The sequence below is a fragment of the Castanea sativa genome, chromosome 7, assembly GCF_040712315.1.
Source record: "Castanea sativa cultivar Marrone di Chiusa Pesio chromosome 7, ASM4071231v1".
NCBI lineage: Eukaryota > Viridiplantae > Streptophyta > Magnoliopsida > Fagales > Fagaceae > Castanea > Castanea sativa.
In genome coordinates this window covers 44,096,596-44,166,844 of record NC_134019.1, presented here as the reverse complement: position 1 = coordinate 44,166,844, position 70,249 = coordinate 44,096,596, and the positions used below count along the sequence as shown (strand labels likewise).

At 37.4% G+C, this 70,249-nt stretch overlaps 5 protein-coding genes and 1 long non-coding RNA gene across 6 annotated transcripts; 2 read left to right on the top strand and 4 right to left on the bottom strand.

The window, feature by feature from the left end:
• The first annotated feature begins 10,851 nt into the window (after positions 1 to 10,851).
• Positions 10,852 to 14,303, top strand: LOC142643812 (uncharacterized). Its single transcript, XM_075818525.1, has 4 exons — positions 10,852 to 11,092; positions 11,215 to 11,318; positions 12,840 to 13,097; positions 13,891 to 14,303. Exons 1-4 carry the CDS (start codon positions 10,969 to 10,971, stop codon positions 14,056 to 14,058), a joined length of 654 nt encoding a protein of 217 aa, XP_075674640.1. The 5' UTR covers positions 10,852 to 10,968; the 3' UTR covers positions 14,059 to 14,303.
• A 190-nt stretch (positions 14,304 to 14,493) lies between these two features.
• Positions 14,494 to 15,309, bottom strand: LOC142644530 (UDP-glycosyltransferase 92A1-like). The gene has a single exon (XM_075819117.1). The coding sequence runs from the start codon at positions 15,307 to 15,309 to the stop codon at positions 14,494 to 14,496; it is 816 nt and encodes a 271-aa protein (XP_075675232.1).
• A 2,404-nt stretch (positions 15,310 to 17,713) lies between these two features.
• LOC142644528 (UDP-glycosyltransferase 92A1-like) lies at positions 17,714 to 19,198 on the bottom strand. Its single transcript, XM_075819116.1, has one exon. The coding sequence runs from the start codon at positions 19,196 to 19,198 to the stop codon at positions 17,714 to 17,716; it is 1,485 nt and encodes a 494-aa protein (XP_075675231.1).
• A 797-nt stretch (positions 19,199 to 19,995) lies between these two features.
• On the top strand, positions 19,996 to 21,203 carry LOC142642432 (uncharacterized). Its single transcript, XR_012845657.1, has 3 exons — positions 19,996 to 20,130; positions 20,287 to 20,327; positions 21,050 to 21,203. It is a non-coding gene; the product is annotated as an uncharacterized LOC142642432 (long non-coding RNA).
• A 5,022-nt stretch (positions 21,204 to 26,225) lies between these two features.
• Positions 26,226 to 26,972, bottom strand: LOC142644527 (UDP-glycosyltransferase 92A1-like). Its single transcript, XM_075819115.1, has one exon. The coding sequence runs from the start codon at positions 26,970 to 26,972 to the stop codon at positions 26,226 to 26,228; it is 747 nt and encodes a 248-aa protein (XP_075675230.1).
• Positions 26,973 to 28,855: 1,883 nt separating this feature from the next.
• Positions 28,856 to 37,583, bottom strand: LOC142642006 (uncharacterized). The gene is made up of 14 exons (XM_075816353.1): positions 37,274 to 37,583; positions 35,466 to 35,577; positions 34,077 to 34,189; positions 33,234 to 33,356; positions 32,922 to 33,124; positions 31,605 to 31,680; positions 31,088 to 31,174; positions 30,858 to 30,938; positions 30,489 to 30,521; positions 30,186 to 30,239; positions 30,067 to 30,108; positions 29,788 to 29,866; positions 29,611 to 29,681; positions 28,856 to 29,301 (listed from the first exon to the last, which is right to left on the bottom strand). The coding sequence occupies exons 1-14, from the start codon at positions 37,436 to 37,438 to the stop codon at positions 29,218 to 29,220; spliced, it is 1,323 nt and encodes a 440-aa protein (XP_075672468.1). The 5' UTR covers positions 37,439 to 37,583; the 3' UTR covers positions 28,856 to 29,217.
• Positions 37,584 to 70,249: the final 32,666 nt, after the last annotated feature.

The window sequence follows — 70,249 nt, the reverse complement described above, 5'->3', positions numbered from 1 at the left end:
CTTTTAACTTTCATTTTCGTTCTCACCAAATGGGTAGATTTAAGTGTTTGGTGGATTCTGAAGCCGGTATGGAGGGTTTTAGGGCCAAGTACCATATTCCCAATGACATAGGCTTGAGATACTGTCCAGTAGAAGCCGTAGGTAGTGCTAGGAGAGATGGAGAAGTCATCATTCCCATGATTGCCTTCATAGAAGGTGGGATGACTCTCCCCATGAGAAATGTGACTAGTGAATACCTTCGTAACCATAGTTTATGCCCAGATTAGTGCGCACTAAACGTGTTTAGGGTCTTAGGTAGTGTCGACGCTCTGAACGAGCAAATGGGCCTAAACCTCACATGGCACGATGTTGCCTTCATGTACGAGTGCTACAAACTCAAAAATGTAGGATATTACATTAAATCCTGATCTAGCATAGTTAGACTGATCTCCTGTCTTCCTAAATCCAACAAAGGCATGAAGGACGACTACCTCATCGCCTCAGGAAACTAGTATGACGATCCTCACTACCCTGTCGAATGGGGAGAACCAGGTGTGACTCCTTAGGAGTTAGATTTACTAACCCATGATTTAATCCCGTTGCCTTTATCATTTTCTTTTTAAATTTTTATTGCATATTGTTCCATTTTGTCTTGATGTTTATCACTAGTCTGACCATGTTCTTCTTCTCGGATATTTCTCCTCACAGATAAACAACACGTACGTCCACGCCTCACCCTCTGCAACGTTGCCGACCTGAACCGTGTCCTTCGCTCCGAAGTATTCGTCAGTGAGGACCTACAATTGAGAGCTGCCCACCTGATACTGGGATACGACCCCATATCGGTGGACTTCCAAGAAATTGAAAACGCCATCATCGCGGGAGATAAGCGACGCAGAAGGATAGACGTGGCAAGACTAGGCTTCCTTTCCGACCGCGAAATTCCCGACGATCCCACCACCATTCTATACACATGCCCCATCGCAGCAATTCCCCTCTCGGCGCACTCCAAGACAACCGCCGTCCGAGAAGAGCAAGCGTCCTCGCAACACTCGTTGGACGAAGAGATAGACAATTTTCAACTCGAGGACGTCGAAAGGCCTCGAGGAAATCCATTTGTTATTCTCTCGGACGACAAGCACGCGCTCGCCGAGACTTTGGGGATACAAGGTCTGGTGATTGCCCAGCCTGACTTCAGTTTCGAAGAAGAAGAAGAAGAAGAGATGGACGCTCTGAAGCAATTGATGCACAAAAGGGGCGCAAGAGTCTCCCAAAAGGGAGCAGGTGGGTTGCAGGTCCCTCCGTCCTTGCCCCCACCCCCTCTTCCCTCCGATCCTAAGCCTCTCGTTGCGGAGCCTAAGAAGAAAAGGAAGGGTGAGGCCGAGGAGGCAGATGGGGAGAGGCAGAAGAAGCTGAAACAATAACAACAACAACAACAACCCCAGCAACAGAAACCTAGCAAGGGCAAGGGACTTGCCTCTTCGGTAGAAAGAGGGGAGAACAGGGACCTTGCTGAGGTGCGCCGTGCACCGGCTAACTAGTCTCCCGAGCTTATACTGGACGGGGCACCAATCTCTTGCCAGTCTAACATTAAGGCGTTCCAACAAGGCCATGCTCTTCACCTGGCCGATGCCTTGGAACGTCCCCTTCTTCTGCCCAAGGACATGGAAGCCCTGGACAAGATGAACCAGCCTCATCTGTTCCTTTCGCTAAAAAGGGACTTGGCCTTGGTAAGTATTTAAGTCTTATCCTCGCCCTGTTTTTCATTACACCTTATTGTAAGAAATATTCTTATGTACTTGAGACTTGTGTTACTAATAGTGCATTCATTTTGAGATTTCACCACAGGCCATCCAGGAAGTCTTTGCTGCCGAGAAGTGGGTGGAGGATTCTCGGAAGAAGACTGGACTTGAACTGGAGCTTAGGCAGGAGACCGAGAAGTCCTTAGGCCAGGCCCTTGCGCAGAATGAGAAGCTAACCACGCAGCTGGCGGAGTAAAAAAGGGAAAAAGATGGTGCCGAGGCCAGCCTGAGGACAATGAGGATCCAGGTGGAGGGGCAACGCAAGCTTCTTCGTTAAAGGGATGAAGAGTTATCCAAATCTCAACAGGAACACTCCGACTTGAAGAAGGAGCTTGCCAGGATAAAGGACGAGGCTCGTACCTTCAAGGACTCTATGGAGGTCGCGAAGAAGGCCACTTACAAGGAAAGGGTAGTGGCGACAGAAAACCAGCTAACTAAGGAGTTCGTCGGGCTGTGCCAAGAGTACTGCCAGCAAGTTTGGGAGGAAGCCTTAAATGTGGCAGGGATTCCCTCAACTTCCGAGTTAAGGAAGCTCGAAAACGTTTGGCTTCCCCTAGACATCCAGGAGATAGAAGAACTTCCTCTTGTCGCCCTTGCCCCTGAGACAGCACCTTCCATGCTCCCCCCTAAGATCCCAGAACCCATTCCTACTCCTACAGAACCTACGAGTTCCAATAAAGAGAAGGATCAGGGTGAAGGTGCCGAGGAGGCTACGAGCCAAAGCGCCGAGCCTAATGTCCCTCCACCTGTGGCAATAGACAAGGGAAAACAAGCACAATCCTCATTTGAAGTAGAGCTAAAACGCACAGAGGCTGCCAGCACTTCAGAGCAGAACCTCCCTTCAAAAGCTTAGGGTCTAGGCTAGCTAGGACTTCTCCCTTTTCTTGCTATGTAACAAATTTTTAAATTTTTTGCTTGGAATGTACATTAACAGCAATTAATGACAAACTATTTGGTTTGATTTTCATTTGACTTGCAATTTTTAGTATAAGAATACCCATCAGCACAAAAATGGATGATTGGAGCAGCTAACTCTACTTTCAATATTTGAACTACCATAACTTTAAACAGCAGTATACATACTTAGCTTATACTTTGCAAATTATGCCTTAAGAGTATAACACATGTGACACAATGATGCACAATCAACAACCTAACTTAGAACTCAATTTGGGGCATAAAGTAATCCAAGTGTTTCATCAACATCTCAACACTAATATGACATGGATTTTTGCTAATGTTTCTAAAATAAAGGGTTCAAAGACTCGACATAACCAAACTTCCTTTCTAGAACAAGTAGGATGCCAATTTTTACAAGGCATGTGGTCCGAGGACCATGCATGTCCAAGTTTTTATCTAATACTTAGAAATTGCAACTTGAGATGTTAATTTTTCCAAAGTAGAAGGTCTGTGGACCTGACGTAACTAAGGTTCTGTTTAACACATGATAAAATATCAATTTCCACAAGGGTTGTGGTCCGAGGACCATCCATAACCAAGTTTCTGTTTGATACTTAGAAATCATAACTTGAAATGTTAATTTCTCCAAAGTAGAAGGTCTGTGGACCCGACATAACTAAGGTTCTGTTTAACACATGATAAGATATCAATTTCCACAAGGTATGTGGTCCGAGGACCATCCATAACCAAGTTTCTGTTTGATACTTAGAAATCATAACTTGAAATGTTAATTTCACCAAAGTAGAAGGTTTGTGGACTCGACATAACTAAGGTTCTGTTTAACACATGATAAGATATCAATTTCCACAAGGTATGTGGTCCGAGGACCATCCATAACCAAGTTTTTGTTTGATACTTAGAAATAGTAAGAGATAAACCCAAATACATATTGATAATTTGAACCACGAGCGATAAAAGTGCTTTTTATTAATAATAATACCTTCGTAGGTTGTTTACATTCCAGGGGCGTTGTACAATTTTTTCATCTAAATCAATTAGTCGATATGATCCTATGCCTGCTACAAAGATGATCCGATAGGGTCCTTCCCAATTTGGTCCTAGTTTTCCCCATGCTGGGTTTTTGGCAGTACCCATAACTTTTCTCAACATCAGATCCCCAGGCGCTAGTGGCCTTAGCTTCATATGGGCATCATACCCTCGTTTAAGCTTCAGCTGATAATAAGCCATTTGGACCATAACGGTCTCTCGCCGTTCCTCAACCAAATCCAGGCTTTTCTCCAGGAGACCATCGTTATTTTCTGGGCTAAAAGAACTCGTCCTTAGCGTGGGGAAACCAGATTCTAAAGGTATCACCGCTTCGGCCTCATAAGTCATAGAGAATGGTGTTTCTCTAGTGAATCTGCGCGGCGTAGTTCGATATGTCCATAAAACATGTGGTAGCTCCTTTACCCATCTACCCTTCGCGTCATCCAGCCTCTTCTTGGGTCCACAAACTATGACTTTGTTAACGGCCTCGGCTTGCCCATTTCCCCGAGGATAAGCTGGAGTGGAGTATCTGTTTGTGATGCCCATGTCACTACAATACTTCCTGAAAGCTCTACTATCAAATTGAATGCCATTATCTGAAATAAGTGTGTGCGGTACCCCAAATCTAGTGATTATATTCTTCTAGATAAACTTCTTGGAGTCGATATCCCTAATATTTGCTAAGGGCTTAGCTTCGACCGACTTGGTGAAGTAGTCGGTTCCCACGAGTAGCCACCTTTTGTTTCCCACAACCCTCGGAAAATGCCCTACTATATCCAATCCCCATTGAGCGAAAGGCTAAGGACTGGACAAAGGATTAAGGATTCCCCCAGGTTGATGAATGTTGGGAGCGAACCTTTGGCATTGGTCACATTTTCTCGCGTAGTCTTGAGCTTCCCTCTGCATATTGGGCCACCAATATCCCTGAGTTAGAGCCCTATCGGCTAAGGACCTTCCCCCAGTATGGCTTCTGCAAATTCCCTCATGCAATTCTTCCAAAAGTGCCTCCGTTGACTCAGGGTGTACACATAACAAGTATGGTCTGGAGAAGGAGCGTTTATACAATTTCTGATCCTCGGACAGCCAGAAACGAGGCGCCTTTCGACGAATCTTATCTGCTTCAGACTTGTCCTCGGGAAGAATATCACTTTTTAGAAAAGATACCACAGGGTCGATCCAACTAGGTCCGGGCCTTATCAGATGGATACGGACGGCACTTGCAATGGTCAGAGTTGGTTCTAGCAAGTCTTCAACGAGGATAATCCTAGGCAAACACTGAGCCGAGGATGTCGCCAAAGTGGCCAACGAGTCTGCATGTGTGTTTCCACTTCTAGAAACGTGAGAAGGATAAAAGAATCAAACTCGAATTGTAAACACTTGACCTGGGTCAGGTACTCTTGCATTCTTAGGTCCCTAGCCTCCATGGTCCCCGTTACTTGGCCCACAACTAACTGAGAATCCGAGAACATATAAACTTCCTTTCCCCCATTCTATGTACCATATTCATGCCAACCAAGACCGCTTCGTACTCGGCCTCGTTATTAGTGACCGAGAACGTCAATCTCAATGATTTTTCAAAGACGATTCCCTCAGGGGATACCAAAACAAGTGCAACCCCAGACCCCCTTTGGTTGGCTGCCCCATCGACATACACTTTCCAAATCGGTGGTCCTTTGTTCGTGATCATGCCAACTGACTTTTCATCTGTGTGTGATTCTTTGTTCTAAAGGGTCCTTTGTTCTAATGATGGTTCGGCGAACTCTGCCACCAGATCCGCGAGAACTTGGCCCTTCACCGAGGTGCGTGCCATGTATTTGATATAAAAAGCTCCCAGAATAGTCCCCCACTTGGCTACCCTCCCCGAATAGTCAGCACTTCGTAATACTGACTTGAGAGGCAGTTGAGGCAAAACCACAACAGTGTGGGACTGGAAATAGTGAGGAAGCTTCCGCGTGGCGTGGACTACAGCCAGAATTGCCTTCTCTAAAGGCAAATAACGCACTTCAGCTTCATTCAAAGATTTGCTGACGTAATAGACTGGTCTCTGTACCCCGCCGTCGTCCCTTATAAGGACCAGGCTGACGGCATGGACGGCCACAGCTAGGTATGCAAACAGAATTTCATCAACCTCCGACCGAGACATAATGGGCGGCGGGGAAAGGTACTCCTTAAGTTGCTGGAAAGCTAAAGCACACTCATCGGTCCACTGGAATCCTTTCCATTTATTCAACAGTTGGAAAAAAGGTTTGCAACTGTCAGCTGAGTGAGAGATAAACCTGTTGAGGGTGGCGGTCATCCCGGTCAACTTCTGAACTTCCTTTGGATTCCGAGGTGGTTGTAAGCCTTGGATGGCTCTAACCTGCGCCGGATTCACCTCTATCCCTCTATGAGTCACCATGTAGCCCAGAAACTTTTCGGAACCCACCCCAAAAGAACACTTTGAGGCGTTAAGGCGCACCTTGTACTTCTTAAGTATTTGAAAGGTGTCGTCGAGATCTTTTACATGCATAGGTACCGCCTTACTCTTCACTACCATATCATCCACATATACCTCAATGGTCTTTCCAAGTTGCGATTCAAAACATTCTGGTCATCATCCTTTGGTAAGTAGCCCCGGGGTTTTTCAACCCGAACGGCATTACTTTATAGTGATAGTTCCCTGTTGGAGTAATGAAAGCAGTCTTCTCCTGATCACCCGCCGCCAATGGAATTTGGTGATAACCCTAGAAAGCATCTAAAAAACTCATCCGAGGATGCCCAACTGTAGCATCCACATGCTGATCGATGCGTGGCCTCGGGAACGAGTCCTTTGGGCAGGCTTTGTTCAGGTCTGTGAAGTCCACACATACTCTCCAATTCCCATTCTTCTTTTTCACCACAACTCTATGCGCCAACCACTCCGGGTAGAAAACTTCTTTAATAGCACCAACCCTTTTGAGCTTGAGCACCTTTTCTTTAAGAGCCTCGGAATGCTCTTTGGAGGAACGCCGAGGTGGTTGCCTCCTAGGAACAACGGCAGGGTTGACATTCAGATGATGACAAATGAAGCTTGGGTCAACCCCCGGGGCCTCATAAGGATCCCAGGCGAAGACATCTATATTGTCTTTCAAAAACTTGACTAATTCCATTTTCTCCTAGTGTGGTAATCGTATCCCCACTTGAAAGAACCTCTCGGAATCATCGGCTATTAGAAACCTCTCCAAATCTTCACACATGGCTTCCTCTGTTGTCATCGCATCAGGCGCATCCAGAGTTGTTAATTTCTATAAGTCCTTTATAACCAAGGCCGAGGACTCTGATTTGGCTTAATGCAGTACTGTAGCCGATATGCATTGCCTTGCCACTGCTTGGCTGCCAAGAATTTCTTCGATGAGTCCCCCCGAAAGGAATTTTACTTTAACATGCAAAGTTGAGGAGACAGCACCCAAAGCGTGCAACCAAGGCCTGGCAAGGATGGCCGTGTATGGGGAATATCCGTCAACCACAATTAAATCCACGTCAACCATTTTCGAGCCCAACTATACAGGCAATTGAATTTGTCCCTTTGGTATAACAGTCTTCCCTTTAAAGCTTATTAGTGGCGAGTCATAAGGAGTGAAATCCTCCAATTTTAACCTTAGCCCCTTGAATAAATTAGGGTACATAATATCCGCGCCGCTGCCTTGATCGATCATCACCCTTTTGATGTCGTAATTTTCTATCCTCAAAATGACCACTAGGGCGTCATCATGGGGTTGGATGGTCCCAACCTTATCCTCCTCCGAGAATCCCAAGACAGGCACATTCCCTCTAATTCTCTTCGGCTTCGAGCCTGACTCCTTGGCCTGGGAGTGTGATACCGCCATAACCCTAGTAGGACAAGAACCGGTCCTGCTAGGTGCAGCGAAGATGACATTAATCGTTCCCAAAGGCGGCTGAGATGAGTTGTTATTCTGATTATTTGAACCTGACTGATTGCCTTGCCCGTTAAGTTGGTACAGGTGCTGCTTCAACTTCCCCTCGCTAACAAGCTGTTCCAGATGGTTCTAGAGGGTCCGACAATTCTCGGTAGTATGACCCATATCCTGATGGTATTGGTAAAAAAGATTCTGATTCCACTTTGTAGGGTCCCCCGCCATCTTACTGGGCCATTTGAAGTAGGGTTCCTTACGGACTTTCTCCAGTAATTGGTGCACTGATTCTCGGAATACAGTATTAACTACTTGAGGAGTGGCTGAGTCGGACTGCCCAGAGTAATCTCTCCTCGGCTTATTGTTGTGGTACCTGTCCGACCTGAAATCCCTTCTCTCCTGTGGGATAACCTTCGCCTTACCCTTACCCTGCTGTTGATCTTCCTCAACCCTTTTGTACTCGTCAATATGGTCCATGAGGCGACGTACACTCTGTACGGGCTTTTTGGTCAAGGATTTCCTCAAATCATGATCAGTAGGAAGACCTACTTTAAAAGTATTAATCGCCACCTCGTCAAAGTCTCCATCTATCTCATTGAACATCTCCCAATACCTGTTAGAGTATGCTTTCAACGTCTCACCCTCCCTCATGGCCATAGATAATAGCGAGTCCAACGGTCGAGGAACTCTGCTGCATGTAATGAACCGAGACGCGAATGCCCTAGTAAGTTCCCTGAACGAACCGACAGACCCCGACCTTAGTCCATTGAACCATCTCATAGCAACAGGTCCCAAGCTAAAAGGAAAAACTTTGCACATCAAGGTTTCATTGTGAGAATGCACCGCCATCCTCTGATTAAAGTGGCTCACACGTTCCACCGGGTATGTCCGACCATTATAAATGGTGAAGGTGGACTGGGTGAACCGCCTGGGGAGCCTTCCATTCTCAATCCTGCGTGAGAAGGGCGATTTGGAGAGTTGGTGTAACGCTCGACTCATAGCGTTGTTCCCCAAGCCCCTAGAGGGAAGCTTCCTATGCTTACGACCCGGTAGGTCATCCTCTTCGCAAGAGAAGGTTTCGCTGGGGGGAGTCCTGGACCTTGAACTGTAACTGCTTCCCCGGGATTCCCCTGAAGAAGGATTGGATGGGGGTGAAGTTCGCCTTCGTCTGACACGATGCAGCTTCTTTTTGAGGTGGTTAATCTCCCTCTGCATAGCCTTGGCATCATCCTCATGGGCGGCACTGCCTCCGCCGCGCGTATGACTTGCGCCAGGGTATACGGTATGAACACTTCCCTCTCGATCCCTCCGGCGCTCAAGACGCTTAAAAAGATCTTCGGGCTGTGATCCCTGAGATTCTGCATGATGCGAACTCAAGCTTGCCATGATGTTCCAATTCCTTCAACGCTAGATTTCCCACAGACGGCGCCAATTGTAAGTGCACAATTGTACCCGGACCCAAAAACAAGTGTTGGGCTCGGGCCCAATGAGCTTTATACAATAAAACTTGTAGAGAATGGATTTGAAATCTAGGTTCGGGATGTTGGAAGTTTGATTAACAGACTAGAGTGCCACAATCTAAACAAATGGTAGACGAATATGACAAAGAGACCTCCTCGGACGTAAGCCGAGGACGATATGTGTATATATATTTTCTTTCTATGCCAAAATTTACAATTCTCAGTTCCTGTTTTCTCTCAGCAGAAAGTGCAGATCCCCATTCTTTCCTCTCTCGTTTCCTTATATATTTCTTCTTCACTGGTTCATCCACGTGTCATACAAACCTTCCCCTTGGATACTTGTCCCATCCACCACCTTTTTGAAGTCTTCAAATAATAGCAGGGAGGGTGAATCCTGCTGTTCAGAGGTCATTTCCCCATTAATGCGGCTAGGGAGGTAGATGCAGGGCCTTTAATGTAGTGGTAGCTGCTTTTTCCTTAGATATTTCTCACATGTCTCTACTTCTAAAGGGTGCTGGGATCACCCTTTTACCCACTAGTTCTTCCAGAGTTCTATCTCTAACCCATTTAGCAAGTCCCAGGGTCATTGCTGGACCTATCCGATGAGACACTGCTCTTCGGACAACTCCTCGGACTACTACAATGCGGATTGACTTGTGAGCCTAGAGGCCTTGATCAAAACGAACTGGTACCAGCCAATCAGGCCCAAAGCCCAAAATGTTTATTCAAGAGTTTTTACCTCCCCACAGATAGATAGGACCTTTATTATACCAAGTTGTGTTTTAGGAATACTCAAATTCTATTACATCAAACATCTTTTACACTTGTGACAAAGAAAGTGACAATATACCCAACATCAAATACTCTATTCTTTTACCACTTTATTTAAATATTATTTTTTTATTCTTTCTTTTACCACTCCAGCGGCTCTCTCTAACTTTCATTTAAATAACATATTTTTGTGTTTACTATCTAGTTACAGTAAATTGCTAGAGATGACAGTTTACTGTGACTAAGTGTTAAAAAATTATAGGCTTGACACCTTTAATATAGTCGGTTTGACACCTTTGATGTAAATGGTTTTATTCGTAATTTATTTATTTTTGTTTTTCTAGTGAGTCAATTTTTAATAAAGATAATTAGTAACGAGGGAAGTGAAAACCTTAGTAAAGAATAATGATAAGACTAAGTATCAATATGTAGTAATGATAGATAAGACCTTTATTATACCAACTTGTGTTTTAGGAATACTCAAATTCTATTACATCAAACATCTTTTACACTTGTGACAAAGAAAGTGAAAACCATAGTAAAGAACAAGGATAAAATTAGTTCGAAAATAAAACTAGTAAATACTTTTACCTTTTGTAAATAAAGCAAATTGACAAAATTTTTACTCAAATTATGTGACATCTAGGGTTTGTTTGGATATCGCTTATTCTTGAAAACTGAAAATACTGTAACAAAATAATTTTTAAATATGTGGATAGTACCGTGGGACCTAGTTTTAAAGTTGTTTATGCTAAAATCCGTACTTGCGGGTCCTATGAACAGTGCACGGGACCCATAAAAAAAACGCCGCAAACACATTGTTATCCAAACCCAGCCCTAATATTTCAGAGAGAGAGAGAGGGCAATTTGGCCCTACAGTAAGTGGGCCGGGCCAAGTATATTATTCTATAACTAAACCCAACAAGACTTAATTGGGCCAGCTTGGCCCAAAAGCTGTGAAGCCCATCTCAGTCCTCTCTGACTTATATATACCACCACAACGATATTTCTCGACTCAGACAAATTGTAAATTTGTAATTATATATATATTCTTCACAGCGAAGCGAGTCATGCTGACTCACTGAGTTATCTTCTCTCTGTTCGACCGAGTCGATCCCCATGGAAACCGTAATGAGCTCCTCCTCTGCAACGATCATGTCCTCCTCCTCCTATCCTTTCTCGAATTTCTCTCTCAAACGAACACTTCCTTCGAGACCTTTCCATTTCCCTCTCGCTTCCAAAGGTATTGATTTTTTTTTTCCTTTCTTTCTTTCGTTTTCCTACAATTTCTCGGCAACCAAACAAAGTTTGTTTGTTTTTTTTTTTGTGTGTGTGTATCGATTCGTAATATGTTGCGATTTCCAGGTAAAGAGAATGAATCGATTAACAATCCTGATTCTGATTCGAAGGAAATCAACAGTCTTCCAATTCTCAGCAATCGCCATCTCTCTCTCTCTCCTCTCTCAAAGGTATACTCTCTCTCTCTCTAAGATATTGAAGGAAAAATAGAAGAAATAACGAAAAGAAAATTTGTGGTAAATGAAACCATGGTTCATGAAAGTTTCCATTTTTTGATAGAATTCAATGCTAGTAGCCAAATATATCAATTTATTCCTTTTTGTCCAATAAAATTAGTACATAATTATTTGTATTATACATGAGCTGAGAAAATTTTAAAATCATAGCTGAAAAAAAAATCGAACAAAAAAAAAAAAAATTAATAACAATTAACACTAATATTTATTTATTTATTTTATAATACTATAGTTGGAAATACTAGGAAGTGCCATTTGAGCTACAAGGCTGTTGGCAATAATTAATGCTAGAGTAAAAGAAGTATAAGTTAAAATAGCTCGACGCGTGTTGCAAAATATTTCCAAAAGAGAGGCTAAGAAACTCATTATATCCAATATTTACAAATGTTTGTTCAAGAGATTATTATGATTGGAATGTTATATACACAAATGGGTTGCTCTAGAAAAAAGTTGTAAATGGACAAACACATTAAATAAAGAAATGTTGAATATTCATTGCAAGAAAATATTATTTTGTAAATATGGTACAAATATGATTGGAAGAGAACATAATCAAATGCATATGAGGTGAAGTTGGATACCATAAAATGAATACGAACTACATGTGTGGCCATTACATAGAAAGATTTAAAGTATCTCTTGATGTACTGTAGAATTTATTTGAAACAGATTAAAAGCAAAAACCTGCTGTGAAAATGTAGAAGTTCTCAATAGATTAGCTTGAAATTGGAAAGGGGAAAAAAATGTTGACCTTGAGAGTAAATTACAAAAGATACCCATGAATAAAAGTAAATTCGGCCAACCTCCAAACTGAATTGGAACAACCTCTGTGTGCAAAAGAACATTGGGCAGAAAAGTTCCAAAGTAATTCTTCTGATTCTGTATGATGGAATGCTTCCGCCATTTGAAGCTTTGTTTCTTGAAAGGAATTTTCTAATAGTGTCTAATGGGATTCTATTTGTGTTTTACAATAGCAAACGTACTCTTCATCAAATGTGGCTAAATAGGCCCCTTTCAATTACTTTGAAAAGGATGTAATTTGGTCCAAGTGGAAATTGATTTTGATGATCTTTTAAGTGTTAGCAAATGTGTCACATGTTTGTTAGAACTTTAAAAATTCTGTAAAGTTAACATAGCTATGTGTCATAATATGAGACATTTTAGGGTTTTAGGTTTAGACATTCTCTCAACATCCACTTTATATATTATGTGAGATTTTCTAGTGAGCAAGACAGATTAATTGTGTTAATATTTCAGGCTTTTAGGTCCCTTGTAAAAAAAAACAAGGTTCAATTTGTTTGATTTTCCTAACATATTATGGCAATTGAACTTGGCAATAAGATTTAACATAATGGTCTCTGTTTAATAAGGTGTGGTTCCCAACTGATTGTATTACTTCTTGGAGTTAAGTTTCTTGCATTTTTATTTTTCCCTAAAGGAATCTTTGTTTGCTAGGATGTGGCAATGGGGTTGGTACTGAATGCAGCTGCGGGGAGAGGGTGGACAACGGGTTCGGGTATGGAAGGTCCTCCCAACCCTGCTGGGACTGAGACCAATTCTGTCTCTGAGAATGTCTCCACTTTGCCATGGTCTCTGTTCACTAAATCACCTCGCCGGAGAATGCGTGTGGCTTTTACTTGTAACATTTGTGGGCAGAGGACAACACGGGCTATTAATCCTCATGCTTATACCGATGGCACTGTCTTTGTGCAGGTAATAAATCACGGTGTAAATATATAAATCATACTCACTTGTAGTGTGTATGGACTTTTACTTGATTTGATTAGGGTAATATTTAGAAGATTTAATTAATGCTAGTGAAATTTTGGGTTTAGCATATTGTGAGCTACTAATCTAATGTTCTTGTTAGTGGTTTGATATTCTTGTAGTATTTGACAACTTAAACTTCAATTCATAAGATGGTTGATTGAATATACATGTTCAGACCGCTGAGTGATTTAAATGGTAGTATCACTTAGCTGGAAAAGATAATTAGTTGATGGTAAATTTAGCAAATGTAGAATTGTTAAAATTCCGGCTTAAGGTTTTTAGAGCATCTTTGTGATGCAGCTAAAAACTTTGACAATTTAATATGGAAATTGGTTAGTTAAATAATTAGATATGTAAACTTTTGTCTCTCCTACTTGATATTCTTTTTAGTGATCTGGCTGAAAGTTGTGGCAATTAATTTTGAGGATGGGTTGAACTTTATTTATTTTAAGTGAAGGTTTGGTTGAATTTATTTATGTGATTAGAATTGTAAAAATTGTCTTTAAGTGGGGATGTAAATTGGGGATTATGATCTATTTTGGATATTTATCAATGGATTGACAACAAATTTTATGGATTAAGATGGTTTATTTGTTTTTTTGAGTATGCTTGTTTCTATTCTGTTTGGTATTACATATTTTAAATTTTTGATAATTTGTTAATTTGAGTCTCTCTCATGATCTGTTGCCATCGAGATGAATTTAATGACTCTGATTGTTTTCCTTATGTTTTGTAGTGTTGTGGGTGCAACGCATTCCATAAGCTTGTGGATAATTTGAATCTGTTTCATGAGATGAAGTGCTATGTGAGCCCAGATTTTAATTACAGAGGTCAAGGTTGGGATAATGTTAACTTCAAATATCTGGATACAGAAGATGGCGATGACATATTTCCTATCCAGTGAGGGGGATGGTTGGCTTATAGAGTATGTATATTCTACACTTGTGGTGGGATCTCAATATAGTTGCCTATGTATATTTTAATGTTCTTTTATAGGAACTTTTGGGAAAAAAAAAAAAACTGTATTAATTTATGAGATGGCTAGGGTTGTATTAGGATCAAATTGGATTTTTGTGTGTTATGCGTGTGATCGTTACACACAATTAAAAAAATGAAAGAGGAATAGTGCATGCATATTGCATTTCTCTTGATGCCTGACCATTGAGAAATCAATATTCCCCCTCTATTATTCCACGAGTACTTTTACATAATGTCGTAATGACATTTTTCATGATGTGATACAGTACAATCTAACACACTAGGTAACACACCAGGCAACTAAAAATGCTATTAAGTATTCTATATTTGCTTATGCATACATGGCAGTTTGTTGATGAGATTATTTCAAAATAGAGCTTTTCTTTATAGAGGTTGCTGTGCCTAAGAAATCATTGATGGCCTTAATAGATGATCCTTCAAAACCTCCTCCTCCTCTTAACGAATCCTCCATCTTCTCCTTCATTTGATTGGCCTTTCTTCTCATCTCCTCACCTTTCTCTGTTTTCCCCAATACCATCTTGATCACCCTTGCAACCTCATCATGTTTGGTCTCAGAGTTGACCCCTCTTGCAACCTCGATGCAAACACCAACTTCATTTTCCAGCATTTGGGAGTTAAAGCACTGCTCTCCACCAAGTGGCCAGCCTATGATTGGTATCCCTTGACTCAAGCTTTCCAGTACTGAATTCCAACCACAATGGCTGAGGAATGCACCTATGGACTTGTGAGATAAAATTTCTTGTTGGGGGGCCCATTTATGTACTAAGAGACCTTGATTTTTTTCTCTTATTCTTTCTTCAAAGCCATCAGGCAGCCACTCGGCTCTGAAGTCTTCAGTTGAACTGAAACCAAATGGTGGCCTAATGACCCACATAAATGCTTTGTTGCTTGCCTCTAAACTTAATGCCAATTCCATCATTTGTGAAGGTAAAATGGTGTTATGTGATCCAAAAGATACATACAGAACTGAAGTTGGTGGATGAAGATCTAGCCATTCACAACAACTATCAGTTTTTGAAGAGAGTTTCTCACTTCTCTCTTCCTGGTTATGGGTATCATTCTTCATGGAAGAGCAGGCTGGTCCAATCATCCAGACTGGCTTCCCTCCCATTTTCCTTCTAAAATATTTTACACCAATATCCCCTAATCCCTCCATGGTATTTAAGAGAACTGCATCAGAGCAAAAGCAATGTGAGAACTGCCGTGTCCAGAAAAGCCACAAGCATTGGTACTATCAGTAAGCCTGAGATCATTTCCAAGTTGTGATTGTTGAATTTTGGATGCTTCAGGAAAGTCAGGCAGCGAAAATTCCTGGTCATCAGTCTGGGATTGATGTTCGTTAAGAGAGAGGGAAAAATATATGGCCATGCTGTAACCAGCCCCAGCAATGAATACTGCATGATAAATTCCAAGCTCATTTTCAACTTTGACCGTCCATCCCAAGAACATATCAGAGATGATACACACAGGGACACGGTCGTTTTGTTCGGTAATGTTGATGAGGAGGCTTTTGAAGGGAGACTCAAGATTTTCTGAGGCTTCCAACAAGCGGCAGGTGAGTTCAGCAGTCAAATGTATGAGTGTTTTCTACACCAGGTGGGAGACCATAGTTAGTCACATGGAAAGGGATTTCAGCAAGCCTTATGTTGGTTTTGGAAGGGAGAGAAGGTCTGAGTCTTTGGATGTTAAGAGGGGTGTTTACTATGGTAACAATGTAGCCCTCCTTTCGTTCCAATAGTCTTGCAAGTGCCATGAAAGGATTGAGATGGCCAGGAGCCATGAAAGGGAACATGACAATGTTTCTTTCTTCTCTTCCATTATCCATGGCAACAATTATAGAGAGAGAAAAGAGGGCAAAGAATTGTAGTGGGGGATTGGAGACGCATTGTCTATTTATTTGCAGAGTGCACATGTAGGTAGGCCACCAAATAAAATGATTTTTTTTTTTTGAGTTTATTTTATAGGCTGTATGTTTTGGCGTCAAATAGCATGTCACTATGATGCAAAAAAAAAAAAAAAGCATGTCACTATATTCAAATAGGGCCGGCCCAAGGCCTAGGCCTAAGGCCCCCACCACAAAAAAAATTGCCCTTTACAAAAAAGCCCCCTTCCCATTATAAAAAGCCCAAAATTTTATAAAGTACACTTTTTATTATTAGTAATGTTTGAGAGATCACAAATTTTACTATATATTTACAAATTAACATGTTACCAATCACAAAAAAGTATTTTAAATATTAGTTAATTACATTATTGAAGTTCATCAATTATTGTTATTGTCACATTATATTGTGAACATTTTGTAGTACCTTTAGCATTTTCATTTTTTTTATTTTATTTCTAACATGGCTTTTTAAAGAAAAAATTGCAAATGTGTTAGATCATCAATGATGATTAATCTCCCCTAATAGTTTGAAACTTTAATATTTGTAAACTAATCTACTACAAAGTCACACATCAATTAATATCATAAATTATAAATTAGATTATGGATGTAATTAACTATGTATCATTATATATCCAAGATAAATTAATTTTCTTTTTAAAATTTTTTTCTTTTTGTTAAATTAATTTTTCAACTATGATATTCAATTCTCTATGTGAAATTAACCTTAGTTTTAGTTAGTATTATTCATTAAATTATGTATTTAATACATCAAATTAACCTCAATTTGATTAATATTAAATAATTTTATTTAATTAAAATTTATATATAAAAGGTCTCACATAAATTTTTTGCCTTATGCTCCAAATTAGGTTGAGCCGGCCCTGTATTAAAGAGTAATTGTAGACGGCACGTGGCATAATAGGGACCATTTGTTTCAGTAGCACTAGTTTGGTTACTGGCTATTGCTTATGTGTGTCAGTACTGCAACTAATTAATTATACATAATAAAATCTGGTCTGATGTGTTGGTGAAGCCACACAAATTCGAGCAATGTTAAGATCACATCATTGGTCACAACTTGTCACGTGATGAGTTGTGAGTGGTGGAAATATGGTTATGGGTATATACCTATAAATTAAGGTAGTGAAACTGAAAGGTTGTATATATCAATAGTCAGTACACGTATTTGTCTATTGTACTGCCCTCTTGGCCCTCAAGTTGGCAGTCTATCACCACCTCTCTTTTGTTGTGTTTGAAGGGGACTCTTAGTGTGATTAAAGCTCTCCTAAATCCTTAAATCAATCCTCTAGATTTAATTATTTATTTCTCTTTTGACATGCGTATTTGCTTCTCAGAATTAAAAAAAGAAAAAAAATGTAAGAGGAATTGTGCATGCTTAATGCAGTTCTCTTGATGCCTGACCATTGAGAAATCAAGATTCCCACATTATTATTCCATGAGTACTTTAATCTAAATGCCTGTAGGTTTATTGCTCGAGTTCTACATATTGTATTACTCTGCGACTCTCACTCTCCTTCGACCTTTGACACACAAAATTGGTAGTAGTCTAGACATTTTTTCATGATTAAGCATTACCATCTATCAAAGCAGCCAACTAAAGTAGCAAGTCTTTTATTTTAGCTTATGCATACATGACAGTTTGTTGATGAGATTATTTCAAGATAGAGCTTTTCTTTATTGAGGTTGCTGTGCCTAGGAAATCATTTATGGCCTTAATAGATGATCCTTCAAAACCTCCTCCTCCTCTTAATGCATCCTCCATCTTCTCCTTCATTTGATTGGCCTTTCTTCTCATCTCCTCTCCTCTCTCTGTTTTTCCCAATACCATCTTGATTACCCTTGCAATCTCGTCATGTTTGGTCTCAGAGTCGACCCCTCTTGCAACCTCAACGCAAACACCAACTTCATTTTCCAGCATTTGGGAGTTAAAGCACTGCTCTCCACCAAGTGGACAGCCTATGATTGGTACCCCTTGACTCAAGCTTTCCAGAATTGAGTTCCAACCACAGTGGCTGAGGAATGCACCTATGGACTTGTGAGACAAAATTTCTTGTTGGGGAGCCCATTTATGTACTAAGAGACCTTGATTTTTTTCTCTTATTCTTTCTTTAAAGCCATCAGGCAACCACTCGACTGTGAAGTCTTCAGTTGGATTGCAACCAAATGGTGGCCTAATGACCCAAATAAATGCCTTGTTGCTTGCCTCTAAACCTAATGCCAATTCCATCATTTGTGAAGGTAAAATGGTGCCATATGATCCAAACGATACATACAGAATTGAAGCTGGTGGGTGGAGATCTAGCCATTCACAACAACTCTCGGTTTTTGAAGAAAGTTTCTCACTTCTCTCTTCTTGGTTATAGGCATCATTCTTCATGGAAGAGCAGGCTGGTCCAATCATCCAAACTGGCTTCCCTCCCATTTTCCTTTTAAAATATTGTACACCAATATCCCCTAATCCCTCCATGGTATTTAAGAGAATTGCATCAGAGCAAAAGCAATGTGAGAACTGCCGTGTCCGGAAAAGCCACCAAGCTTTGTTACTGTCAGTAAGCCTGAGATCATTTCCAAGTTGTGATTGTTGAATTTTGGATGCTTCAGGAAAGTCAGGCAGCAAAAATTCCTGATCATCAGTCTGAAATTGGTGTACGTTAAGAGAGAGGGAAAAATATATGGCCATGCTGTAACCAGTCCCAGCAATGAATACTGCATGATAAATTCCAAGCTCATTGGCAACTTTGACTGTCCATCCCAAGAACATATCTGAGATGATACACATGGGGGCACAACCATCGTGTTTGGAAATGTCGATGAGGAGGCTTTTGAAGGGAGATTCAAGATTTTCTGAGGCTTCCATGAGGCGGATAACTAATTCATGAGACAGTGTATCTGTGTTTTCTACATCAGGCGGGAGACCGTAGTTAGTCCCTTGGAAAGGGATTTCAGCAAGCCTTATGTTGGTTTTGGTAGGGAGAGAAGATTTGAGTCTCTGGATGTTAAGAGGGGTGTTTACTATGGTAACAGTGTAGCCCTCCTTTCGTTCCAACTGTCTTGCAAGTGCCATGAAAGGATTGAGATGGCCAGTAGCCATGAAAGGGAACATGACAATGTTTCTTTCTTCTCTTCCATTAGCCATGGTAACAATGAGAGTGGAAACAGGGAATGGGAAGTTAAGGAGAAGCAGAGAATTGTGGTGGGGGATTGGAAATGCAGTGTCCTATTTATTTGCAGAGTACGTGTGAGAAGACACAAACATTGTTTCCGTGCAAAGAGAAATGTACTCCAATAAATGTAGGCCACCTAATACAAGGATTAATTAATTAATTAATTTATTATTCTTACAGCTAATAGTACTAATGTAGGCGAAGGTTCTATGGTATTAATAAACAACATACTCATAAAATGAGAATAGTAAGATGGGAAATATACAAAAAGATGGGATTCGAGATAAAAAAATTAGCTTAAAAATAAGGGTGATTTTCATTGATGAAAAGATAAGGGAAAGTTGCTTGAGATAGTATGGACATACGTAGAGGAGAGCAATTAATACACCGGTAAGAAAGTGTGAAATGATTTTGATTGAAATAATGAAAAAAGGTAGAAGAAGAAAAAAATAATAATATTAGTAGAAATAGTTAGAAAGTATATATATATATATATATATATGTCAATTAAAGAAGTAATAAAGGCTATGAATTTGGATAGAATAGAAAGTAGGGAAATAGAATAGAAAGTAGGGAATTATTTAGTGTTACCCTAATTAATCTTGTTAAGGATTTATAATCATCAATATATATATAAAAGCAGAGACCTCATGCAAGAAAGCATGAGGTTCTACCATGTGGAGTGATTTGCATTTAGCTTTTGTCTCCTTCTTCTTCTCCTTTTTTTCCCCCAAATTTGCTGTAATCAATTACAATTATTCAATATTTCCCTCTTATATTTCCAATAACTCTCCTTCCTCATTTATTACTTCAACTCTCTATTAATTCTATTCGAGTGTCCCACGTATTATATGTTATCCATCCACTCACGTGACTTCTCATCTCCTTATCAAAACACAAAATGGTTAACAATTCTCCCTTTATTTACTTTCCCATTAAATCACATTCATCATTTTGGCCCCCATTTAACTCAATGCCTGCCCCTTTGGAATTAAAACCCATTCATTTGTTTTTTTTTTTTTTTATATATAGATTTCTAATTCTCTCTCGACCCATGCAGAAGTCGCCAAAGTACAAGCAGAGTTGGAAAGTCCCTTTGAGGTGAGTTTTGCCTTTTTAGTTTTCCCCTCCATCTTCATTGGTTTGTTTGGTACAAATTACATTTTCTCCCATTAAAAGATTAAATGTTTGATTTCAACGTTATAAAAACTCTAATTGCTCGCTGCTGGACGAAGGAAAGTGTTGTGGTAATAGAGAAGATGCAAGTGTAAAGCGTTTGTAGGTGGCTTTTTGTGTAATGGGCCTTTCAAAAATATATTATTATTGTTTTACAAGGCTCACGGCATGATATATTATTGTTCAATTCCTAATTCATTTGGAATATTAAAAAATGTGATAAAAATAATATAGATAGATAAAATAGGAAAGCAACTAGACCATGTCGATTTATTTTATAAAATGTCAATGTTTATGCATATTTTTTTTGTGTGTCTCTTTATATTCAATTATATAAACATTTTAAATGTTCTAAAAAACTCTTTAAATTGATTAGAATGGAGAAGGTTAATATATGAAGCTCAAGAAGTATTACCAAGATAATAGGGACAATCTTTAGCGTCAGCAAATCAGTCAATACTACATTGTGCTCCGAGTATGACTCAGAAAAATGGTATATGCATATAACTCTTTTGGTGTTTTTTTTTTTTTTTTTTTTTTGATGTGAAGTAAGGAATAAGTTTTTCATAGCCAGACTTCTTACTTGGATGTTTTCCAATGACTCTTTGTAATGAACACATTTTGATTACTTAAAATTTTTCTTACAGATGTTGAATTGGATCTGTAGTTAACTTTTTTGTTTAGGCTCGGTGCATCACAAAGAGGTCCCCTCTTCTCAACAATGTCCAACTCTCTATGCACAATCAATGTAACCATTTTCCTTCTATGTAATAAAAGATGTGTTTGTCTTCAGCTTGCTAAGTTGCTAGGTTCTTTTTCTATGATCACAAATTTAAATGTTGTGCTTTGGGTGAAAGCCGAATACCTTGAAGAGGTAGGCGGTTCCAAAGCTACTAAATGAATCTTTAGAGAACAAGAGTAGTAAAGTTGCTTTGGAAGAACCATGATTTTCTTAAAGTCAATCAATGTCCATGTAACTAAATTTCAATAAGCAATGAGTAAAATGTATAACTTTTTTTGCTCATAAGTGTTTCATTTTTTTTCCCCTTTGACTTCTCCATGAGATGGGAATTTGGCATATAGTTACAAATTTTCCTGGAAAATTAGCCGACTAAGAGTTGCCATTTCCGTATTGCACATGTATGATATTCCAATTATGTGATTTTTTAGAAATTAAGATGATATTCCAATCAGTACCTCAGCATAATGAAGCGATTCTTCATTATTCCAGGGTATCACAAAAACAAACGTTCGTGTCAAACCAGATTTAGCATATGAGCATATGCATGATCTAGATATTCAGATAATTTACATACTTTTTTACAAAAGCATAGACTGTATGATAAATTGCAAACTAAATCATGTTCAAATGTGCACATCTAAATATTGCTTTGACCATGGTGTCATTTCTCTTTCCCAAAACAATTCAGGTTAAAAAAAAATGGACATTTATAAATAGTTTTGTCTTGAATATGTTTGCATTTTATAAAAGTAAATTGTTTATAAATGGAGTTTATAAAAGCAAACTGTTTATTATGCAGGTTAACAATTATGAACCGCTTAGCTAACTAAATATATATTACATTATATCAATTATGAATAATGCTAGAGATACAAATTATTTTATAAAAAAAATTTATAAACTGTTGAAGTGGTGAATGATTATTGGTAAATGAAAAAATGATACTAATGATGGGCCTAAAAAAAAACTAATAAGAGATTGGCCACATCGTAAAATAATTTGTAGTTGTAGCATTACTCATCAATTTATTCCATTAGAAAAATAATTATATAATTTTGAGTTTAAGACTAATACTTATAAGTTCCATGTACTTATTTTTTCTTTCACTAAATAATAAATAAATAAAAACAACGTTGAAATTTCCTGCGCATCGCGCGGGTTTACGGCTAGTTGACTACAAAAGATGAGCCTAAAGCCATCGTTGTTGTATTTTTAGAACTTATGTTATATTTTTTAAATAGATGCGTTGACTACCACGTTACTTGCTGTATTTTGACTGTATTTTAAGAAGACTTAATACTTTTTTTTTTTTTTTTTAAATAACCATCAATTGAAGTACTAGGTTATTATGAAAGACGGCACTAGGTATAATAGGTTGCATCACATTTTTGGCTACTGGCTAGGTGCAGCATTCGTGCCAGTAAATTCAACCAAATTAATTACGCAACAAACTATTTAGAAACAAGCATTAGTTTTGTGTCTCTATTCAAGGCCTAACAATACACATATAGGCTAGTAGTATGTGCCCAACCCAAAGCCTCAACCCATCCCCACAGAAACCCCTAGGAAAATTGTAGCGTAGCTTCTAATTAGAAAGTGTTATGTTATCTTTCTGACTTCAATTGCGTGAGGTTCTGTTACTTGTAGGCCTTGTCGCGTCGGTAATGTTAAATGACCTCTTTAAAGGTAGGGGTATTAGTATGTCTATTTCTTTGAGACCGCGTGTTAACGAGTTTTAAATAGGAGTTCTTCCAAAGGTCTAATATCACAAATAAACTCATAATTTTTGTTACAACTTATTTATGTGGTAGAATATGACCAGTAGCCTGTCAATTTTATATAAATTTACAATTTTTTATCTACTAATAATGATCAGCCACATAAAGAGTCGTGACAAAATATAATGCATTTTTTTGTGGTAATATATTTTTTGTTTAAATGCATATTATGGTCCTTAATCCTGGCGTGTATGTGAAAAGTTACCTAATATAATAATTAAAGACGATACCATTGACACATAAACATACAAGGTTTTTCTCTCAATTTTGTTAACAACAAGGTTTACACAAGGCTCATCTTCCAAAAAAAAATGGCAACAACATGGTATAAGTGGCGTTGAGCAACTACAATACTACATAATATAAGTGGTACGTAAACCTCTTTTTTTTTTTTGAGAAAGTGTACATAAACCTTGGACTCAACTTTGTTGAAACATCCTTACCCTTGATTAAGACTTCACACTTTATTTATTTATTTGAGAAACAAATCAATACAAACAAAAGAGAAACAAGCAATTACTCAACATCCTTTCAGATTACAACAGACACACAAGGAGGAATCTCTTCAAGCCAAACCATCTTTGTGTCAAACTGAATAGCTTTGCGGGCTAGAGTGTGGGCAACCTGGTTTGACTCCCTCTTTGTCACACTTTATTTATTTAGATATTAGACTACACACTTTTAATTACATATACACCCAATATTTAACATTTCCTCCGATGGCCCACCAAAAGTTAAAACGTAGATGCGACGGTGACCATTTTTTTTTTTTTTTTGCGTGAAAAGTCATATCATGCACATATATAATTTGTGAAGTGATGCCATAATTCGTGAAACTAATGAAAGCACTAATGTATGAGACACCATGCCTCTAAAAGCTAATCTACGAGTATAATTATAACACCCCATAATTTTGACACCAATTTAATTTTTATACTTAAATTAAAAGGAGATCCACAATTAAATGGATTTAATTGGTTTGTACTTATGATATTTAAATTTGATAATTGCTACGGCAAAAGAGGCCCAAGTGAGATGGTATAAGTATAAATATATGGGTCTTGATAAGCCAAAAAAAAAAATACCCTTTGTTTTTTACCTCATAAGCTACACGTGTTTATACTTATGAAGCTTCCTTTTGCTTCAGCCGCATGAAATTACTGAACATTGCTTTGCTTCACTGTGGCTGTGAGTAGAGATTACAGGTACGGTTCTCTCCTGCTCTAAACTTAGGAATGTTGAAATACTCAATAGCTAGCAATTGTCATGAACTTAGACTATCATTATATTAATAGAAAAATGGCTCCTACAATTATTATTATATTAGATTAGGAATGGTCAATATGGCTGTATGTCAGGAAAGGGTACTCCACAGGCTTTAAAATTGTACCTAATAGAGTAATAGGCTTGGAACTTATCAATTCAAGTTTGTCACCATTTAAAGGGAAAAGGTTGCTTTATGGTTGATATTTATCTTCTTTATCATCCTTCTAGTGACGTGTATTTAGCTCTAAATTATTGTAGAAGGCAGCAATGATTTTCAAGCCTAGAATATCTTGTTAGCCCCTGTAACGTAGGAATAAGAAATTATATATTATTTAAGTTAACCAATTTGCCATCCACGCACTGCCATTGTTCAGAAAATTGACTAGCAATATCTTATGTTTTGTGGCATCAAGAGATTTATGGTGACAGATATAGGCGGACACTATAATTAGAATAGTTGTGAAAAATTTTGGAAACCTAATTGACAAGCTCAGGCATCAAATGGGGCATTTCAATGCTCCCATTTATCAATTTAATAATTACAATCCCAAGTAGTGATGGCCACGAATTCAATTGCCAAGCCCACTGACAAAGTTGAAATATATTTCAAAGAAACTAGACTCCTCTGTAGGCCTTTATGATGATAGGTTAAACTATTTAAGTGTGAAAACTGATTTTAAGTGGAAAATTGTGTATTAATGGACCTATTTTTGATGTTGCTAGGTTCTAATTCTACTAATTTGTTGTGATTCAAGAGAGGTTGGTTTCATGTTTTTGCAACTAGGAGGTAAGTGGTGTTTATTAATTTTGGGGGTTTTTCCAAAACAATGTTGATTATTAAATTATTTTATATCAAAGAAATATGTTGATATTCTATATATAAATTGATATTTTATAAATTTTTGATGTTCACATTGACTATTCGTTTTATGAAAACTTGTGGGACAACCTGAATTTATTTAAACTTGTACGCGTGAATATATCTTTATATTTTTTAGAATTATGAATGGATTATTTTTGTGAGCATATTGAATGTGTTTTGAAAACCTATGGCAAGTCGTGATTAAAAGCTCAGTATTGTATTTAGTCCTTAGTAAGGGACAATCATACTGCAACTAGTCCTTAGCAAGGGACGGTCCCAAAAAAGGGGACAATGCACATTTGATAGCTCCTTCGCAAGGGAGTATACTATTGAGGATTCAAAAAGGAAGCTCCTTAGCAAGAGAATACACATTTAGGTTCCAAAGGAGCCGTCCTTAAGAAAATGGATGAAAAGAAGGTTCTAGTCCTAAAAGGGGACAACACAACCCTGTTAATGAGGCGTAAACGTTGACCACAAGAAAAGTTTAGGAAATTGTTTATATGATGGTATTGATATATGTATTATGATGGCGCACAATATAAAAATATTTTTTTATATATGAAATATTTGATGATAAAATATTGGTGAGTTACAAGTTATGAATTTGTTGTAAGAATTATTTATTTGAAAGGTTTTTTCCCACACCCTAATGTTAGTGAATTTCATTTATTGAGTTATCTCACCCCCCTTTATTTCCCTTACAGATACATTAAATGGATTATTGGAGTAGAGATTATTGGAGTAGAGATTTTTGGAAGACAACAGTTACGAATTATTTTGTGGAACTAAGGATTTTAATATTTTTTTTTATGGCATTAAACTGTGTACTGGAGAATTATTTTGAGAATGTTTTATCTTTGGTGGATTAGAGCTCTGACATTTGTGATGAGATTTAGGTTGCTAGTTGCTTTTATTTCATATTCTTTTATGGATTATTTTAGATTGAATAGACTTTTATTTTTTTTATGATTTTGGGGCATTACAATAATTCTTTTTTTTTTTGCTGAATAAAAAAGGGAGTCTCCGGCATGGGTTTATCGACCTCATACCTCATACCATGTAATAGTAATGAGTAATATCACGTGTACCACACAGGCCTTGCTGGAGCTATCGCTCGAGTATAATTCAATAGGCCCACACCATGCCACTAGCACTTACAGACTATTAAGTACTAATCAAAGGTCTTTCTCAAACAAAGAAAAAAAAAGTATTAAGCAAAGGAAACCAAATGGTGGCCTAACGACCCAAATAAATGTCTTGTTGCTTGCCTCTAAACCTAATGCCAATTCCATCATTTGTGAAGGAAAAATGGTGCCATATGATCCAAAAGATACATACAGAATTGAAGCTGGTGGGTGGAGATCTAGCCATTCACAACAACTCTCGGTTTTTGAAGAAAGTTTCTCAATTTTCTCTTCTTGGTTATAGGCATCATTCTTCATGGAAGAGCAGGCTGGTCCAATCATCCAAACTGGCTTTCCTCCCATTTTCCTTTTAAAATGTTGTACACCAATATCCCCTAATCCCTCCATGGTATTTAAGAAAATTGCATCAAAGCAAAAGCAATGTGAGAACTGCCGTGTCCGGAAAAGCCACAAAGCAGTGTTACTATCAGTAAGCCTGAGATCATTTCCAAGTTGTGATTGTTGAATTTTGGATGCTTCAGAAAAGTCAGGCAGCAAAAATTCCTGATCAGCGGTTTGGAATTGGTGTATGTTAAGAGAGAGGGAAAAATATACGGCCATGCTGTAACCAGCCCCAGCAATGAATACTGCATGATAAATTCCAAGCTCATTGGCAACTTTGACCGTCCATCCCAAGAACATATCTGAGATGATACACATGGGGGCACAACCATCGTGTTTGGAAATGTCGATGAGGAGGCTTTTGAAGGGAGATTCAAGATTTTCTGAGGCTTCCATGAGGCGGATGACTAATTCATGAGACAGTGTATCTGTGTTTTCTAGATTAGGCGGGAGACCATAGTTAGTCCCTTGGAAAGGGATTTCAGCAAGCCTTATGTTGGTTTTGGAGGGGAGAGAAGATTTGAGTCTTTGGATGTTAAGAGGGTGTTTACTATGGTAACAGTGTAGCCCTCCTTTCGTTCCAACTGTCTTGCAAGTGCCATGAGAGGATTGAGATGGCCAGCAGCCATGAAAGGGAACATGGCAATGTTCCTTTCTTCTCTTCCATTGGCCATTGCAACAATGAGAGTGGAAACAGGGAATGGGAGGTTAAGGAGAAGCAGAGAATTGTGGTGGGGATTGGAAATGCATTGTCCTATTTATTTGCAGAGTGCGTGCGAGAAGACACAAAAATTGTTTCCGTGCAAAAAGAAATGGTACTCCAGTAAATGTAGGCCACCTGATACGAGGATTAATTAATTAACTAATTTATTATTCTTTCAGCTTATGGTACTAAATGTAGGAGAAGGTTCTATGGTATTAATAAACAACATATTCATAAAACAAGAATGTTAAGATGAATGAGTGGAAATATACAAAGAGATAGGTTTTAAGATAAAAAAAAATTCGCTTTGAAATGAGGTTGGTTTTCATTAATGAAAAGATAAGGGAAAGTTGCTTAAGATAGCTTGGACATGTAGATGAGAGTGTTTAATGCACCAGTAAGAAAGTGTGAAACGATTTTGATTGAAAGAATTAAAAAAAAAAGATTTTGTTAATATATGCCCTTAGGACACACAATAATAAATCATTTTTAGAAATATTTTCTCGGGAATTGAAAAAGTATTGACAACTTTTTCAATTCTCGAGAAAATATTTCCAAAAATAGAAGGCTTAATTTGTGCTCTTAGGACATACATTAACCGGACCCTTAAAAAAAAGGTAGAAGAAGACAAAAATAATAATATTAGTAGAAATAGTTAGAAAGGATATATGTCAATTAAAGAAGTAATAAAGGTTATGAATTTGGATAGAATAGAAGGTAAGAAAATTATTTAGCTAGGTATAATAGGGGGCATCACATTTTTGGCTACTGGCTAGGTGCAGCATTCGTGCCTGTAAATTCAACCAAATTAATTATACAACAAACTATTTAGAAACAGGCATTAGTTGTGTCTCTATTCAAGGCCTAACAATACACATATATGTTAGTAGTATGTGCCCAACCTAAAGCTTCAACCCATCCTCACTGAAACCCCTAGGAAAATTGTAGTGTAACTTCTAATTAGAAAGCATTATGTTATCTTTCTGAGTTCAATTGCGTGAGGTTCTGTACTTGTAGGCCTTGTAGGTAATGTTAAATGACCTCTTTAAAGGTAGGGCTATTAGTATGTCTATTTCTTTGAGATGGTGTGTTAACGAGTTTTAAATGGGAGTTCTTCTTATACCACAAATAAACTCATAACTTTTACAGCTTTCTTATGTGGTAGACTGTGACTAGTAGCCTATCACTTTTATATAGACTTACAATTTTTTATCTACTAATAACGATCAGCCACATGAAAATTTGTGGCAAAATATAATGCATTTTTTTTTGTGGTAATAAATTTTTTGTTTAAATGCATATTATGGTCCTTAATCCTGGCGTGTTTGTGAAAAGTTACATAATCCAGCAAGTCAACAACAGCTGGGCTTTACTTACATAAAATAGAAACAACTTAAATACTGGTTTTTATCACAGATTTTGTCGAAGATTTTTCACAGAAAATAAAGGGAACCTGCCATGTTTTGAATTTGATGGCCATACTATACAATTTGTAAAGTAGGTTGGAACTTTAACAAATATGTCTTCGATAATATAAGCCACATAAACAATATAACTATGAAAGATTCCTGACTTGAGAGTGTAAGAAGATTTTAATACTAAACTCATTCACTAACTGAGAAGATTGTTTACATGAATAAAAATCATTTGTCACATTTTAAGTGTTCCACTAAGTGGGACAAAAGATTCTATTCGTGTTACTCATAGATATTTGAATCTTTGGGAGATTGTCACAAGTTGTTTTGAGTGGAATTGTGAACATTTATATTAGTGCAGAATCACTTCTAATTCGCAGCATAATCTATTTTCATTTTCTTTTCTTCTTACTTTTTTTCTTTGTGGTTATGAGAGTTTAGGAAGAAAATGATCCATCTTAGAGCAAAATGAAGGCAAGAGGTATTTCTATTATGTTAGAATAGATCATCGAAGTTCTATATACTAGGCCTCCAGGCTGTGGTTATTGCCAGTTTTGTGACTTGAAGGAACTCCCTTTATCATAATACTCTGAATGAAGGCAATCATCTGCATAACGGTATTTGATTCGTTAAGCACATCCATAAGTGGTAAACAAAGAAATAATTAGAATGATGTATGATGAAGAAAATATGCAATCTAGAGTTTGATCTTGTTAGATTGAATGCATAACAAAGCCCCAACACCATAGTTGTTAAAGTAAGTTCTGTCTCACTGGTGCTAGAATTTCTAGCAATAATTATGACCATTCTTTTAGAAAATCCCATTTTGGATCCATCTAATGAATTAACTCTGTTCCAATCAAGATTCTAATTATAACCATGTTTATGCATTAACTCACAAAGCATAAGCTCTTACCATGGTAAACCCGGCACACATAATGCTGAAACCAGGGAAATTAAATGGTGCTCCTTCAGACAGGAATAAAGCTGGATAGATGGGAAGAGTTGTCAATTTGAATTAATTTTACAATTTATCTATAACAAATTTCTTCTGTTTTTTGATTTCTTTTTCTTCCTTCAATCTTTCACATACCTGTTAGAGGACTAAACATTAATGGAGAAATAATGTTGGCAAAGGAACTTATGCCTGAAATGCATCCTTGAGCCTTTCCCTGACATAAGTGTCACTGATTTGATTAGTAAATGAAGAAGAAGAAAAAAAAAAAGAATTCTGCGATAGGCAAGATGAAAGAAGGTGGGGAATTCTGGATGGGACGAGGTAGGCAACAAATTTGGACAAAAGCGAACATGAAATATATTGAATACTTCATTGAGCACAAGTATAAATTAAACCTCTCCTCTAAAGAACTACCTGCTCAAGAGGCCCAACTTGCTTCGATGCAATGCTCCGAATCTGTGTGAGTGAGTTAATTTCATGAAGATTCAACCAGCATAATTAAGCTTTTACAAAGATAAAGGTCAAGAACATACACTTGGTTGCACTAAAATAGTAAAGATTGAAAACACAGGAGTAGCATAAGGAACCTGCATATATCGAAAATGTGTTATAAGAACTATATTCAACAAAATATAAATAGAAAGCAAATACACAAAATATTTGAAGGAAAGTGCAAAAACATTAGTATACAGTATGTTACGCCAGTGGCTTACCTTATCTAGGTAATAATTAAGTGGCAAAAGAAATGTATAAATTATCACCAAATTATGCAGTGTGTCATTCAGATTTAGTAACAAAGAGATAAGAAGTATGCAAGTTGGTTGAGGAAATTTTACCCAAGCTGACCATGCGATGCTGTTGACAAACATCTGCATTAAATCAGGAAACTGTCAGCACTATATGCTTAATGAACAGTTACAATCTTACTATTTAGCTAGGAAAATTATTAGGTACTTCCAGAAAATAGGTGACATGATACTTCAACCCAAGAAAAACTTATGTCATATTTTAACATGCTTCAACATTTCAGGTTACAGTCTCACTCCAGAGAAGAACTTAAAGAAATTCACTTTTTTGGAGTTTTTATTGGTTTGGAGTACCATATCGTTATACTCCAGGAATACCAACTAGCGTGCACTTAAAAAAAAAAAAAACACATAAATGGCTGCTTGGAAAACATCAGCTAGTGAGAACAAGGCACATACATTTGCACAGCCCATTAAGAGGCCAATGGAAAGCAACTTCTCCTCTCCAATTATAGGTGCCAACATGGGCATGAAAAACAGCTGCAGCATTCACAAGTTTTCAAGATCAAACTTATGGAAACCAAAAAAAGGAGAAGTGAGTATTTTTGAAATAAATTTAATGGAAAAAACTGAAATATTAAGAAGCAAATGAGATAGCAGAATTTAGAACAGAGTAATGTAAAACATACTTGTGAAATAGTCCCTGCAACCCCCAAAATTAGCAGTAGATCAGCATACTGGTTTTTGCTGAAGTGGAAACGGGCCTTTAAGAAGTACTGCATGGTACGTGAGCTTCCGTGTTAGTAGTGACTAATTGATAGCATGTTTGATATGCACTAGAAAGGTTAAGTGTACAATAATATAGTATGCGTACAAAATGGTTTGTGACATTGGATGATATTCTAGACAAACCAATTTCTTTATTTCAATTTATCTTTCAACTCTTCTCTACTCTTTATCTTTGGACAGCAACATACTGTATAAGCTCCATTAATAAACAACTCCACAGTCTTTGCCTTTCTTTCTTCTTCTTCTTCTCCTCCCCTCTCTTAAAGTTGGATTTTCAGGTTTAGTTTCATTTCTAAATTTTTAACAGTCTTAGCTTCTGCACTCACCATGCATATTAGGTAAAAAGATAACCAAAAATATTATGCTCCTTATCTCACTACTATGAATGCCTACTTTGAAGTTAACAAAGAACTGTACCAATAGCGAAGCTATCAGCCCACCCTCTGCAAGGCTATTGAAGAATGAAACAAGTGCTGCTTGTGAAAATGGCACACTGCAACATGAGGTTACAATTTAGCACCATGTAAAAAAGATGAAATCGGTAAGTAATAAAGGCGCTTTAAAAAAATTGCGCCTGTAGTAATTAGACTAACATTTGGCATTAATAGATAGAATAGCACAGTCAATAGTTTTCAACAAAAAGATAACCTGGCTAGCTAGTATGTCTGAAGTGACTTTGAACAGGTCATTTTTTGTTACAATAATGGTTAAGTAACTAAATTCATTATTTTTTTAGTAGATAGTTTTTGGAACAAGTGTAATGTATTATGATATCAGAGTAGATGATCCTAATAATTTATTCTATGATGCCAAATGTTGGGCTATTAAGAAGCAACATATTAATAAGATAGGCGTAGCTGAAATGAGAATGTTAAGATGGATAAATGGAAAAATACAAAAAAAATAGGATCAGAAATGAAGCTTAAAGATAGAGGTAGCTCCAATTAATGAAAAAATTGAGAGAGAATGGCTTAATATGGTTTGGTCATGTTCAAAGGAGAGCAATTAGTGCACCTTTAAGAAAAAGTAAGTTGATCCAAGTTGAGGGAGTTAATGAAAGTAGATGAATAGTCAAAATAACACCAATATAAGTTATAAGAATGAACTCATCGATTAAGGAAGTAATAAAGAATATAACTTTAAATATAATATAATGGAGGAAAAGAATACATGTAGATGATTCTAACTAATATGTTGAGGATCTATAGCCAACTCCAAAAATTTGGGATTAAGTCTTGTTGTTGTTGTTGAATATCAGGGTGCCATGATGAAGAAATATTACAACACTATTTCTTGTCACTGAGAGTGAGCCCAATTCTAAAGGACATTCAACAACAAATCAACGCATTGGCAGAAATCCCCCTATTCCTCAAAGCACTAGATTTAGTCATTTAAAACATTACGTTTCTTTGCATATTCTAAGTAATCAACAAGTTTATTCTACAGTAATGAACTGGGATGTAATGACTTTACTTTGGAGGACTAATATGTAATAATGTTGTTAACGGACACGCTTTTCACCATAGAATATGCCACAAATTGAATAGTCAATAAGCCTAATAGTGCAAAAAGCCTATCAGATTCAACAAGAAAATCCTTCATTATGTATCTCATGCATTAGATATATGCGACTTTTTTCTCATAGAGCATGAATCCTGCACAATTGTGGAATCCACACACTGGAATTATTGCTCTGAGACACACACAAAGTTGAGATATTATACATAGTCTCACCTGTTCTTTGTCAAGAAAATCAGATCCCCCACTGATGGAATCCTCTTAAAGACTTGCCTTGTATTTTCCAAATCACTATCACTTCTAATAACATCCTGTTCTGCCTTCAAGATTGGTTGCCTTATATCATCCCCATTGGGTAAGCTTTCCTTAAGAAAAATTCTCATGTAAACAGCTGCAAGGATTGACATGAATGCCGCAACCTGGATTAAAAAAAAAAAAAAGGATTAATTACAAATCATAACCAACTTGGTAGCCACGCATAAAAAAATGATTCAGAGGAGAACTTATAGACAGATAGCTAGGGACAACCTGAAATGTTGAAGTAGTGGAGAGAAAACGAGCTGCTAAGGTTCCACATACAAATGCAGCTGAAGCTATCCCTCCTAGAATTCCAAATGCTGATGCTCGATTGACATCTGGAATTTTATCTGCCTGATAAGAAATAAACTTAAAACTGTTTAAGCCCACACAGCTGAAGATTTGCTCCTCCCCAATGTAAATTCATGCATTGGTCTACTATCTTGAAATGGAGAGAGTCAACTTCACCATTATTTTTTCCCCCTTTTTAATATGATCATCGATACAAAGTGCCACATTATTAAAATGACACGACACTGAATACATCTTTAAATTCGTATATTTAATCTAAACCATGAAATAAATCAAATTTCAATTTGGATACACTAATACACTATCATTTTACATTTTTTTCCTTTTTTGTTGGGGGTTGGGGTTTGAAAGAACAAAGCATATACTTGTATCCTGCCCTGTTTTCAAATGCTAGAGAGCTTTGGCAGTCCCATGCAGTTATCAACTTTATCCATTATATATATATATATATATATATTCAATAATTTGACTCGTCAAAAAGCTGGTAATTTGGTATCTTATCTTGCTTTCTCCCACAGAATAGTTAACATGGTAAGCTTTAATATTTGTAGTGGTGTTTAATCCACTGCCCTTTTACCTTTTGTGCTATCTTAGCTCATATTTTTCCCAAGTATAAAGACTTATCTCTAGGTTTACTACCCAGGCCCAGCCACTAGAACAACTTGGCAGAACAAGTAGAGCTTGACATTTAATTAGCAAAATAATAGTATCAAGTAATTAGTTAGCTTAGGGTACTGCCTTTGAGAGTTAGAGATAATTTACCACGTAAGCTAGAGCAAGGCAATTGATGCTGCCTTCGGAAACCATAGCAGTGAGAGTCCTGATCACGAAGTATGCATAAAAGAAGTTGGTCTCCATGCTGTATGCTAATATTACTGCAAAAATTCATTTTCCTACTTCGTTATTATCACATGCAGAACACGCAAAAGGCAATAATAAGTCAATGACCTTTTAAGTAGAGAGTAGTTTTAAGGCTACGCTATTTCGTAACTTTTTATCACAAGTTTAACGTGGCAGATTATGAGAGATTGTCTATATAACTTACACATAAACTCACTATTTTTCCTCACAACTTTGACTATTCCCGTCATAATTATGGCAAAGAATTGTTGGGATAAGTTGTGATACTATATTTTTCCATAAGTAAATCAACCTTGAGATTGTAAGCCTTGCTGGAAAGAGAAAGGGAAAGCAATTGCAGGCCAAATTTGGGCCCAATACTTTTTTTTTATTTGAGAAGAAGTTTTGGGCCCAATACTTGTTATATTGGAGAGGAGGCAGCTTTTTTTAATGATAAAGTTTATAATTGCTAAATTGGTTTATTACGAGTAATGAACACAATTAACATTAAATGATTTATCATTTTTTTCTTTATAACTTACCAGTAACCAACTCAATAATTGTGAAGTTAGCTGTATTAAGAAAACTACCTTTATTTTTCTAAAAAAAAATTTGTTTATAACATTAATATTTGTTGTACTACACTTAAATTTGTATTTACTCGTAGTTGTATCTATAATATTTATCTCTAACTAGGCTAAAGGCTTACATAAAAATTAGAGACGATACCATTGACACCGAAACATACGAGACTTTTCTCAATTCTGTTAAAAACAAGGTTCAAATACAAGGCTCATCTTCCAATAAAAAAGGCAAAAACATGGTATAAGTGGAGTTGAGCAACTAGGACTCAACTTTGTTGAAATATCATTACTCTTGATTAAAAGACTTTAAGGTTCACTCTTTATTTATTTATTTATTTGAGAATGCACACTTTATTTATTTAGAGACTAGACTACACACTTTCAAATAATTTTTAATTACATACAGCTCAATTGTGTCTAACATTTCCTCCGATGGCCCACCAAAAGTTAAAACTTAGACGTGAAAGTGACCAATTAATTTAAGTTTTTTTTTTTTTTTTTGGGCGTAAAAAGTCATACCATTCACATATATATAATTTGTGAAGTGATGCCATAGTCCTTGAAACCAATGAAAGCACTCATGTATGGGACACTATGCATCTAAAAGCAAATCGACTAGTATAATTCAATAGGCCCACAAAAAGCACTTACCGACAATTAAGTACTAAGCAAAAGTCTTTCTCAAACAAAGAAAAAAAAAGTATTAAGCAAAGCAAACATTGCGTACCTAGTGGAATAATGGAGACAGTCATGGGGAGAGTGAGCAAGGCTTTTCTCCCATACTCGTCCGATAGATTCCCAATTAGCGGTGTAATTATCATTGCTCCCAATCCTATGATCTGCATCACAATGGAAAAGTTTTATAATCAAAATTTGCACCTCCTAAAAAAAATAAAAATTGATTCAATAACTAAATTGATTATAACATGGTTTTAAAACCCAAATCGGACCATACAATCCGACCCAAGTACTTCTCATAAATGCTTTTAATCTTAAGAACTTGTCTATCTTAAAAAAAAAAACCGTCCAAACTGCAGTCCAATCATTATAACCCTTCTAAATATCAAAGATCAATTTTTTTTTTATAGGGGAGGTTTAAAATATGGTAGGTTTGTATCTGCATAGCTTAGTTAATGAATACCAACTGTGAACAAAAATGTAATATTAGTAAAGATAAATACATACAGTATTAATTAGGGATGCTACACAATGATAAAGTGAATGATTTTAGATAGAACATAATGATGAAAAAAATACATATAAACAGCCCCAATTAATCCATTCTCTATATATATAAATGATCCTATAGGAATGTATGTGATTTTGGTATTATTACTGTTGGTGTTGTGGATAAGATTTGTGATCCTTGTCAATTGGGAAAAGTAATGCGCAATAAAAGTCTTCCTGTTACTTCAAAACATTGTAAACTCTTTGGCATGTTGTCCATTAAAGAGGAAAATATATGGTCCACTTATTAACATATTCTTCCCACCATTGCGTAAAAGAGAGATTCCATATCCCACGCCTATACACATAAATATCTAGTAACAATGGGGAACACACACTTTTCATGGTTGTGAAATGATTGTACGATATTGAATTCACACTCCCTGGAAGTCTTTTTCCAACTATAACTGATTTCTAGTGTCCAAAAAACAAACCAAGTGCTCTTTTAGACGTTAACTTTTTTTTTTTTTATAGAAATTGTAGACGTTAATTAAACTTTGATTAACATGCATATCCTCCTCATATACCAACAAATCATTACGTAAAACCTTTATACTTTGTTTTCAACACCAATCTTACACACAATTTAATACTAATAATATATATATTTTAAAAAAGTATCTTTCCAATATAGCAGTTGCAGCCAAATCCCAAATGTGTACGTTTGGTCACGTAGAGTAGTAGCTAGCTAGGAGTAGTAGGTAGCAATAGCAAGCATTTGATCTATCTACTTGGGAAACTTCGAGGAAAAGAAAGATCACATATACATGCAAGATAAATTTGGATGGCTATGAATAGCCAAGATGGTAGGTTTGAATTTTAGGTTGGGAATACAGACAATCAAGGCATAATATGTCGACGTGTTCACGTTTAAACCTTATTACAACACGCTAAGATACATCTTTGGAATCATCTGAAATATGGTAAACACATAAAAGAAAAGGCAAAAGTTGAAAAGAGTTATAATTAATTATAAAACAAAGTAGAACAAAGATGATCAAAACTGTAAAACACTCCAAATTGTTGTATTATTAATTCCTTGTAGAATTCTCCTGATGATTCTTCTCATAAAACAATGCAAAGACATGGAGTAGCCTAGCTTTTTATCCAAACTAGGCAAGGGAGTTTGTGCACATGCTTTTGTCTGACAGAAACTCAGAAATGCACTGAAATTTAAGAGTAATTTTGAAACAAATTTGTATATCCATTATCCAAATAAGGAAATTGAATAAAAAGAATAAAGAGCATGAAGAAGAACAAAGATTCATAGACAAGGAAAAAGGGGAAAGCCAAACAATATATACATACCGCTTGTTGACAACCAGTGAGGTAAATGGCTAGCGAGCACTCATCTTGACCAGGGCAAATTGCCAACATGGTTACATCAGTAATGGCAGGAACCCCCATGAACATCGCAAAGCCTGATAGGAAAATTGTCACAAAGAGGTGGATCAAAGATGTTAAGTTCTCCATATCTCTCTCTCTCTCTCTCTCTAAAGCTCTCTCTCACTCTACAGAAAAGTTTGATAGTTAGCTAGCTAGTAGTATAGGAACATGTCCTCTAAGAAAAAACTTAATAAAGGGCAACTCTTCACTTGAGACTGCGTCTTTTTCTTGCTTTAACTTCTTTGCCTAAATTACTTCTTTACTTAACAAAGAAGATCTTTTGTGCGTGTGTCTAAGTGTGAGTGTTAGCGTGAGAGAGAAAGAGAGAGAGAATGAAAGAAGTTAGATTCCAGGTCTCTTTCTGAGTTATTTTTAACCGACTAAGAATATTGAAAGAGATATCTGACATTTTATAAGTGGGTGTAAAGTTAAATGGACTGAATTCAACTTTGGTATAGTATCGACAAGAGCAACACCTGGACAAACATTAAAGAATGTGTGAGTGGGGGGCTAATGCATGTGGCTTTGTTATAAAGCTATTTCTGTACAATTATCAATAATATAACTCAATTAAGCATAAATTCAAGATTGAAAATTCTATCATCTTATTCTTGACAAATACTATACTAAAAATAATTAAGACCACAACCTATCTTTGTTGATATATAATGCCTTTAATTAATTGTTTAAACCTTTAGGCGCAGCAGATATTCTATCCTAATTTTTGCTCAAACTTTAGATCCTTGCAAAGCAAAAGGATAGTGAATCGATTAGGCTCAATGGCACATGAAAGATTTGTAGAAGGTGGCTGTAAGGACATAATTAAAATACAAAATATCTTCTCCATTACCAAAGGAAAAGGGTATAAAAGAAATGGGAAGTGGCTAGTCGGCAGTTAGGCGTGATAAAGACTCAAGTAAGGTTTCAAATAATTAAGATGTTGCTACAGTTTAGTGACTAGTGATAAAGGTTACAGTGATGGATTTGGATTTAGATTTATATGTTTTGGCCTTATGCTAATAAATTAGCTTAATTTGTGTCATGATTATCTCTATTGTTGCTTTGTATTATTGCTGATGTGGTTGTTTGATGGATATTTATTACTTTTTTTTTTCAATAATAAAAAAAAAAAAAGCTAAATAATAAGGGAGGGGGAAGAAGAATTTTAACAGAGACACACAAGTCAGGACCAAACTCAAAGTTTCATAAGCTACAATGAAACTAATTTCTAATTAAGCTTGGTTATTGAACTTAATTTAAGGAAACTTTAGTAATACACTATTAAATTAGCTCATGTGTTTAATGATTATCTCTATTAATCGTAGATTCATACGATGCATGAGAATAAATAATTTTTTTGTAGTAATGGTATAACTGTGGGGAGTAAAAGGACCCAAGCGGGCATTTGGGCCCTTGGGCTCTAGCAAGGAGAGCCGATCTGTTCTTGAGCTAAAAATTTGTTAGTACTGCGAATCGGCCCATACGTTAAGGGTCCGAGAACACACCCAAGGGTGAGTTTCTCCTCGGACAGACGCAAGAGAACTCGAAATTTTCACTATGAAGGTCAAGGCAGAACTTTGGAAAGACTGTTGGTTAAGAGGGGGAAACCCTGAACCTTCTAGATATACCTATGTTAGAAAAATATCATAAGCAAAGGCTGCCACCTCCACATTAAAGACTTTGCACCTACCTCCCTGGCCGCATTAATGGGGAAGTGACCCCTGAACAGTAAAGCTGAAACTTCTGGTCACTATTCAAAAGCGTCAGGAAAAGAAGTATTTAAGGGGGGTAAATGCCAAAGAAAAGGGGGCAGTCTGTAACCAAGAAAGAAATTAAGAATTGTAATCTTTAAGAAAGAAAGAGAAATAATATAGAAGTGGTCCTCGGCTCACGTCCGAGGAGGTCCATCAGCAATTATCATTCGTTACTTACAAGTGTTTGTATACCATAGCCTGTTATTAAGTTCTCAGTACCTCTAATCTAGATTTCAAGCCCACGCTCTACAAATTTCATTGTTTAAGGCTCATTGGGCCTGAGCCCATAATTTTCTTTGGGTCCAGGTGCAATTGTGCACTTACAATAACCGTATAATATATAATTTTTTTCTCTAAATTTTGTGGATAATAATTTGTTCTCCCATAAAATTAAAAAGTTTCTAAAATTATTTTTCACTTATCTATCTCAAAAATATATCATTATTTTATTATTTAGATTTGTTTGATTGATATTATTTCTTTCTTAGGTGATTCATATTTTTCTAAATTATGTTATGGTATGTTAAATTTTCCTCTCTTTTTTTGTACAGCTAAATTGTTTAAGTTTCAAATATGTTATTCAAATTTCTCATTATCTTAAAAGAGATTATCATGATAATCAAAACTTATCACAAAGGTACACTAGATATTGCTCGAATAGTTGATAGACATATTCAAATACATATTGTATTTTGATATAAATTCAAACTCTCACTTCTAAAATAACTAAGTATTATGTCAAAATCTATAAGAGGGAGAGAGAAGACTTGTGATGGAAAACTAAAAAACACACCACCTAATTGTATCAATCTAAAATAGTGTTATAGAAAAATACAGTGATTCATCAACCTAAAATAGATTTGCAAGAAAGAATAGATTATATATACACACAGAGAGAGAGAGAGAGAGAGAGAGAGAGAGAGAGAGAGAGAGAGAGAGAGAGAGAGAGAGAGAGAGAGAGAGAGAGAGAGAGAGAGAGAGAGAGTGTGTGTGTGTGTGTGTAATCACCTTTTATGGGAGAGACATAGAAAATAAGATGAAAAGAAGAAGAAGAGTCAAAATAAAAAATATAGTTATGCCTCAAACATCAAATTATCCAAGCAATGCTATAAAATAAAATAACATTATGTTTTTATACATTATTGTTATATACAATCGGGTAATATTTAACAATCAAAGAAAATAAAAAAGATAATAATCTAAAAAACACAACCAAATTGCATCAGCCTAAAGTGTAGTTCTAAAGAACACATAAATTCATCAACCTGAAATAGAGAGACAAAAATAAATAAATTCACAAAAAAACCATGAGAGAGAGAGAGAGAGAGAGAGAGAGAGAGAGAGAGAGTAATTACCTTTTTTGTGTGCGAAAATATCTATGAAATGGAAGAAAGAATAACAAATTTATAGTAATAGGATGGGGATAAGAAGAGCCAAAATAAAAGGAAGATGAATGAATAGAGGAAGAGTGACATGAATTAAGGTTGAGAGTAGTGCAGAGATGAAAAAAGGTAAAAGGGAATGTGAAAGATTGAGAGTAGTGAAGGGATGAAAAGGTAAAAGGGAATGTGAAAGATTGAGAGTAATGAAGAGATGAAAAGGTAAAAGGGAATGTGAAAGGTTGAAAGAAGTGTAACGGTAAGGTACAAAATTAATAAGAAGAAGAAGAGTAAAAAAAGATAAGAGAAAAATAGGTGGAATTAGGTGGATAATGTGGCTCAGCTGGACAGTAGTAAAAATAGATGTTACGCTTCATTTTTAGATATACTTGATATTACTTATAACAAAGAGATTATTATGATAATCAAAACTTATCACAAAGATATACTTGATATTACTCAAATAGTTGATAGGCACATTCAAATACATAGTCATATTGTATTTTGATATAAATTCAATTTTTCACTTCCAAAATAACTAAATATTATGTCAAACAAAATTTATAAGAAAGAGAGAGAAGACTTGTGATGGAAAACTAAAAAAACACACCACCTAATCATATTAATCCAAAATAGTGTTATAGAAAGATACAATGATTCATCAACCTAAAAGAGATTTGCAAGAAAAAATAGATTATATATATATATATATATATAGAGAGAGAGAGAGAGAGAGAGAGAGAGAGAGAGTAATCACCTTTTATGGGAGAAATATAGAAAATAAGATGAGAAGAAGAAGAAGAGTCAAAACAAAAGATATAGTCATGACTTGAACACCAAATTATCCAAAAAATGCTATATAATAAAATAACATTATATTGTTATACACTATTGTTATATACTATTGGGTAAACATTTAACAATCAAAGAAAAAAAAAAGATAATAACTTAAAAAACACAAAACCAAATTACATTAACATAAAGTAGAGTTCTAAAGAACACATAAATTTTTCAACCTAAAATAGAGAGACAAAAAACCAATAAATTCACAAAAAAACCATGAGAGAGAGAGAGAGAGAGAGATAGAGAGTAATAACCTTTTTTGTGTGGGAAAATATCTATAGAATGGAAGAAAGAATAACAAATTTATAGTAATAGGATGGGGATAATAAAAACCAAAATAAAAGGAAGATTTTTTTTTTTTTTTGTTGAGAAAAACCAACCAACTATTAAACACACACCCACACACTTAATTACACTCTCTCATTAAGCTCAAACACATTAAGATGAATGAATAGAGGACGAGTGATATTAAGATTGAGAGTAGTGGAGAGATAAAAGGTAAAGGGAATGTGAAAGATTGGAGGAAGTGTAACGGTAAGTATGGCATCAGAATGGTCAAAACACGCATTTGGGTCTTGGGCCTGATTTGGAGGTGCAAATTTTCCCGAGCAGAGCCTTGAAGCCCACAAGCAAGCTCTTGTTAGAAAGGTTGATGGAGTTGTCCGAGGAGGGGCATCTCCTCGGCTAAGTAAAGTGAAGATCGTACGGCACGTTATGGTGTTTGGAGAGAGAATTCTGGAAGGTATATGGGGTAAATATATGTTCCACATAGTTATAGAGAGGAAGAACGTATGAGAAATATTAGGGGAAAAAGCTGCTACCATCGCATCAAAGACCTTGCACCTACCTCTCTGGCCGCATTAATGGAAAAATGACCTCTGAACAGTAGTGATCAACCTTATAGTTATTATTTGAAGACTTCAAGAGTGTGGTAGATGTGACAAGTATCTGGATTGGTGATCTGTGCTATACGTGGAAGATAGAGGGAAAAAAGGGGAGATATAAAAAGAAGAGAAAGGCATTAGAGGTAGGGGATGGAGAAAAAGAAAGAGAAAATATTGTACTCACCACCTTTAATTATAATCTATTGTTGAAAGAAGGAAGAGCAATACAAGTCATCTTTGGCTTACGTCCGAGGAGAGATTCTGTCACATAATCATTTTATTGCACGTGTATTGGCGATCTAACCCACCATATTTGTTATCTAATATCCATAAAACCTAGGTTTCTAGCCCATCCTCTACAAATTTGATTGTATAAGGCTTTTTGGGTCTGAACCCATCACAAGGTTAGGTCTAGGTGCAAATTGTGCACTTACAGTAAGGTATAAAATCAATAAGAAGAAGAAGAGTCAAAAATAAGGAAGAAATGAGTGGAATTAGGTAGATAATGTGGCTCAGTAGGAATACAGTAACACTAAATGTTACGCTTAAACTTTTAGATATATATAGACTTTAAAAAAAAAAATTAGTATTGTTGTTATGCAGTTGTTGGATGAATATTGTAACATAATTTTTCTTATTGTTGCTTGGTTTTTTTTTTTTTGACATAACTCATGAGTTTAGTGTTGGGTTAGTTTTGACACACACACATGATTAAACTAAAACTTTCATAAAGCCTAGTGAATCTAATTTAAATCAAGAAAATGATTCAATACTCCTCGAATGGTATTCCCTCCTCCTAAATGAATAGTGGGTATTATCATAAATTTGATTAAAGGAATTCACCATTCATGTGAGAGAGAAGAATAGCTACTACATAAGTACTAAATAATTACCCTTTAAATAGATTGACTATATTTTTAAGAGAATTTAAATAGGCTTACTTGATTAAGCCTAAATCAATAGTAAATTATTCAATTCTTTGAAAACTTGGTCTCTCCTCTCACCTAAATGATGGATCATATCATAAATTTAATTAATAAAACTCGTTACTATTTGGTAATAGGGAGTTGCTTTGCATAATTTTTTATTTTTTATTTAAAATAAAAAAAAGAAGTGAAAAAAAGTTTGCAATTGATTGCTGAGTCCAAGCAAAAGGCACTTTAATTTTTACTGAAAAAAGGCAAACCAAATATATGAGGAAGGTATATATATGTGTGTGTTTATTTCTCCAAAAAAAAAAAAAAATGAGGAAGGTATATTTTGTTACCTACAATTTCTATAGTAAAAATGTCAATAGCTGAATAAATGAAAAAAAAATGATCAAGATTTATAATCTTAATTAGGCTAAGCCTAAGATTTATAAGATATGATGAAGAACAACAAAAAAGAAATTAAAAAAATTGTGATTGTTAACCTCTCATTGTTTCGAAAACTATTGTGTATTCCATTGTTTATATGAGGAAAAATATATATAGAAAACCAATTTAATTGTTAACCCTATATTGAGCCATTTGTTTCATTTACTTAATTACCGGATCAACCTTCTTGCCAGTGGAGTGAATTCCGTACCGTACCGGCCGGTACGGCCGGAATTTATCGTACCGGCAGGTGAACCGGTACAAAAACACCCATGATTCGTACCGCTTCAAATACCGGTCCTTACCGGACTATACCGGACGTACCGCCGAATATCGGACATCTCGGCCGAAAAATTGAGTTTCGGCGGTACTGAAAACTTGAAGAAAATGGAAGAAGTTAAAAGCAAAAAGCTCATGATGTCGTCCTCACCGGCTGTTTTCCCATGTTGTCAGCCATTGCCAGCCTTCCTCCTTCTGTTTTATCCAGCCGCTTCTCTTCCTCCTTCTTCTTCTTCTTCTTCAGTTTTCACCGAGACAGCACCGGTGTTCTTGTGCCTTTTGTTTTGTTGTGTGTGTGTGGCTCTTGTTTCATGTGCCTTTTGTTTTGATTGCGTGTGGCTCTTGTTTAATTTATTTTGTGTGAGGTCTGAGTCTTCTGACACCCCACGTGAATTAGAAATGAGATATTTCAAACATGTTTGACTTATAGCTGGCTGCCACTCAAATTGGATAAGCCATTTTATGTTTTTTTTTTTATTTTAAATAATTAATATTACCTTTTTAGTTCTTTATTATTATTACAATCTAGTATATAAGGATATATTAATGGGTTGATATTTGAGCAAGAAATAATCATATTAAAAATAAGCAATTAATTTAGAGAAATATGCTATTATAAATTTAAGGATTCTTATATAGATTTATACATAATTCTAAATAAATAATCAAATATGTCTATATATATAAAACAATAGCGATAAATCCGAAACGGTACACCGGTATTGACCGGTATCCGAAATATATCGTACCACTGGTCAAACCGGTACAGCCTCCGGTACGGTATTGACTTCCTTGCTTCTTGCCCTTGTCCTTTTTTTTTATATATGGAACAGAACGTTGATAAATTTAGAAATAATTTGTTTGTTAACTCTCTCTCTCTCTCTCTCTCTCTCTCTCTCTCTCTCTCTCTCTCTCTCTCTTTTTTTTTTTTTGAGAAAAAGGTAAGAACTTGTTTGTTAACTTAGTGCAATTTCGACATTTCATTTTGAAACCGCACCTCGCCAAAGTATAGATTTTCTAAGAAATAAATTGTACCAAACGATCTCGCCATATTGTTTTTTAGACAAGAAATTCATATATATATATATATATATATATATATAGGACACGTACATAGAGATTTTAGGAAAACTAAACAAATGTCAAAATTTTGACTGATTTGGATAGAAAAATAGGATAACTTTAATTGGCATTTTTTGTTGTTATATACTAGTATGCATGTATACCTATCTATTTGTATAGCCAGTTTTTTTTTTTTTTTTTTTTTTTTGAAGAGAGAGTTTCAAACCTATGGCGTTCGCTTTTGATGATAACTTTTTATCATCAAACTAAAACAACAATCAATTTTTGGTGTAGGCGGGGATTAAACCTCAAATCTCTTATACAACCATCAGAGACTTTACTAGTTGAGTTAACTATAACCCACGCCAGCTTTCTCTTTCAGATCTTTCTTAAAAAAAAAAGAAAAAAGGAAAAAGAAAAAAAGTGCTTTCTCTTTCAGATTTTATTTTACCACTTGTTCCCAATACTGATGTGTTATTGGATTGTATGGGCTCAATTCTCAGGAAAATGGTCAAGTTTGGGCCATTGTCCTGCCAATGACTAGCTCGACCTACATACACAAGCCTAAGCGTCCAGTCTCATGATTAGGCCATGGGCTTGTATTGCAAAGAAATAAGAAACAAAGATTAATGTGCAAAATCTTTCTAGTTAAAGTGATGGATGTTTTTTTTAAATAAACAGATTGATGGTTGTTAATTGAATAAATTTTTGCTATTTTAATTTTATTGGAATTATAATTGCTCGACGTGCATGTTTTAGCTAAGAAAAACAATACTTGACATTGTTGACAAGTTAGAGAGATACATTTTGGGGAGCCTTATTATTCACTAGTTGTATATTCATAAGATAGAAATTTGACTTCTACACATTCATTTATGGGAACCTTACACTACGTCATTCTTTTTTTTTCTCTTTTTTTTTTAATCTCAAATAATTTGTAATTACTGTGGGGAGTAAAACGACCCAAGCAGGCCTTTGGGCCTTTGGGCTCTAGCAAGGAGTGCCAATCTGTTCTTGAGCTAAGAATTTGTTAGTACTGCGAATCGGCCTATACCCCGAGGGTCCGAGGACACATCCGAGGGTGAGTTTCTCCTCGGACAAACCCAAGAGAACTCGGAGATTCACTACGAAGGTCAAGGCAGAATTCCGGAAAGACTATTGGTTAAGAGGGGGAAACTCTGAACCTTCTAGATACACCGGTGTTAGAAAAATATCATGAGCAAAGGCTGCTACCTCCACATTAAAGACTCTGCACCTACCTTCCTGGCCGCATTAATGGGGAAGTGACCCCTGAACAGTAGAACTGAAACTTCTGGTTACTATTCAAAGGCACTAAGAGAAGAAATATCTAGAGGGGAGGGGATTTGAGCAACACGTGGATAAAGCATCAGGAGAAGAAGTATTTAAGGGGAGTGAAGGCCAAAGAAAAAGGGGATCAGTCAGTAACCAAGAAAGAAATTAAGAATTGTAATCTTTAAGAAAGAAAGAGAAATAATACAGGAGTAGTCCACGGCTCACGTCCGAGGAGGTCCATTTGCAATTATCATTCATTATTTACAAGTGTTTGCACACCTTAGCCTGTTATCAAGTTCTTAGTACCTCTAACCTAGATTTCAAGCCCACACTCTACAAATCTCATTGTTTAAGGCTCATTGGGCCTAAGCCCATAATTGGCTTTGGGTCCAGGTGCAATTGTGCACTTACAATTGGCGCCGTCTGTGGGAAATCTAGTCAGAAAGGAGTTGGGATACTATGGCAGGTCTCGGCTCACACCATGCAGAGTCTCAAGGATCACAACTGGAGGATCTTTTCGAGCGTCTTGAGCGTCGAAGGGATCGTGAGGGAAGTGTTCATACAGAATACCCTAGGGCGAGCCATACTCATGGCGGGGGCAGCACCACCCACGAGGATGGTGCTAAGGCCATGCAGAAGGAGATTAATCAGTTGAAAAGGAAACTGCGCCGCGTCAGACGTAAACATTCACCGTCCTCATCTAATCCTTCTTCAGTGGAGGTCTGGGGAGGTAGCTACAGCTCGAGGTCATGGTCGCCCCCCAACGCAACGTCCTCTTATGAGGAGGACGACCTGCGAGCTCGCGGGCACAAGAAGCTCCCTTCCAGGGGCTTGGGGAGCGATGCTATGAGTCGGGCGTTGCACCAACTCTCTAAATCGCCATTCTCACGAAGGATTGAGAAGGGGAGGCTCCCCAGGAGGTTCATCTAGCCCACCTTTACCATCTACAATGGCCGGACTGATCCGGTGGAGCACGTGAGTCACTTTAACCAGAGGATGGCAGTGCACTCTCATAATGAGACCCTGATGTGTAAGGTTTTCCCCTCTAGCCTGGGACCTGTCGCTATGAGGTGGTTCAACGGCCTTAAATTGGGGTCTGTAGGTTCATTTGGGGAGCTTACTAGAGCATTTGCATCGCGGTTTATCACATGTAGCAGAGTGCCTCGACTATTAGACTCCCTGTTATCCATGGCCATGAGGGAGGGGGAGACGTTGAAAGCGTACTTTGACTAGTACTGGGAGATGTTTAACGAGATAGATGGTGATTTTGATGAGGTGGCGCTCAATACCTTTAAGGTCGGCCTTCCTCCTGATCATGACTTGAGGAAGTCCTTGACAAAAAAGTCCGTCCGGAGCATACGTCGCCTCATGGATCGCATTGACGAATACAAAAGGGTAGAAGAAGACCAACAGCAAGGAAAGGGTAAGGAAAAGGTTATCCCGCAGGAGAGAAGGGATTTCAGGTCGGACAGATACCACAACAGACAGCCGAGAAGAGACTACATCGGGCAATCCGGCTCGGCAGCCCCTCAGACCGTGAATACTGTGTTTCGAGAACCAGTACACCAATTACTGGAGAAAGTTCGTAAAGAGCCCTTCTTCAGGTGGCCTAGTAAGATGGCGGGAGACCCCACGAAGAGGAATCAGAACCTCTTTTGTCAGTACCATCAGGACGTGGGCCACACTACCGAGAACTGTCGAACCCTTTGGAACCACTTGGAGTAGCTTGTTAGTGAAGGGAAACTGAAGCAGCACCTGTGTCAACCTAATGGACAGGGCAGTCAATCCGGCTCAAACAATCAGAAGAATAATCCATCTCGACCGACATTGGGAACAATTAATGTCATCTTTGCTGCACCTGGCAGGACCGGCTCAGGTCCCACTAGGGTGATGGCAGTTTTCCATTCTCAGGCCGAAGAGGTTGAAGGTGAATTTACCCGTCTTGGGATTTTTAAAGGAGGATAAGGTTGGTACCATCCAACCCCATGACGATGCTCTTGTGGTCACTCTCAGGATAGGAAATTATGACGTGAAGAGGGTGATGATTGATCAGGGCAGCGGTGCAGATATCATGTACCCTGATTTATTTAAGGGGCTAAGGTTGAAGCTGGAAGATCTTACTCCTTATGACTCGCCACTCATAAGCTTTGAAGGAAAGGCCGTTGTACCGAAAGGACAGATTCGGTTGTCCGTTCAATCTAGCTCAGAAACGGTTGAAGTGGATTTTATTGTGGTTGACGCGTACTCCCCATATACAGCCATCCTTGCCAGGCCATGGCTGCACGCTCTAGGAGCAGTCTCCTCTACCTTGCATGTTAAGATTAAGTTCCCCTTAGGGGAATATGTTGAAGAGATCCTCGGCAGCCAATCGGTGGCCAGGCAATGCATATCGGCCGCAGTGCTTCATCAGACAGAAGCCGAGTCATCGGCTTTGATCATCAAAGACTCATAGCAATTAACAGCTCCGGATGCAGTTGGAGCGGTGACAGGAGAGGAGGCACTCTGTGAAGAGTTAGAGAAGTTTTTGATAGCGGACGACCTTGAGAGGTTCTTCCAAGTTGGCATACGCTTGCCACACCAGGAGAAGATGGAGTTGTTGGAGTTTCTGAAAGACAATATTGATGTTTTTGCATGGGACCCTTATGAGGCTCCGGGTGTAGATCTGAGCTTCATTTTTCATCATTTAAATGTCAACCCCGCCATTGTTCCGAGAAGGCAGCCACCTCGGCGTTCTTCCAAGGAACATTCCGAGGCCGTCAAGGAGGAGGTGCTCAAACTCAAGAGGACTGGGGCTATTAAAGAAGTCTTCTACCCCGAATGGTTAGTGCATACGGTTGTGGTCAAAAAGAAGAATGGAACGTGGAGGGTATGTGTGGACTTCACGGATTTGAACAAAGTCTGCCCCAAGGATTCGTTCCCAATGCCACGTATTGATCAGCTTGTGGACGCCACTGTCGGACATCCTCGTATGAGTTTTTTGGATGCCTTTCAGGGTTACCATAAGATTCCATTGGCATTGGAGGATCAAGAGAAGACTGCTTTCATTACTCCAACAGGAAACTATCACTATAAGGTCATGCCGTTTGGATTGAAGAATGCTGGGGCTACCTATCAAAGAATGATGATCAGAATGTTCGAGCAGCAACTTGGGAAGACCATTGAGGTATACGTGGATGATATGGTGGTGAAGAGCAAAACAATACCTTCACACGTTAAAGATTTGGCCGACACCTTCCAAGTGCTAAGAAAATACAAGTTGTGCCTTAACGCCTCAAAATGCTCTTTTGGCGTGGGTTCTGGAAAGTTCTTGGGTTATATGATTACTCATAGAGGCATAGAGGTAAACCCAGCGTAGGTCAAGGCTATTCAGGACTTGCAGCCGCCTCGGAACCCAAAAGAGATCCAGAAATTGACCAGAATGATTGCCGCACTAAACAGGTTTATCTCTCGGTCAGCTGATCGGTGCCGTCCTTTCTTCCAATTGTTGAATAAATGGAAAGGGTTTCAATGGACTGAGGACTACGTGTTAGCCTTCCAACAGCTTAAGCAATATCTTTCTCGGCCACCCATTTTGTCTCCCCCTGAGGCAGACGAGGTCCTGTTTGCTTATCTGGCAGTGGCCGTCCACGCGGTCAGCTTGGTCCTCATAAGGGATGAAAGTGGGGTGCAAAGACCGGTCTACTACGTTAGTAAGTCTTTGAATGAGGCTGAGGTGCGCTATCTACTCTTGGAGAAAGCACTTCTGGCCATAGTTCATGCCACGCGGAAGCTTCCTCATTATTTCCAGTCCCATATTGTGGTGGTTCTGACCCAATTGCCTCTCAAGGCGGTGTTACGCAGCGCCGATTACTCTGGCAGGGTGGCAAAGTGGGGAACCATTTTGGGAGCTTTTGACGTTAAATACATGCCTTGCACCTTGGTGAAGGGCCAGGTCCTTGCTGACTTGGCGGCAGAGTTTACCGAACCATTGCTAGAAGAAACTCTGAAAGAAGCACACATGGATGAAAAATCAGTTGGTGTGATCACAGCCGCAGCACCTCTGACTTGGAAAGTGTATGTGGACGGGGCAGCTAATCAGAGAGGGTCTGGTGTCGGACTTGTCCTAATATCCCCTGAGGGAATTGTCTTCGAAAAATCTCTGAGGCTGGCGTTCTCGGCTACTAATAATGAGGCCGAGTACGAAGCAGTCTTGGTGGGCATGAACATGGTACATAGGATGGGTGGAAAGGAAGTCCATGCGTTCTCGGACTCTCAGTTAGTGGTCGGCCAGGTCACGGGGACCATGGAGGCTAGGGACCCAAGAATGCAAGAATATTTGGCCTAGGTCTAACGTTAGCAAGCTAAATTTGACTCCTTCGTCTTATCTCACATCTCTAGGAGTGGAAACACCCATGCAGACTCCTTGGCCACGTTGGCAACGTCTTCGGCTCAGGGTTTGTCCAGGATTATCCTTGTAGAGGATTTGCTGGAGCCAACTCTTACCGCTGTCAACGCAGCTCGCATCCATCTGATAAGGCCTGGACCTAGTTGGATTGACCCAGTCATATCTTTTCTTAAGAGCGACATCCTTCCTAAAGACAAGTCTGAAGCAGATAAGATACGTCGAAAGGCGCCACGTTTCTAGTTGTCCGAGGATCAGAAATTGTATAAACGATCCTTCTCAGGGTCATACTTGTTATGTGTGCACCCTGAATCAACGGAAGTGCTTTTAGAAGAACTGCATGAAGGGATTTGTGAGAGCTACACTGGGGGAAGGTCCTTAGCCCATAGAGCTCTAACTCAGGGTTATTAGTGGCCCAATATGCAGAGGGAGGCTCAAGACTATGCTAGAAAATGTGATCAGTGCCAGAGGTTCGCCCCTAATATTCATCAACCTAGAGGGGTTCTCAACCCTCTCTCCAGTCCTTGGCCTTTCGCATAATGGGGATTGGACATCGTGGGGCCATTTCCAAGGGCTGCAGGAAACAAAAGATGGCTACTCGTGGGGACAGACTACTTCACTAAATGGGTAGAGGCTGAGCCCTTGGCAAATATCAGAGAAGTTGATTCCAAGAAGTTTGTTTGGAAAAACATCGTCACTAGATTCGGTATACCACACACACTTATCTCAGACAATGGCATTCAATTCGACAGCAAGGCTTTTAGGAAATATTGTGGTGATATGGGCATCATAAATAGATACTCCACCCCAGCTTATCCTCAGGGAAATGGGCAAGCCGAGGCCGTTAACAAGGTCATAGTTAGTGGGCTCAAGAAAAGGTTGGACGATGCAAAAGGCAGATGGGTAGAAGAACTACCACATGTCCTGTGGACGTATCGGACTACACCACGCAGGTCCACTGGAGAAACGCCATTCTCTATGACTTATAGAGCCGAGGTGGTGATACCTCTGGAATCTAGTTTTCCCACCCTAAAGACGAGTTCTTTTAGCCTGGAGAATAACGATGGCCTCCTGGAGAAAGGCCTGGATTTAGTTGAGGAACGGCGCGAAGCAGCTATGGTCCAAATGGCTTATTATCAACAGAAGCTTAAACGGGGATATGATGCCCACATGAAGCTAAAGCCACTCGCGCCTGGGGATCTCGTACTAAGAAAAGTCATGGGCACTGCTAAGAACCCAGATTGGGGTAAGCTAGGACCAAACTGGGAAGGTCCCTATCGCATTGTTTCAATAGCAGGCATAGGGTCGTATCGGCTAGCTGACCTAGATGAAAGAATTGTACAACGCCCGTGGAATGTAAATAACCTTTGAAGGTATTATTATTAATAAAATGTGCTTTTATTAGTTAACAGTTCAAAGTTATAAATACCTCAGGGGTTTACAATTACTGTTCTTAAGTGTCAAATAGAAGCTTGGTTAAGTATGGTCCTCGGACCACAAACCTTGTGAAAATTGATATCTTGTCATTTGTTAAACAGAACCTTAGTTATGCCGGGTCCTCGGACCTCCTACTTTGGAAAAATTAACATTTGAAGTTACTATTCTTAAGTGTCAAATAGAAACTTGGTTAAGTATGGTCCTCGGACCATAAACCTTGTGGAAATTGATATCTTGTCATTTGTTAAACAGAACATTAGTTATGCCGGGTCTTCGGACCTCCTACTTTGGGAAAATTGACATTTGAAGTTACTATTCTTAAGTGTCAAACAGAAACTTGGTTAAGTATGGTCCTCGGACCACAAACCTTGTGGAAATTGATATCTTGTCATTTGTTAAACAGAACCTTAGTTATGCCGGGTCCTCGGACCTCCTACTTTGGGAAAATTAACATTTGAAGTTACTGTTCTTAAGTGTCAAACAGAAGCTTGGTTAAGTATGGTCCTCGGACCACAAACCTTGTGGAAATTGATATCTTGTCATTTGTTAAACAAAATCTTAGTTATGCCGGGTCCTCGGACCTTCTACTTTGGAAAAATTAACATTTGAAGTTACTGTTCTTAAGTGTCAAACAGAAGCTTGGTTAAGTATGGTCCTCGGACCACAAACCTTGTGGAAATTGATATCTTGTCATTTGTTAAACAGAACCTTAGTTATGCCGGGTCCTCGGACCTCCTACTTTGGGAAAATTAACATTTGAAGTTACTATTCTTAAGTGTTAAACAAAAGCTTGGTTAAGTATGGTCCTCGGACCACAAACCTTGTGGAAATTGATATCTTGTCATTTGTTAAACAGAACCTTAGTTATGCCGGGTCCTCGGACCTCCTACTTTGGAAAAATTAACATTTGAAGTTACTATTTTATAGTATCAAACAGAAACTTGGTTAAGTATGGTCCTCGGACCACAAACCTTGTGGAAATTGATATCTTGTCATTTGTTAAACAGAACCTTAGTTATGCCGGGTCCTCGGACCTCCTACTTTGGGAAAATTAACATTTGAAGTTACTATTTTTAAGTGTCAAATAGAAACTTGGTTAAGTATGGTCCTCGGACCACAAACCTTGTGAAAATTGATATCTTGTCATTTGTTAAACAGAACCTTAGTTATGCCGAGTCCTCGAACCTCCTACTTTGGGAAAATTAACATTTGAAGTTACTATTTTTAAGTGTCAAACAGAAACTTGGTTAAGTATGGTCCTCGGATCACAAACCTTGTGGAAATTGATATCTTGTCATTTGTTAAACAGTACCTTAGTCACTGTTCATATTCTTATCACACACTTTGTGGAAATCAATATCTTACCATTCGTTAACCTGGATCTTAAGTTCTATATTTTTAAAGTGTTAAACAAATTTTGGTAAGGAATAGTCCTCGGACCTTACATCCTACTAAAAGTGATACCTCAGATTACAAAGGCAATGTATAATATCCAAACTAAGTTAGTTTTTTTTTTTGTTGGGTTCTTGAATGATTCACTCTGCAAAGCAAGTGTGCATATGGCTGTTTAGAAGTTATAATTGTTTGACTGTTGGAGTTAGACTTATTTATTATGTTCTTCCTTTAGCTATATATTAGTGAGAACTTTCATGACAAGCACAAAAAGAATAAAGTAAAATAAATACAACATGAATGAAAGTTGAATAAACATTGTTCTTCATTAATTATAAGCAGAATACATCATTATGTAAAGAAATCTGCAAAGTACAAGGAATGTCCTATGCTAGGCCCTAAGCTTCGGGAGGGGGATCTTGAAGGGAAGTGCTGCCAGCTTCAGTGCTCTTCAACTCCAACTCAAAGGTAGATAAAACTTGTTTCCCTTTGTCTGTTGGAGGAAGGATGGGCTCCACATTCTGGCTTTGCTCTTTCTCGGCAGCTTCACACCCGTCCTTCTCTTTATGGGAACCTTCAGATTCTGTAGGATTAGGAACGAGTTCTAGCACCACAGGAGGAAGGGCAGAGGAGGCAACAACAGGAGGGTCTTTTATCTCCTGTATGTCTAGGGGAAGCCAAACGTTCTCGGGCTTTCTCAGCTCGGAAGCTTGAGGAACCCCTGCTGCGTTCAAGGCCTCTCCCTAGACCTGTTGACAGTACTCTCGGCACAAGGCCGCGAAAGCTTTTGTCAACAGTTCCTGTGTTGCAGCCACTCCCTTCTGATAGCTAGCCTGCTTAGCGGCCTCTAGTGAGTGCTTGTGGGTGCGAGCCTCCTCCTTCATCCGCGTGAGCTCCTTCTCTAAGTCAGAGCGTGCCCGTTGGGCTTGGGAGAGCTCGTCGTCCTTTTGGTGAAGAAGCTTACGTTGCCCCTCCACTTGGTTCTCCGTCGTCTTTAAGCTGGCTTTGGCACCATCCTTCTCTCTTTTTAGATCGGCCAACCGCGATGTGATATTCCCATTTTCTGCTAGGGCCTGGCCTAGGGACCTTTGTGTCTCTTGCCGTAGCTCTTACTCCATTCCAGCTTGCTTCCGAGAATCCTCCACGAACTTCTCGGCCGCGAAAACTTCTTGGATGGCCTGCAAAAAATGTCAGGGGGTTAAATGTGGCAAAGTGTTTACAAATGAATCTAGAGTATAAGTGTGAGGTGGAACTTACCAGAGCTAAATCCCTTTTCAATGAAAGGAATAGCTGAGGCTGGCTCATCTTCTCCAAGGCTTCCATGTCCTTGGGCAGCAGAAGAGGACGCTCCAACGCCTCGGCCAGGTGAAGGGCATGGCCTTGTTGGAACGCCCTGATGTTAGACTGGAGGGGAATTGGCGCGCCGTCCAGTCTCAGTTCGGGAGACCACATAGCTGGTGCTCGACACACCTCGGCCACGTCTCTAATCTCCCCACTTTCAACTGAACAGGCGCGCCTTTTGCCCTTGTCCAGCTTCTGCTTCTGAGCCGGTGGTGGCTGCTGTTTCAACTTCTTTTGCTTCTCGCCACCAGCCCCTTCGGCCTCTATCTTCCTTTTCTTCTTCGGATCTTCAGCCGGAGGCTTGGGGTCGGCGGGAGGAGGGGGTGGTGGCAAGGCTGGGGGAGCTTGGGATCCCCTCGCCCCCTTTTTGGCAACTTTCTCCCCTCTCGCGGTCAGGAGGTCCTTAAGCACGTCCATGTCCTCTTCAACAGAGTTGTCGTCTGAACGTGCTATCACTAGATCGGCTATCCCAGAGGTCTCGGCGGCTTCCTCTTCCTCGTCGGAGAGTACGACAAATGGGCTTCCACGAGGCCTTTGGATGTCCTCAAGCTGAAACTTGTTTATCTCCTCGTCCAATGTGTTCGACAAAGACACTTGCTCCTCTGGGATGACAGTTGCCTGAGAGTGCGCGGCGAGAGGGATTGTCGCAATTGGTTGTGTGTACAGTATGGTGTGGAGGTCGTCAGGAAGGTCGTGGTCGGCCAAGAAGTGCGGTCTGGCTACGTGAATCCTCCTACGCCTCCGGTCACCCGTAACGATGGTGTTCTCGATCTCCTGGAAGTCCGAGGAGATAGGGTCGTACCTTAATATCAAATGAGCCACCCTAAGTTGTAAGTCTTCACTCACGAACACCTCTGAGCGAAGCACTCGGTTCAAATCTACAACGTTGCAGTGGCTCAAGCGGGGGCGCACGTGTTGTTTATCTGCAAAGAAAGACACCAAAAACAGACAAACATGGTCAGATTTTTAAGAAATGTGGTAAATCAAAGTCAAACAATTTGTAAATGCAAATGACATTCTAAGATGATTAGATGGAGGTTAGATCCTAAGGAGTCGTACCTGGATCTCCCCACTCAACTGGGCAATGAGGGCCGTCGTGCCAGTTGCCTGAGGCGATGAGGTAGTCGTTTTTCATGCCTTTATTGGACTTGGGCAGACAGGAGATCAACCTAACTACGCTAGAGCGGGATTTGATATAATAACCTACTCTAGTGAGTTTGTGGCATTCGTACATAAAAGCGACATCATGCCAGGTGAAGTTCAGATCCATCTGCTCATTTAGAGCGTCGACGCTTCTTAAGACTCTAAAAACGTTGGGAGCGCACTGATCGGGACACAACCGGTGGTTGCGGAGGTACTCCCTAGCTACGCTTTTCATTGGGAGGGTCATCCCACCTTCTATGAAGGCAACCATAGGGATGATGACCTCTCCGGTTTTCCTAGAATCGGCCACGGCTTCCGCCGGGCAGTATCTTAAACCTACGTCGCTGGGAATGTGATACTTAGCTCTAAAACCTTCCATCCCAGCAGCGATGTCAACTAAACACTTAAATCTACCCATCAGAAAGAAACGAAAGACTGAGTTTTAAGAGGGAGAATGGTTAAAATGGGAGTCGAGGACAGGATCCGAGGAGAATGGGTTAAAGAAAAAGAATAGGAACTTACAATTTTGAAGTTGTGCGAGTTTCCACGGAATTCTGCAGAGAAAAGGTGATTACTGATGTTTGATAGGATTAGCCTCTGAAGAAATAAATAAAGGCGCAGGTTCCCAAAGCGTCACAACGTGTAGGAAGCGACCTCGAAATTGCATTCGTCCCGCCCAAATTTTCAGGGGGTAAAAAGGGCCGTTAGATGCTCATCTCACCGTTGAACGTGGGGGACAAGGTGTAACTTACGGTAATAAATGCGCGCGTTTTTGAAATTAAAACCGCCAAGTGGCATCCTCTGGAACCCGAAACGATCTCCACACGCGCAGTTATTTACAAAACGTGTGGGGTAAGTTCTCGTTGGATCAAAACCCTATTTTTCTCCTTGGATGCTGAAAAATGGAGTTTTGAGGGGCTATTGTGGGGAGTAAAAGGACCCAAGCAGGGCTTTGGGCTCTAGCAAGGAGGGTCGATCTGTTCTTGAGCTAAGAATTTGTTAGTACTGCGAGTCGGCCCATACGCCGAGGGTCCGAGGACACATCCGAGGGTGAGTTTCTCCTCGGACAGACCCAAGAGAACTCGGAGATTCACTACGAAGGTCAAGGCAGAATTCCGGAAAGATTATTGGTTAAGAGGGGGAAACCCTGAACCTTCTAGATGCACCGGTGTTAGAAAAATATCATGAGCAAAGGCTGCCACCTCCACATTAAAGACTCTGCACCTACCTCCCTGGCCGCAATAATGGGGAAGTGACCCCTGAACAGTAGAACTGAAACTTCTGGTTACTATTCAAAGGCACTAAGAGAAGAAATATCTAGAGGGGAGGGGATTTGAGCAACACGTGGATAAAGCATCAGGAGAAGAAGTATTTAAGGGGAGTGAAGGCCAAAGAAAAAGAGGATCAGTTAGTAACCAAGAAAGAAATTAAGAATTGTAATCTTTAAGAAAGAAAGAGAAATAATACAAAAGTAGTCCTCAGGTCACGTCCGAGGAGGTCCATTTGCAATTATCATTCATTATTTACAAGTGTTTGCACACCTTAGCCTGTTATCAAGTTCTCAGTACCTATAACCTAGATTTCAAGCTCACACTCTACAAATCTCATTGTTTAAGGCTCATTGGGCCTGAGCCCATAATTGTCTTTGGGTCCAGGTGCAATTGTGCACTTATAATTACTATTTTGTTGATCATTTTTTTCGTAAATTATTTGAAAGGGTTTTGTAAATTTACCACAATTGGCTTTGATGCCACTTATTAGCGAGATTTTAATCAAGGACTTTTTTTTAAATTATCATTATAAGTAATTTTTTTTAAGATAAGTCAATTGAGAAATTATTAACATAACATAAGGGATTTCCACTTACATTTGTATATCAATCATACAAAACTATGTGTTTTATCTTGCATCATAATTGATGCTCCATAATAATTAGTACAGAGCTAAGAATCAAAATTTGCATAAAAACTTTTTTATATATAATATTTCTTTTGGTGATGTGCTTTTTCTTTTTTGGTTTTCAAATTAGAAGGCTAGTTTGGACATATTATTTGGTTGAGATTGAGATGATAGAAAAAGTTTTAGTTTTCTTCATGTATGTGTTTGGTAGAAATAATGAAAAAAGTAAAAATATGGAAAAAGTTATTTGAACAAGTTTACTATTATACCCTTATTACCTTATTAGATGATAGAAAATATTGTAATTAGGAGGGAAAAAAATACTACATTCCATTTAAGATTTTTCTCCATCATTTCTGATTGTTTTTGGTGAGCCTGTGAAAAGCTTTATCCATCATTTTTTTTTTCCATAATCTTTTTCACTACACCACACCGACAATGGAATACTCTCACTTTCATCCAATCAAACGGATCATAACTATGTAACATCAAAGCGGATGTCAAATACGTGAGAATCTATTAGCAGCTCTATTTTTGAAATTTGAACTCTTCTAGCCTATTCTCTTTCTTATTGAAGACAAACTGGTTCCTTATAATTTCTCTCTTCTTTTCATTCTATGTATGTACCAAGATTGGAAATGCCCCTGTTCACTTAGCCATCAAAATTTGGATAAGAATTATCTATTGCCTCTGTTCATTCTTGTCTTTTAGCCCATTGGGCCTTTTCTTGTAATCTTCAAAGAAGAATTCTCATCTCTTTGGTCTTTAGTCCCGCATTCTATTATGAATTCTCCTCTTTGGTCTTGGTTTGAACAAGAATTATCCATCCAAAAAAAAAACAAAAACGTGTAGTGTGCGACTCATCACCCTAATTGTTGGTTGTTGCCATCGAACGAGTGAGTACCATGCAAATTTTTGTCTCAGGGATAAAGCAACGATTGATTACTCCTTCTCCACAGATGGCGCCAACTGATGATGACGAAAAATCATCAGTTACTCACACGATCCTCACAAGCTTGGAACAACACTTGCACAACAAAAAGAAAAGACCTAACAAAGAGCACCGGTGTGGTGCCAGCCAAAAACCCTCCGAAGGTCAAGTTAGAACTTTTCACAACCCTAGAGTGCCAGAGTTGAATGAATTATGCGTACCTTGTATTTTGAGAGTTCATGGGTTTTTATAGTAGAATTGGTCTCCGTTTCTTACGTATCAAGAGGTTTCCTTTTTGGGAAGATCCTCTTTAACAAACGTATATTACGGAACCCTTTGCTAATGTGAGACACAACTTAATTCCATTTAGGAATCCCTAAAGTCAAACCAAAACAGATGACTGCCACGTGTCGCTTACGTCCGTCCACTATGTGTCCGTGCACCTTAGATCCATCAACTATAAACCTGCCAGCCTGACAATGTTGCATTTAGTTAAATGGATTCGTGACCTAGATCTTTTAGTCCTCTTCAGAAGTTTAAAAAAAAAAAAAAATTAGCAATTGATTGCTGAGTCCAAGCAAAAGGCACTTTAATTTTCGTTGAAAAAAGGCAAACCAAATATGAGGAAGGTATATTTTGTTACCTAACAATTAAGCATGCCCTACTGAATTGACCATCACCATTTCGTGGGTGGAACATAGTGGATGATGGGTGAACATTATACCAATTTCATATTTTCAGTAGGTATTGCTAGAACTCATATGGTTGAACTCCATCTTTCTTCCTATTTCTTTTTTGGTTCAATAGGGGCCCGAACACTAGGCTAAATCAAGTCTGTATAGCCCTTCTTACACCTGTATCTCTCATCTCATGCTTATTTCAGACCATGACAAGTTGACAACCTACAATTTCAGCAGTAAACATGACAATAGCTGAATATATGAAAAAAAAAATTGCGCTGATTTCTTAATTAGGCTAATTAAGCCTAAGATTTATAAACAATGATCAAGAACAAAAAATAAAAAATAAAAAAAATTGTGATTGTTAACCTCTCATTATTTCGAAAACTGTTGTGTATTCCATTGTTTATATGAGGAAAAAATTTATAAAAAAACCAATTTAATTGTTAACCCTATATTGAGCCATTTGTTTCATTTACTTAATTACCGGATCAACCTTCTTGTTCTTTTTTATATATGGAACAGAATGTTGATAAATTTAGAAATAACTTGCTTGTTAACTTGGTGCAAGTTCGACATTTCATTTTGAAACCCCACCTCGTCAAAGTACAGATTTTCTAAAAAATAAATTGTACCAAACGAGCACATATTGTTTTTCAGACAAGAAATTCATATATATATTGGACACGTACATAGAGATTTTAGGAAAACTAGACAAATGTCAAATTTTTGACTGATTTGGATAGAAAAATAGGATAACTTCACTAATGCATAGCTAGCTTTAATTGGCATTTTTTGTTCTTATATACTAGTAATGCATGTATACCTATCTAATTGCATAGCTAGCTTTCTCTTTCAGATCTTTCTTAATAAAAAAAGCTCTCTCTTTCAGATGATATTTTACCACTTGTTCCCATTACTGATGTGTTATTGGATTGTTTGGGCTCAATTCTCAGGAAAATGGTCAAGTTTGGGCCATTGTCCTGCCAATGACTAGCTCGACCTACATACATAGGCCCAAGCGTCCAGTCTCATGATTTGGCCATGGGCTTGTATTGCAAAGAAATAAGAAAAAAAGATTAATGTGCAAAATCTTTCTAGTTAAAGTGATGGATGTTTTTTTAAATAAACAGATTGATGGATGTTAATTGAATAAATTTTATCCATTTTAATTTTATTGGAATTATAATTGCTCGACGTGCATGTTTTAGCCAAAAAGAACAATACTTGACAAGTTAGAGAGATACATTTGAGGAGCCCTATTACTCACTAGTTGTATATCCATAAGATTGAAAATTTGACTTCTACACATACACATTCACATTTATGGAAACCTTACACTATGTCATTCTTTTTTTTAATCTCGAATAATTTGTAATTACTATTTTGTTGATCATGTTTTTCGTAAATTATTTGAAAGGGTTTTGTAAATTTACCACAATTGGCTTTGATGCCTCTTATTAGGGATATTTTACTCAAGAAATTTTTTAATTATCATTATAAGTAATGTTTTTTAAGATAAGTCAATTGAGAAATTATTAACATAACATAAGGGATTTCCACTTACATTTGTATATCAATCATACAAAACTATGTGTTTTATCTTGCATCATAATTGATGCTCCATAATAATTAGTACGGAGCTAATAATCAAAATTTGCATAAAAACTTTTTTATATTTAATATTTATTTTGGTGATGTTCTTTTTCTTATTTGGTTTTCAAATTAGAAGGCTGGTTTGGACATATTATTTGGATGAGATTGAGATGATAGAAAAAGATTTAGTTTTCTTCATGTATGTATTTGGTAGAAATAATGAAAAAAGTAAATATATGGAAAAAGTTATTTGAACAAGTTTACTATTATACCCTTATTACATTATTAGATGATAGAAATTATTGTAATTAGGAGGGAAAAAATAGTAAATTGACTAAATTCCGTTTAAGATTTCTCTTCATCATTTTCGATTATTTTTGTGGGCCCTATTAAAAACTTCATCTATCATTTTTTTCCATCCTCTCTCTTTTTCACCACAACGACAATGGAATACTCTTACTTTCTATCCAATCAAATGAAACATTTTTATAACTATGTAACATCAAAGTGGATGCCAAATATGTGAGAATCTATTAGCAGCTCTATATTTGAAATTTGAACCCTTCTAGCCTATTCTCTTTCTTATTGAAGACAAAGTGGTTCCTTATAATTTCTCTCTTTTTTTCATTCTATGTATGTACCAAGAACTGGAAATGCCCCTGTTCACTTAGCCATCAAAATTTGGATAAGAATTATCCATTGCCTCTGACCTGTTCATTCTTGTCTTTTAGCCCATTGGGCCTTTTCTTGTAATCTTCAAAGAAGAATTCTCATCTCTTTGGTCGTTAGTCCTGCATTCTATTATGAATTCTCCTCTTTGGTCTTGGTTTGAACAAGAATTATCCATCCAAAAAAAAAACGTGTATCATCGCATCAAATATTGGTTGGTCTTTGCAAAAAAAAAAAAAAAAGAAATGAAAAGAAAGTTGGCCACAATGCTACGGATGTGCCATGATTGGCAAGATTCTCATAAGAAGAATTAAATAGAAGTTGTGAGAATTTTCGCACCCCAACTCATTCAATATATTTTCTTGGCAATTCTTATCCTTATCTTCTCTTATGCTCCATTTACGAGTGACGTGAGCTCTGGATTTACAAAACTCCAACCACACCACCAAACTCTTCCTTAATAAGCATTTTTCTAAGGTGTTTGGCAGGGCAGAATCTCTGAATCTGTTAGATAAAATTTATAGGATTGAGGTAGTTATAATGTTGGTTACGATAAGCCAATGACACAAATGATTAGAAAGACAGCCATGCACAGCTCAACCATTGAGAATTTGCACCGTATTACATATAATATCCCGAAGAATGCCACCATATACATATGTTTTTAGACCAATTTTTCTTATTATAGATGAATAGTTTGGTTCTCAAGGAATGTTTGAATGACTAATATATGCACAAATAAGCAAATTCAAGAATAATATAACACAGGGCCTTTCTCTATTGTATGTGCACACGTCATTTCATGTAGCGTAACTATAGGAATTGCATGTGAGGGGTCGATGATTGCGTTTTTGACGTGAATAAACTAATGTCCAGCTTATATGGTTGTTGATCAATACAGAAATATTGATTCTAACCTTGGAGTTTGCAAAAACAACACCTTTCTTTGACAAACAAGCTAGCCTCCATTCATGGAAGAGACATAACAGTCCCTTTTGACTCTCCTATATGACACTCAAATCCAACCAAAGACCAAGCTAGGTGAATGGGTATTTGTGTACATTCTTGACTGTCAACGCTCCCGAGTTTTAAAAACTATATTTTGGGTTCTAACTTGTAACCCCAAAAGCTAATATTTAATTAACCAAACTCTTTTGGGGCTCACTATATATAAAGCATATATAATCATACATCTCAAAAACACGTAGCGTGTAAAAGATGGAGTTGAAATTGTGTGCAATGGTGACACCAAAGCGAGTGTTTCGACAATTTAGAGCTCAGAATAAAAAAGAATCAAGAAGCAACATGTTGGAAACAGTTGTGAATGTAAATGGTGGAGGTGTTGTTTCTTGTATTGAGAAAGATGGAGTTGTGAGAATGAAGATTGTTGTTAAGAAACAAGATTTAAGACAAATGCTTGAAGTGATGGGTGGTGGTGGTGATGGTGGCAAAAGCAAAGCTCATCTTCAACCATCAATTATGCCTTCATTGTCAGCAGAGCAACGCCTTAATCTTTTGCAGAAAAAGCATGTTTTGAGAGCTAATACAACAAAGGAAAGCAGCTCAAGTTCTTGGAGTCCTGCACTACAAAGCATCCCTGAAGAACTATAAGCTTGTTTTCTTCTTTTTTTGAGAGAGCTACAAGGTTAATTATATATATTTCCTTTTGTGTACAATGTTGATTTTATCTAACATGTCAATGTGTAGATTTTACTCCATTCATATATTGTTTCTCTCCTTGAACTTAAAATCATCTTCTCTTTCTTGATTTTTTATATAATTATTATGCTTTTTTGTTTTTTTTGTTTTTATTTTGGTTTTGGTTTTGGTTTTTTAAAAATATGGAAACACGGCACTTTAATTTACTTGTGCTATTTGCCTTGACGGCTAGTCCTCAAATGAAATCTATACGGTATAGTGCTGCCAATTTTAACTCTCTTTAATCTTAATTGATGTCACTTTGAATAGTTCTACCGGTGCACATCATTAAGTACATATATTAGGGAGAAAGGATAAAGAAAAAAAAGTTTATTTTTTTATAAATAATTCGATAAATATAAAAAGAAAGGAAAATTGAATCTTGGACGTTTCTGCTGAAAACACCAAAAAAGTGTCAATTGAGTAACATACTCTTCGCAAAGAAAAAAAAAATCAAAACATATCAAACATGGTTAAGGTTTGTGTGTGAATGTGTGGAAGGTGGGATGCTTTGATGATAAGATCGTGGAAATCAAGGTCTTTCGCCAATTCTAATTTGCACAAATACCAGCACAAATCTTTGTGATCACATGGTGTTCATTGATGACACTTCAATAATAAAGTCAGATTGAAAACTGAAAATTGAAAACTGCTTATTGCTGAAAATTGAAAACTGAAAACTGAAAACACTGTACCAAAATAAATTTTAAATGTGTGAATAGTGCCGTGGGTCCCATTTTTAATTTTAAAAAATCTGAAAAGTGAAGTTTGTGGGTCCCGTAAACAGTACACGGGACCCACAAATTTGCTGAAAGTTAACAAAATCGGCTACTGTTCATGCACAGTAGCATGAACAGTAGCCGCTTCTCCTATGAAACGCGTGAAGCAGAAGGGCAAAAAAAAAAAAAAAAAAAAAAACGCTGAACGCAGACGCCCCTTTTTTCATCCGTATCCAAACTCAGCCAAAGTAACAACTTTATTATTATGAGTTTTTATGGTCATCCCCTCATGTGAAAGTGAGAAGACTATTTACAAACGTCATTCTATTCCTCTTTTTTTGTTTATATTTATCCCACCAATCTAAGACTTTGGGGATGTTGTGATTCTCATCATTTTAATGCAACATTCAATAGGGCACAATCAGGTGGCCCTGGTATGCCCAACGAGGAGCAGATTACATCACATTATATGCTATGTAAATTAGTTGTGGCGAAACAAATGTAGAGATGATTGCATTTGAATGATTGACGCTTCTTTTGAGATAGAGCTAAACGGCCAACGCTCCTTTTTAAGTTAATCTTGTTAACATGATGCACAGATCGGACAAGAGGATTCATGAGGTTGGCATCCTTTTACGTCTTTTCCCTCCATTTATTGCAGAGTTTATTCATTCTTTAGTCCCGCCTCTCTTTACATCATTATTATAGGCTTGAATTCTCCGCTCAATCTTTTTTATGTCCAGGAGGATCCCACCAGGGTGCCTTCTAGTCACTACGACTCCCTTTGTGAGGAGGCACCCTTTCTCCCAAAGTTACAGGATTATTTTGCCAAGTTCTCAGTACATCTTCGTGTAGAGATGACAATTTTTACCCGACTCGCGAGTCCGCGGCCCGGCCCAACTCTAATGGGTCAGATTTTACCAGGCCTGATAAAGAATAGGGCCGGGTTTGGGTTTTTTTTTTAAAAAAAAAAAACCCAAAAAGGGTCCGAATTTTGGTAAAAACCCGGCTCGAACCCAGACCCGACCCAGGTTTTAGTCACTGCAACCCCCTTTGTGAGGAGGCACCCTTTCTCCCAAAGTTACAGAGCTATTTTGCCAAGTTCCCGGTTCATCTTCGTGTAGGGATGGCAATTTTTGCCCGACCCGCGAGTACTCGACCCAGCCCAACCCTAATGGGTCGGATTTTAACAAGCCTGATAAAGAATAGGGTCGAGTTTAGGTTTAAAAATAAAAAAATAAAGAATAAATAAAAAACCCGAAACGGGGTCCGGGTCAAGTTCAGGTTTTGGTAAAAACCTGGCCCGAACTCGGACCAGGCCCGACCCGATCTGGTTAGATAAATGAAAAATTACAAAAAAAAAAGCCTACCTATATATATCACAACTTTAACCCTAAACTCATTTCTCTCTCAACTCAGCCGCCTCTCTCACCTCACCCTTACTGACTCAGACTCTCACGCTCACTCACTTCTCATCCTCTCCTCACTGACTTTCACTCTCACTCACATCTCATCCTCACCCTCACTCTCATACACTCACCAACCCACCCCCACCCTCATAGTGGTTGCCGTTTGTCAGGGAGGAGCACGAAATCCATAGATTGGACCATCCTTACCCTCGTGGTGGTTGCCATTTGTCACGGAGGAGCACGAAAATCATAGATCAGAGCATGGGATTGTTAGATTGGAGAGAGATGTGGTCGTGTTGTTAGATCGAAGCACCGCTGATGGAGCTTTAGTGGTCTGCGTTCTTTTTTTTTTTTGGGTTCATTTCCTCTTTCAGCAATTTTTGTTTTTGGGTATTTGTTTGAGGATTCAATCTGTATAGAATGTAATGCATGTGTATATTTTGTGTTGGTTTAGTTTACTATAGCGCCTGAGATAACTTCAAAGAATGTGAATCGGAGTTGATGTTTGTGTTAATGTAAAAATCGGTCCATTGATGGAGTTTTATTTCTTCTATTTTTTGTATTTATTTATTATTTATTTTCTATCTAAGAATCTCATTTCAGCAAGACTGATAAGAATGGTGATTTATTTGTGTTGTTGTTTGTGTTTGTGTTTGGGTTTGGGTTTGGGTTTTTTGTTATATGTATATATATAAAAGATTGGGTCGGATTGGGCCACAAATTAGACCTAGGAGTGGCTGGACGGGGCCCGTGGAGACTCGATGGGCTGGGTCCGGGGCTAAAAAAAAGACACGTTTATTAAACGGGCCGGGTCTAGGTAACAGTGGAGGACCCACGGGTCGGGTCTGAGTATCAAAAAACCCGGCCCGAACTTGACCAATTGCCATTCCTATCTTCGTGTTGTCCAGCCTTGGCTATGGTTTTGAACCCTGACATTTTATATATATATATATATATATATATATATATATATATATATATATATATATATATATATATATATAATATTAGGGTGGCTTGTTAGATTTTTTAGGGGGAGGATTCATGAGGTCAGTTATGTCATTATCCCCATGGTGATTTTTTTTTTCATTGTGGATCAATTATGTGTGAATTAAATCTAAGCTTGTGTGATCAATTGATAAATCCATTTAGGAAAATGTTAAAATTATTACTGTAAAAGAAATTCACTAACTTATGTGGTAAAAACATAATTGGTATCACTTAAACACCACTATAAATCCTTTCTCAAAAAAAAAAAAAAAAAACCAATATAAATGAATGTTTGAACATGTTAGTTTGTAAGACTTATGTTATAGAATTGAGTATTGCTAGGAATACAAATTTTTTTATAAACTACTGATGTGGTAAGTGGTTATTGGTAAATAAAAAAGTAATATTAATAGTGGATCTAGATGAAAACTAATAAGAAGTTAGCCACATCAACAGTTGTAAAAATGTTGTAAAATAATTTGTGGTTATAGCATTATTCTATAGAATTTGTAACATCCTTGTCTAAAACAGTTTTTTCAAGTGGCCATTGTAAAACATAATGTCAAAATAGAATATTTCATAATAGAATTTGTAAGTGCATACCCTTTTAAGGTTGTCTAGCAATATACATGTGAAATAAAAATCAGTTGTCCCACTTTTTGAGACTCAATTTATGCTTCACTAATCACAATTTTTAATGCATTTTTTTTCATTTTATGGTCCGTTTGGATACTGCTGAAAACTAAAAATACTGTAGCAAAATAATTTTTAATTATATGAATAGTGTCATGTGACTCATTTTGAATGAAAGTTTTGTTGAAAAAAGAGGTTTGTAGGTCCTGTGAACAGTGCACGGGACCCACTGGAACTCAGTTAACGCTCTTCCCCAAAAAAAACGTGAAACTCTGGATGTGGAACAGAGTTAGTATCTAAACAGGTACTTAATCTTTGATTATTTTATAAATAAAGAAAAAATAATATGTGATAAGTTGTGATTGATGGAACATATAGTTAGGGGTGGCACTTCATGTTTGCAGATCGGGTTCGTATCGTGTTGAGCCATTAGTAGTCAACTATATGGGTTGGCCCGAACCCGACCCATTTAGTAAAAGTGTTAAAATCCTCAACTTTGACACTACCTGTTTATTAAACAAATCAACCCGACACGACACATTTATCCCATTTAATTAACAAGTCATGTAAAGGTCAATACAAATAACTCTTTTAATAACTTGTTTGATTAATAGGTCATACATAACCTGAATAACTTGTTATCAATTCCAAGATATCTAAAATTAAAATACAATTACAACCATAAATATAATAATAAACATATAATTAATTAAGCAATAATAACAAAAGCTAATTTCTTTATAAGCTAAATGAATCAAACGGGTCAAACAGGTTCACGTGTTGAACCCAAACGCAACCTGTTTATTAAACGGGTCAATCGTATTAACTTGAATATGACCCGAATCTACTTACCTGAATCCATAACCTATTTATAAACGGGTTAGTCATGTTGAATTCGCAGGTCATGTCAAATTTTGCCACCCCTACATAAAGTGGGCATGATTTGTGCTATTTCAACACTACAATAAATAAATGTTTGAACACATCAATTTGCAAGACTTAGTGTGCATTTGACATTTGATTATAAGCTAATTATTTGCTTATTTTATGTATTATTTGTAAGTCTCGTATTACTTTTTGTCTTAACTTTATTTCATATAATCTAAGTTCAGCTTTTTAGAAATAAGGTAGTTTTCTATCTTTGATCTCAATAAAAGAATAGTTTTTAACTTTTTGTCTCACATACAAATAAGCTATCTAAAATATATATATATATATATATATATATATATATATATATTTTTTTTTAAATCCCAAATGGACACTTATTTTATAAAGTATCCATAACATCACTTATCTATTAATTACGTTAGGTAAAACTCGTGGGGTCAAACATTTTTTTCAAGTGGTATCCAAACAATTATAACACATAAGGTCAAAATTGTGCGTTCTTTTTTAAACAGAATTTATAAGTGCAGACCTTTTTAGGGTTGACTAGCAATGTACTTGTTGAATAGAAATTATTTTCCCACTTTTGTGTCCTAAGTATACCAATCATAAATTTTTATGTGTATGATTTTTTTTTTCATTTTAATATTTTATTATTTACAAGAAAAGAATAAAAAATGTATAGTAAATTGTGATTGGTAAAACATAAAGTGGGACAAAGATTTTTATTCCAAAAAAAACTTACAAAATGATGTGGTAGGACTAGGGGTGGCAAAATTTGACACGACACGAAATTAGCAGGTTATGGGTTGAAACTTAACGGGTTCGTGTCATATTCGGGTTGACATGGCTAACCCGTTTAATACATGGGTTGGGTTAGTGTTGAACACATAGAACCCGTTTGACCCATCTGACCCATTTAATTAAATGATATTTTACCAACATACCCTTCAAACTCTTGGTATATAAACTTATTAGTTGTTGTGATTTATTTTCTTTGACATATTGTGATTAATTATTTGTGATATTGTGATATGTTTTAATTTTGAATGATTATTTGTGATGCAGTTACTCATTAGTTCTGAATTTTATATTAAAAATATTTATTTGTTTGTTTTTTCATTAATTATTATTTTTCATTTTAATAAAAGTTGATAAACAGGTCGACACGACTGACAATTTTAATAAATGGGTCGTGTTAGGGTTGAGGAATCTTGACCCGTTTAATAAACATGTCGAGTTAGTGTTGACCTATGTAATCGAATACTCATGACTTGACACGACACGAACCCGACACGCGAACTCGAATTGCCACCCCTAAGTAGGACATGATTGAAGCCACTTAAATGCTACAATAAATTCTCATCCAAAAAAAAAAAAAACTACAATAAATGAATGTTTAAACACATTAGTTTGTAAGGCTTCTTTTTTTCTTTTCCTTTTTTTGAGGAACTAGTTTGTAAGACTTATGCTATAAAATTTGCAGTATTTTTAATATCATGCATTCATTATAATTTTTATTTTATTTTATTTGAAAAATAAAAAAAAGGTGAGAGAAGTTTTATTTCTATGAAAGTTCTCTTTCGATTATAGCATCTAGAAGACTAGATCAAGTGGAAGTTCTTCCATCTACACATAGCATAACTCATTCATTAATTACACGTACTATTTAAAACACATGGCGGTCTAAAACATTTTCTTCAACTGGTAGCCAAGCAATTATAACACATAAGAACACTTGTAGCAGTGGAGCTAAATAGCTATATAACTATTTTAGCTCCACCAAAATACCAAAAAGAAGCATGCAGCAGTTGAGCTAAATCTATATTTTTTTAGCTTATTGCTACAGTGCACATCTATAAATAGATGTGCACTGTTCATGAGAGCTAAAAAAAAATTAATTTTTTATTTTGTGTTCACATTACCTTTTTATTGTTGTGTTTATATTGTAGTGAGATGTATTATTTTATTGTGGTAGATATATTATTTTATTGTGATGTTTATATTATTTTATTGTGTTGAAAGCTAAAATAGATCCACTGCTGCAGCATGTGTGTAGGTAAAATAGATAAAATAACTTTTGGTGGAGCTAAATTGCTAAATTTTTAACTCCACTGCTGTGGATGCTCTAAGGTCAACATATAATTTTTCATAGTAGAATTTATATGTGCGGAGCCTTTTAGGGTTGACTAGCAACATAACTACTAAATAGAAATCCTTTGTCTCATTTTTGTGTGTCA

Excerpts from the sequence above, each read along its gene's own strand:
- LOC142644530 (XM_075819117.1), bottom strand. The coding sequence starts at position 15,309 with ATGGAGGGATTAGGGGATATTGGTGTAAAATATTTTAGAAGGAAAATG.
- LOC142644528 (XM_075819116.1), bottom strand. The coding sequence starts at position 19,198 with ATGGCTAATGGAAGAGAAGAAAGAAACATTGTCATGTTCCCTTTCATG.
- LOC142643812 (XM_075818525.1), top strand. The coding sequence starts at position 10,969 with ATGGAAACCGTAATGAGCTCCTCCTCTGCAACGATCATGTCCTCCTCC. Across the intron at positions 11,319-12,839 it reads CTCTCTCTCCTCTCTCAAAG|GATGTGGCAATGGGGTTGGT; the intron begins GTATACTCTCTC and ends TTTGTTTGCTAG. Across the intron at positions 13,098-13,890 it reads ATGGCACTGTCTTTGTGCAG|TGTTGTGGGTGCAACGCATT; the intron begins GTAATAAATCAC and ends TATGTTTTGTAG.
- LOC142644527 (XM_075819115.1), bottom strand. The coding sequence starts at position 26,972 with ATGGAAGCCTCAGAAAATCTTGAATCTCCCTTCAAAAGCCTCCTCATC.
- LOC142642006 (XM_075816353.1), bottom strand. The coding sequence starts at position 37,438 with ATGGAGAACTTAACATCTTTGATCCACCTCTTTGTGACAATTTTCCTA. Across the intron at positions 33,357-34,076 it reads GCCTTGCTCTAGCTTACGTG|GCAGATAAAATTCCAGATGT; the intron begins GTAAATTATCTC and ends ATTTCTTATCAG. Across the intron at positions 31,681-32,921 it reads ATTTTCTTGACAAAGAACAG|TGTGCCATTTTCACAAGCAG; the intron begins GTGAGACTATGT and ends CTCATGTTGCAG.